Source organism: Nylanderia fulva, unplaced genomic scaffold, assembly GCF_048542155.1.
Source record: "Nylanderia fulva isolate GAGA-0341 unplaced genomic scaffold, ASM4854215v1 Scaffold459, whole genome shotgun sequence".
NCBI classification, from domain to species: domain Eukaryota; kingdom Metazoa; phylum Arthropoda; class Insecta; order Hymenoptera; family Formicidae; genus Nylanderia; species Nylanderia fulva.
Window position 1 is genome coordinate 1 of NW_028190542.1, and position 62,222 is coordinate 62,222.

Here is a 62,222-nt window from a genome sequence, read left to right on the forward strand (position 1 = left end):
CGGGCCCCGCCTCGGAATATGTCCGAGCGGCCCCCGGAGACCAACCGACACAGCCCCCTCCGGGCAAAGCCCCTTGGGACAACCCTCCGGGCAAAGCCCCTCGGGTGACTGTGTCGGTCCCTCCGCCGGCGTGACCCCCTCCGGGCAATGCCCCTCGGGAAACCCTCCGGGCAAAGCCCCTCGGGTGATCACGCGCGGCTCACACACCTCCCCACCCCGGCGGCCCCCACCGCCAAAAGAACCCACCCCAAACTCCGGGGGAGACTCCCCCAGAAAACCCCAGAAAAATCCCCCCCAGAGCAAAAGGCGAGAACCCCGGGCGGCAGAAGCCGCCTACGGGTCACTACTCGACCTTGCTTTAACTGGTTGGGTCACCACTCGACCTTGCCTTCACTGGCTGGGTCACTACTCGACCTTGCTTTAACTGGTTGGGTCACCACTCGACCTTGCCTTCACTGGCTGGGTCACTACTCGACCTTGCCTTCACTGGCTGGGTTACCACACGTTCAAGCACCCCGAATTGTGAGAGGCGAGGGGACTCACGTTAATCAAGCACCCCCGAAGGGAATAGAAAACTGCTACGTCCACGTCGTTGTTCCTGGGTTACGCTAAAAGCAGTTTCTTGAGAAGTAATTAATGAGTAATAAAAAATAATGAGAAGTTTGTTTTAAGACTAATTTCGAGTATTAACAATAAAAACGTGGTATTTTTATTGTTAATGTATTGCAGAATCGTAAGCATAGGTTCTCTCAAGGGACATGTCACAACTGTCCGGAACCGATTTGATTCTCCTTGAAATATGTTGTTAAATACACAAATCTAAAAGACACGTATTTTTTTATACGTGCGCAATTTGAGTTTTAAGGGGTGAAACACCCCTTTAAAGAATAACGGTATTTTTCTTTAGGATCAAATATCTGCTAAACTATAAGAGATATAAAGAAAAAACGTACAACAAATTTTAATGGCTTGAAGAGTACTTTAAAGTTATATGAACAAAAATTTTTTTTTTTTTTTTTTTTTTTTAAAAAACCCTCACCACCTAATTTTTTTTTTTCAAAATTAAAAATTTTGTTTTACCTAATTTAAAGCTTATTTTTTTTCCAAATTCAACCATGTGTAATAAAGTTATGTTACGAAATATCATTTTCGAAAATTAATTATAAACGCTCCCGTATATACGCTCATCCGTGCTATGTGCGTAAGTAATTACCGTCGAACAATAAAATATATAAAAAATGTTTTTGTATAATTCTTATTTATGTTTTCTATGTATTTATAACTGTGTATTGTGTATATTTAGATTTTTTTAAAAATGTATTTGCATTTTATATTATTCACTCATTATACACATTACAATAATGATATTCGACAAAAAAATGTTTCAAACATAATGACTTCTTGCACCAAGAACATCTTACTACAGCTATATTATTGCAACCTTCGATATCACATTTTGTTAAAGTTTCGTCTAAACTAAAGTGTACTGGATTTTCGAATTCGTCTGGTCTTTCATTCGTATAACCACTTTTAAACCACGAATATTTAAATAAGTTTTGATATCGTGGGGATGACAATTGATTATGTATCAAAGATTGCAATTTTATTATATTATTTCGTTCATGTAAGTTTATATTACTTTCCAACAGTAAACCGCATCTGAAAATCTTTTAGCAAAATTTTTCCAAATTCTGAATCCATAAACATCTAATGGTTGTATTTTCCCTGTAGTTCCTTTCGGTATTATCATAGTAGTAATATGTGTTCCAGGAGGTGTTAAATCCGAAATCATATTGGGGCAATGTCCAGTCCATGAATCGATAAGAAGAACGCTATTAGGACCAATGTTTGCGAAATAAGCTTCTTCTAACCACATTTTAAAATGATCTGTACAAAATATAAATGTTAATTTAATAGTTTTTTTTATGACTCTTATTAAATTGTTAAATAAAATAAGGTTGTTAAAAAAAGTAATTATAAAAGGAAAATACCTGATGTCATTTTACCAGATTTCGATGCTTTTACAATAACATTTTCTGCTTTAAATAAATTTTCTTGTACTCTTGGTCCAAATTTACCATTAGCTTCTTTTAATACAATAAATAAAGGGGACAACAAATTGCCATTACAGGATATTATTGGTTGTATCGTATATGAATGGGTTGTTGATGATATGGATTGCACGACACGTTCTACTTTCTTTTCTCCCTGGTTAGACAATGATCTTCCAGAGTGAAGTTCCAATTGGAAACCACTTTGATCTGAATTGTAAATATTTTCAGATCCAAACTGTTCAATAAGAGGTTTTACTGTTTCCAGAAAATCATCAGCTGATTTTTGCAAATCAGCAGAATCTTCTAATGTTCTTCTAGTGACAAACTTCGTAACTTTTCTTGAAACAATTCGGTGAGACTTCTTAAATCTTGCTATCCAACTGTGAGATGCTTTAAATATAGGATTTAAATTTCCTATTTCTTCTTGAGCTTGTAAAGCCCATCTTTTTAAATCAATATCATGAACCATGAATCCTGATTCGACAGCTGCAGTAAATTTATCATGTGTAAATTTGGAGATGTAAGATAATTTTTCTGTACGACTTCCACCTGATTGTATTTGTTCTTCCCATCGCCTTAACTGACGTTCAGATGAAACTCTTCTAAATTTATTTTGTACTACTCTTAGAGGACGATTCCTTTTTCTGTCATTACTGTTTTCATCAGTGTCCCGAAATCGCCAATACTCAACAGCTCGTCTTTTATAAGAACTATCAAAATTTGTATCATCATTTGAACAATGAGGATGAGAATTTAAACTATCTTCATGCCATGCTTCTTCGTCATCTTCAATTATTTCAAAACTATGTAATTTATAAGGTTCTTCATAATCGAGATATATTTCTTCCGTTACTTCCACCCCATTATAATGAAAAACGCTATCCAGTAATACTTTTTTAATGTTTTCCTTTAATTCCACTTCTGCTTCAGTTACTGGCGTTTCTGTTAAATATATTGAATTTATTGACACCAATAAAAGTCTAACAACGTTAAGCGGATTGATAATCATATTCAAAGATGTTATATTTTGCTTTCTATTGCAATAAAAGAACAGTTTACACAGATATTATTACAACGAAAAGACTACACCGACTGTGAGAATTATGCTGCTACATGAACAATTTATATTAACTTATCAGAAATACGTCATCACATAATCTTATTTTATTATTTATTTTAACGTATTAAAGATTTTATTGTAAAAATTATAACTTATCTGGAACACGTACACATAATCTTATCTTATGATTCATTTAACGTAAGATATAAAATTTGTTTATGCCAAATATTGCGACATTGGTATTCGCAAGATTCAATTAAAAAATAATTTTATTATAAAATATAATTGTTTTTAATTTTTATAGAAGAAATTAAATATTAAAGAAATAATAAGAAAGCAGGGGGTATATTTAAAAAATTCTTATTAATTATATTTAAAAATTTTTTTTTAAATCTAAATATACACAATACGCAGTTATAAATACATAGAAAACATAAATAAGAATTATACAAAAACATTTTTTATATATTTTATTGTTCGACGGTAATTACTTACGCACATAGCACGGATGAGCGTATATACGGGAGCGTTTATAATTAATTTTCGAAAACGATATTTCGTAACATAACTTTATTACACATGGTTGAATTTGGAAAAAAATAAGCTTTAAATTAGGTAAAACAAAATTTTTAATTTTGAAAAAAAAATTAGGTGGTGAGGGTTTTTAAAAAAAAAAAAAAAAAAAAAAATTTTTGTTCATATAACTTTAAAGTACTCTTCAAGCCATTAAAATTTGTTGTACGTTTTTTCTTTATATCTCTTATAGTTTAGCAGATATTTGATCCTAAAGAAAAATACCGTTATTCTTTAAAGGGGTGTTTCACCCCTTAAAACTCAAATTGCGCACGTATAAAAAAATACGTGTCTTTTAGATTTGTGTATTTAACAACATATTTCAAGGAGAATCAAATCGGTTCCGGACAGTTGTGACATGTCCCTTGTCAGTAAGAGAAATCGAAGAAATTGAATTTTGTCGATTACAGCGCCATCTATCTTGAATCGAGAAAAATGTTTCAGACAAATTGTATGTGTTTTTAGCCAAAGATTCCGAATATGCAATAAAAAATAGGGGTTTCCATTTAAGATTTCAAACTTGCCTTCCCTCACCGCCCAGGGAGAGAGGTGGGAGGGGCTGATGTTAACGTCATTGTACGTCCCCCTCGAAATGACGAAATTTTGATTGCAAACATTTTTTCGTAGTGTGCTTATTTTTCGAGTTATTTGGCTGCCTAAGTTAAAATGGGTCACCCTGTATATATATATATATATATATATATATATATATATATATATATATATACAGGGTGATTCATTTTAATCTATCACCCAAAATATTTTGTGATAGATTAGTCAGGGTGATAGATTAAAATGAATCACCTTGTATATATATATATATACATATACAGGGTGATTCATTTTAATCTATCACCCAAAATATTTCCGTTTCTATAAATTTTATGAAGAAATGTTTCAGACAAAAGTTGTATGGTTTCGAGAGGGACATAAGATGGTACCATTGATTTAACTTTGGATAATCATATGAAGATCACGTGAAGGTAACCTTCAATTTTTTAAATAGAACCTACTATTTTTTATTACATATTCTTGTAGTTTACCTCGAGAGCTTTCCAAAACACTACAACAAAATATTTTTTCATTAAGTATTTTTCGAGTTATTAAGGCTGCAAATTTGCAGTATTTTGACATAAAATGTCAATTTTGTATTATAAAATATCTTGGGAAATATTCATTTTTCGATTATCATACCTTAATACTTTTATGCACAGAATAATGAAACAAATCAGTTGGTATAAAGAAAACACATAGTTACTTTTAAAAAAAATATGAAAATTGCAATAAGCAGTTACATAATTTTTCTTTAAAACAACTATGTGTTTTCTTTACACCAATTGATTCGTCTTATTATTCTGTGCATAAAAGTATTAAGGTATGATAATCGAAAAATGAATATTTCCCAAGATATTTTGTATTTTATGTCAAAATACTGCAAATTTGCAGCCTTAATAACTCAAAAAATACTTAATGAAAAAATATTTTATTGTAGTGTTTTGGAAAGCTCTCGAGGTAAACTACAAGAATATGTAATAAAAAATAATAGGTTCCATTTAAGAAATTGAAGGTTACCTTCACGTGATCTTCAAATGACTATCCAAAGTTAAACCAATGGTACCTTCTTATGTCCCCCTCAAAACCATATAACTTTTGTCTAAAACATTTCTTCGTAAAATGCATAAAAACGGAAATATTTGGGGTGATAGATTAAAATGAATCACCCTGTATATATATATATATATATATATATATTTATTGTTATGTCCGCGGATCCGATTTCGCGATATATTGATATCAGCCGCGACACGCAACGTCGTTCACTTGCGAACCGTGAAAGAAATCGTACTCGTATTTAGAGGAACGAAAGACTTTTATTAAAGATATTAAATAGAAGAAATACAATAAAGGGAAAATGGGAAATTATCGAACGAAAGCCGAATCCGCTCGTGACAGTTGCGGAATTCGAACTCAGAAGACGACAGCTGTTGATCAACAACCCTTGACGACGCCTTGACAAGGCGACGTTCGTAGATCTCATAGAAGACTCGATGACTCGATGTTCGAAGACAAATTCAGGGATCGTAGTATAACACGGACGTTACAATATATATATATATATATATGTATCTAATGAAAATATTATTTACAGATTGCAAAAGAGAAAAGAAAAGATTCCAAAGCGGATTAATATCCGTTGCAAAGCTGATAGAGCAAAACTGAATGGCTGGGATTGCTGGCAATGCGAAAAAGTAATATTATATTAATATTACACCATTAATATATTAATATTACAATAAAATATATTTCTTGATAAGAAAGTATTAATTATTATATATAATTTTTAGTATTACAAGGCTTTAACCCTATCTGAAGAGGAATTGCAAAAGCGAAGAAATCAATGTTCGCGGCATCGGCACAAGTACGAAAGACCGCGAACACCAGAAGGTACTCATATATATTTTACGTTTCCCATTATTTCATATATATACATATATACATATAATACATTTATTATATAAAATACAATGTAATCTTTTTTTCTTAACAGGTTTTTGGGATCCAGATTTTCCCGAGATGTCTCCGTCTCCATAAGACATTGTGAAATTTTATATATTGCTATTAACAAAAAGATTAACAAGGATTAACAAATATTGTAATTTTGTAAAAAATAAATAAAAACATAAAAAAATAATAAAAATATTAAAAATAATATAAAAAAATAATTTTTTTATCGTTTGCAAATTGACCAAAGAATCTGCCATTAGTACGTTTTTTCCCTCTTTTCTCTCTTCTCCTTGTCCTCCTCGTTCCTCTCCACGTTCCTTTTCCATCCTCTCTTCTCCTTCTTCCTCCTTCCGATCGTTCTCCCTTCTCTCTGCTCTCCTTTTCCTCTCTTTCCTCGTCTCTCTCTCACGCTCTCTAGTCCACTATCGCTTTCTTTCTCCATCTACCGCCTTTCCTCCTTTTCTTCTCTCCTTTCTCCATCAATACGTTTTTTTTCTCTTCTTCAGTCCCCTCCTGTCACCATCCTTCTCCATCCACCGTCCTTACTCCTCTTCTTCTTCTCTTCTTTCTCTACCGTTACTTTCTTTCTCTCTCTTCTTTCTTTCTTTCTTTCTCTTCTACTCGTCCTCCTTTCTCTGACACTCTTTTTCCATCCTCTCTCTTCCTTCTTCTTCCTTCCGTGTCTTTCTGTTCCAGTCACTCTTTTCCTTCCTTTTCTCTTTCCTCTGTTATTCACGCCTCCTATCACCTAGCCTTCTTGTTCTTCTTATCACGTGTTCTCTCGTTATCGTTACTCCTATCTTCATCTATCTCTGCATCTCTTCCCTACTTCCATCCGTGTCTCCTCACACTCATCCGATCTATCTTCCCGCAGGGGACATTTGAAGTGCACAAGTGTCGGGGTTTAGCGTTCCTCCGGTCCTGAGCTCAGTACATTGCACAAAATCACGAACATTTACACTAGCACCAGCGACAGATTAAACATTTTGCCGCCCCTAGGCAGCGTACATTTTGCCGCCCCTAGGCAGCGTACATTTTGCCGCCCCTAAAAGCAAAAAAAAAAAAAATTTAGTACAAAATATCAACAATTTTCTGTTACCCCTGCATTAGCTGGTGAAAACGTAATATATTTTTAAATATTTTCACGACCCCAAAGTGCACCACGAGGAGGTTTGCAGATAGGATTTTACACTCCTTTTTTTTACTTTCTTTATTTTTTTTACTTTTTTTTCGAAAATTTTCTGTCTTCGAAAATTTGCCGCCCCCTCCAATTTGCCGCCCTAGGCAAATGCCTCTAGTGTTAATCCGTCGCTGACTAGCACACGCTCATTACTCTACTCTTATTGTTCGACTTCCCTTATCCCCCATCCAAAAGAAAATTGGAAAGCCCTTTTTCCTTCCCTTCCTTCTTTTTCCTTTCCTTTCTTTCCTTCTTTTCCATCCTACCTTCTCCTAATCATTCTCCCGTGCTACTGCTTTTCATCTCTTCTTCTACGTTATCCTCATCCTTGTTCACATCAATCTTATTTGAATTTTCTTTCCTGTATAACTTCTTCTCTCTGCCCTCCTCCACTTGTCCTTCATTTCCTCGCTTCACTCACTATCCCGTCATTCTTTTCCCTCATTTTTTCCGCCTTCCTCCGCCTTTCACATACTTCTTTCCCACTTTCCTTCACAATCCTGCTTATCCTTCCCGTCTGCCATTTTCCCCCCTCTATTATTATTAATATTATTTAATAGTAATATATTTTTCAATTTTTCTAGCCAGCTGTGGTCTCCAAATACACTAGCACACAAATATGTTTATTTCTATGTATTTTCAATCATTTTATACAATACCATACACTATTTATTTGTTTTCTTAATTCACAGGTTAGATTGCTGGCTGAGATATTACTTACAATAAATAAGGGACGAGGTTTGTGTAATTTGTATAGTATAGTATTTTTCTTTTTAAGTTACATATTTTTAAATTTTAAGTAGATTACAAACTTTTGTCTTTCTTTATTTCAACTTTTTCATTTTTTTCATCTCATTATCATTTTTATTCGTTTCTTCCGTTTATATTTTATTTCAATATGTTTCGTTTAGCGAAAAGGCGCAGTCGCAAGCCTTTTCATTTATTATCTACAGTTCATCGTCGTCGTTTAGAAAAATTAGAAAGAGATGCGCGTAATGAATTTCTACAGGAGAATTTAAAGATTGCCAGTGCTAGAGTCGATTCAGACTTTGTTGATGAAGGTCAAATTCTTGCGGAATCTAGTCAGCCAGAAAATGAGGAAATTGCATTTTATTCTAATGCATCATCTGATGATATGCAGTTTGATGAGGCATCAAGTTCTTCAGATGCTGCTAAATCTACTTCAGATAGTGATGATGCATTAGATACTGAGCCTCAAAATACTCGCGATAATTTTCAAGAACGCCTTGCTGAAATCTTCGTACGTAGTAATATGTCTCATGCGCAAGCAAATGCTGTTTTACAGGTAGTTCGAACACATCCCTGTTTATCCACATTGCCAAAAGATTGTAGAACGCTTTTAAAAACTCCACGGATCACGCATCTCACATTTAACATTGCAGGAGGTGAATATCTTCATTTAGGGTTTGAGGCAGGAATTCTTTCCATTCTTGAGCAAACTTCTCCGGATCTGATTCCACTTGACACTTTAATGATAGACTTTAGTACAGATGGTGCGACATTAGATGGGCAGGGCAAAATTCAAATGTGGCCGATACAAATTAGAATTGCAAATATTCCGCGAAGTAAACCTGAAATTGTAGGTCTTTGGCGAGGTACATCGAAACCAAATAGCGCGAAAGAATTATTTCAGAATTTTGTAGATGAAGTTCGAGATGTATTAAATCGTGGAGGAATTGCTTTCCGTAATTGTTCGAAAATCGAACGGCTGATTGTAAACTGAAAAGACCTAAGAACATTATTGCGTTAAAGCTCATGCAAATCGTGACATGCAACATGCATCATGCATCATTTTTTATTAATATTCTTTAAAATAGCGCTCGGCCGCACCGGTATACGTATACCCCGCGCCTGCGAAAAGAAAGCGTTTACGTTAAATCCCCGATAATTGTAAACACCACGGTCACGCGAGAGGAGATACACTTTAGTTCCGATAACAATAAAAAGATTATTTTTCTAAAAGTAAACAATTACACAAAACGCTCTTTCGACCTCAGCAAAACGATAGAATAAAGAGGATTCTTCTCGACTATTCTAGAAACACGGGCCTATAAAAGCCTCCTCTCTCGTGATCGCGGCGCTCTTCTCCGATTGCTCGTCGCGTCAAGAGTGTGTTGCTACTGTTTGAAAAAGATCGCTTGTCTTTTTCTCTTTACCACGTCTAATTACCGTTGCTTGCGGAACGTTTAATTATTAATTACCGACTCGGCTATTTCTTTTGGATTCTCCTAATCCGTTAACTTTTTGTAAATTCTGTGCGGTTTTCAGTATTTGTATTTTTCTTTGTTTTTAGTTAAAATATAGTTATATTAAACGATACGTTTTGTCGAGTGTCGTGCTTCGTCGTCTTCTCGCTTCCGACATCCTTATCCTGCCTTCCGTCGCGCACAGTAATCAACTAAAAATAGTTCAATTAAGATGTTTCATAGCTGATTCTCCTGCGCGAGCTTTTGTTTTGGGTCATAAAGGTCACGGTAGTCTATTTCCGTGTTCAAAATGTTGGATTCGGGGAAATTGGCTTCGTCGTGGATGCGTAGCTTATCGTGGTATTCAGCATAGGCCCCGTACAGACGAAGAATACAGAAATAACATTGATGGAGAACATCATACTGAATCAGAATCTCCTCTGCTTCCTTTAGAGATGGGATTGGTAACTCAAACGGTTTTCGATTACATGCATACTGTATGTCTTGGTGTTGTTCCCAAAATAAATAGTGTTCTCGTCGATGGAAAATATAATCCAACTTTAAAACTTTCTGCTAGATCACTTGAAATTATGACTGCACGTCTACAACAAGTTGCGAATTACATCCCTAAGGAATTTTCACGAAAACCGCAATTAATGAAAAAATATGGAGGGTTTAAGGCCACGGAAAATCGTCAACTTCTTCTATATACTGCCCCAGTTATTTATTACGGACTTATAAATCCTACTGCAAACAAACATTTTCTTTTATTACATTCCGCAATTCGAGTTTTGCTTAGTTCTTCCTTATCAGAAGACCGTCTTGATTTTGCATCTACAGCATTAAACATTTTTGTAAATAGAGCAGAAGATATATATGGTCCAGAATTTCTCTCATACATTACTCATTGCCTTTTACATCTCGTAGATGACGTTAGACGTTTTGGTTCATTAAATGAATTGTCTATGTTTCCATACGAAAACAATATGATGTATTTCCGCAAAGCTTGCCGTAAACCTCATCAACATTTGCAACAGATTGTAAATAGGCGACATGAAAATTTACAAATCACACAAAAAATTGTGAATGATCACAATAAAGTCATACATTCCGGTAGACCTTGGGTTAGTCCTACAGTTTTTAATGTTCCCTTAGATAGTCGCCAGTTTCAGATCTTAGACACAGGAAAATTTCGTCTATCAGTAAAGGATCGGGATAATACAATAATATTAAAAAATTCAAAGATTTGTCTTGTTCAGAGCATCATTTTCTTGCGTGATCATTATCATTTAGCGGTTAAAGAGTTTTGTAGAGTTGAAGATTTTTATGATATTGGTTCGTCATTGTCATCATCAGTAGGTACCTTTCGATGTTCTTTATTATCTGATGAAATTATTATAATAGATTTGAATGAAGTGCAGAATAAGTGTTTCCGTATACCTTATTTGGCACATTGAAGGGCATATAGATCCTATTACTGATGTCTGGGTAGTTGCAGTTATTCTACATACTATGGATTAGGAACATCATTAGGTAGATTAGAAATATCAGTTCTAATTTCAGTAGGTGCATTCTCTCTAAGGCCTTTAAATCCATACATAAACTCTTACTACAACGTACAAACAAAAACGGAACATAGTTTTACGATTTTTCTTGTCGATTCAAGTTTATATGCGGGTTTAAATTTACGATCAATGAATGTAGCGTAATGCATTAATTATGGAAGAACATGTGCGGAGAGTTTTTTTAAAGATGAGTCAAGAGCGAGGACGAGGAAGAGGAAAAGGAATGAACACCGAAGGGAAGACAGCGTCTGCATTGCAATTATTAAACAAGGACATCGAAAAATACCGCACAAAACACATACACAAACCTAACATAACTACACTTCACAAAAATACACAAAAACAAGCAGCCTCAGCATCATCCAAGTATCATTCACAATCTCCAGTATCATCATCCTTGCATGTTCCATCACCATCATTCTCATCACAACACTCAAATAAACACATGCCTCCTCCATCAGCACCATTACAACATAGATCCATTGTATCACATTCACCTTCAGTAACCACTCAATTATCCGCACAAGACATTACACCAGTACAACGCAAACAAACATTATCACGCTCGTCTTCATCAGCATCTATACAATCATTCACGCAAAAAGTCCAGCCATCATTCAAACCACCATCACAACAAACAAACAGTAAACAAACATTGTCACGCTCGTCTTCATCAGCATCTATACAATCATTCACGCAAAACATCCAATCATCATTCAAACCACTATCACAACAAATAAACAGGAAACAAACACAATCAGGATCATTTGTTCATAATGTACGCAGCCATCGCCTGTCCACACATAGAGAAGAATTGATAAAAGAAAAGGAAATAATGCAGTCTCTAAAGTAAGTTTTAAAAATAATTACAATAAAAATAGTCATTTATGTGCACGAATAAAGGCATTAAATTTCATTTTAGAATCATTATGGATCAACTACGTCGAATGGAAGAACGACAAATTTCTATAGAAAATAAAACCGAGTAAGTATATTAATGATTTTATTAAAGAATAGCAAGCAAAACTGAATACTTATAAATACATTAATTACATAATTTTATTTTTTTACAGTGAAAATGCAAAAACTATAAAAAGATTATTAAAAGAATCTACAATGAAGAGACCAACAAAGCCACAGGAGGTCTCATTTAAAACTGTGGATGATTTCTTGGCCTTCGAAGAAGTTGATGAAGAAATTTATAATGATTTGGTAAGGATATATTTTGAAATATAATATTTTCTAACACAAATATATATAGTAATTTTTCACTTTATCAAAAATTTTGTATTAGGTGGGATACTTCATTTATCTTGGACGAGCCAATCCAATAGATTGCGCCGCGGAATATTTTCGCAGCGTATTTCCAGAAGACGAGGAGGTTTCATCACACCTCACTCTAAATGGAAAAAGTGGACAACGAGGGGGCTGTAAATTGCGGGACAGTCGCTTCGCTCAGGCATGTCAAGGTTTGTAAAAATACTGTCAGTGTATGATGTGCATGTGTTCTACATTAATTACGTTTACACGTCAAACTTAATTGAATTTAGTAACTTCCGTTTTGAGGTAGGCTAATCACAGTCATTCTTCTAAAAAATAAAACAGCTGTCATTGACCAACCTTATATGTCGTCTACAATGGGACTTTAAGAAAGAAATTTAAGATTTAAAAAATTGACAAATATTCATTATTCTTCTCTAAAGTCAATTGCAATTGGTTAATTTCTTAAATTTTAAATCTTAAAATTTTATTGTAGATGACGCATTAGAACAACTAGGATGTTATTAAATTTGATTAAAGATGACGTAAATGTAATTATTATGGGTCGTAAAAATAAAAATGATCATGACCTTATACTTCAATTTTTTAAAGCAAATTCTGAAAGATATATGATTGTAATAATCATATGTATAACTTTAAGAATTTGCTCCAAAAAATTGAAGTATTTATCAAGTTAATTTTTATTAATACGCGGGGGGGAGGGGTCATTGAATATAAAACTAAAGTGTTTTTTGTCTATATTTTTTCAGATGCCATGAACTCAAACAAATATTTTATTAATCCCAACAACGTCGAATTTTATGACGCCCTGGAAAAGGCTTTAAAAAGTCTTCAAACCAGAAAATGGCGTTACAATAAGAAACGGCGCCAAGAAAATGAGGAGGACGTCCCACCAAATCGACGCCGCCGAATAGACAACGAAGATGAGGTCTGTGTTTCTTATTTTTACTTTTACTTTTTTATTTTTTTTAGTTGATAATTCTTCCAATGTAAAGAAAAAAAGATAAACTTTGAACCAGTGCGACTAGTTCTAAAAAGAATAAACTTTATGATTACAGAAAACTACAGAATTTGAAGATATCGTGGAGACTGAGCAGGAGATCGATGATGACGAAAACTTAGAGAACGATTCACTTGGTGGCAACGATGAACTAACAGAGACTCAACACACGGAGGAAACTGAGGAGATTGAAGATACGGAGGACGCTCTCTGGTAAAAATATTTATATTTTCAAAATTTCATTAATTTAGGAATTTTACAATTCATCTATATATATAAGCACCGTCTGTCTGTCTGTCTGTCTGTACGCGAACTACTTCCGCATTTGTGGACCGATTTTCTCGAAATTGGTACCAAAATGTTGCAAATTTTTCGGGAGTGGCTGCTGTGGGGTTTTTTTTTTAATTTTTTTATTTTTATTTTTTTTTCTCAGAGGAGGGTATGTTTTTGCGAAAAAAATCTTTTTTTGCAATATTTCTGAACACATGGTATCAAAATGTTGCAAAATTTTTGGAGATAGCGACGATGCGGTTTTTTCAAGTGTAACACCTCCACCCACGCATCCACCCACGCATCCACCCACACGCATGCGCATTTATGGACCAATTTTCACAAAATTAGTACCAAAATGTTGCAATTTTTCTGAGAAAACTGGTGTTTTATTTTTTTAAGTTTACGCCTCCACCCACGCACCCACCCACGCAATCGTATATTTATGAACCGATTTTTTTTAAATTGGTACCAAAATGTTGCAAATTTTTTGGAGATGGCGACAATGCGGTTTTTTCAAGTGTTACACCTCCACCCACGCACCCACCCACGCGCATGCGCATTTATGGACCAATTTTCACGAAATTAGTACCAAAATGTTGCAAATTTTTCTGACAAAGCTGGTGTTTTATTTTTTTAAGTTTACGCCTCCACCCACGCACCCACCCACGCAATCGTATATTTATGAACCGATTTTTTTTAAATTGGTACCAAAATGTTGCAAATTTTTTGAAGATGACGACGATGTGGTTTTTTCAATTGTTACACCTCCACCCACGCATTCACCCACGCGCGTGCGCATTTATGGACCAATTTTTACGAAATTGGTACAAAAATGTTGCAAATTTTTTTGAGAAAGCTGCTGTGTGGTTTTTTAAAGTTTTATCCCACCCACGCATACACACATTTATTCACAGACTTTTTCGAAATTTGTACTCAAATTTTGTTGGGGATGGCTACTATGATTTTAACAAATTTTTATCATCCTATTTATCCACCCACGCACCCATGCACCCATGTGCATACGCATTTATTGACTTGGTCACACCAATAAGTAATTTTAAAAAAATTTGTGTACATGTTTGTGATTGCAAAAATTTGCAACATTTTGGTACTAATTTCGTAAAAATTGCATACAAATTAAAGGTTTATTTACACGAATTGCACACATAATCACAAATACGTACACAAATTTTTTAAAAATTACTTCTTGGTGTGACCAAGTCAATAAATGCGTATGCAAATGGGTGCATGGGTGCGTGGGTGGATGAATAGGATGATAAAAATTTGTTAAAATCATAGTAGCCATCTCCAACAAAATTTAACTACAAATTTCAAAAAAGTATGTGAATAAATGTGTGAATGCGTGGGTGCATACGTGGGTGGGATAAAACTTAAAAAAACCACACAGCAGCTTTCTCAGAAAAATTTGCAACATTTTGGTACTAATTTCGTGAAAATTGGTCCATAAATGCGCATGCGTGTGGGTGGATGCGTGGGTGGAGGTGTAACACTTGAAAAAACCACATCGTCGCCAAAAATTTGCAACATTTTGGTACCAATTTTTTAAAAAATCCGTTCATAAATATGCGATTGTGTGGGTGGATGCGTGGGTGGAAGCGTAAACTTAAAAAACCCCACACACATACACACAGAGAGAGAGAGAGAGAGAGAGAGAGAGAGAGCGTGTGTCTTAAAGAAAGAGAGAGGGAGAGAGATAAGGATAGAGAGAGCATGTGTCTTAAAGAGAGAGAGAGGGAGCGCGTGTGTTTTAGAGTGAGAGAGAGAGAAAGCGTGTCTTAAAAAAAGAAAATAAAATATCTGGGAGAAAGAAATAGATAACATAGTAGTCATCCACAAAAAATTTAAACATTTATTTTGGTATAAATTTCGTGAAAGTCGAACAACAAATGTGGAAGTAGTTCGCGGTAATACAAAAAAAGAATTAATTTTTTGTGTTAAAACGGATTTAATATAGACTATATGAGGACCGCGCAAAGCGCGGTCCGAATAGAAAGGCTGGCTTTGAGGACCGAGCGAAGCGCGGTCCGAAAAGCTAGTAATTAATTAATAATAAATTCTGAAAAATTATTACAAAAAATTTAGATTTTTAAAACGTTTTTGAGGAAATTATAAAAAAAAAATTTAAGGAATATTTAACATTTATATGTATACATGTAAAAAATTTTTATAAAATTTATAATATGCAAAATAATTCAATACTATTGTCAGAATATTTATGGATAATTTTAAAGTGTTCTATTTAATATATATATATAGTATTGAATAGTATTGAATTATTTTGCATATTATAAATTTTATAAAAATTTTTTACATGTATACATATAAATGTTAAATATTCCTTAATTTTTTTTTTTATAATTTCCTCAAAAACGTTTTAAAAATCTAAATTTTTTGTAATAATTTTTCAGAATTTATTATTAATTAATAATGATATCACTGGTGTTTTTGCTATGGGAGAAATATTACAAAATGTAATTAAAAAATAGGGTAAAATGTAAAAACATCATACATTTCAGAAATATTCATTAATCTATATATATATATATATATATATACAGGGTGTCCGGTAATGGTCGCCTCAACCGTCGTGTGCAGGTAGAGTAAGTTAAACCGAATAGGAAAGTCCTCTACCGTTTTGCGATTTTCGCAATAATTATTGTGTTATTAAATAAAAAAGATCGGCCAATCTAAGCGCGCGACGAGATGAGACGGCCCCCTGTCACACGATACACGGCGCGCGGCAAAGCGGAGGGAGGAGCGAACGCGATGGCTACGAACGGCGCGTAACGCTAAAGCTCCGCGACAACTATTTTCTCTCTTTCCCTTTTCATCTCACTTTCTTTACTAAAAACGAATCTTTTATTTTCAAAATGGCATCTTGATTAATTATTGTAAAGTACAGTTTTGAAAAATTAATAATCGCATTGACATCATTTTCGACGATGTATTTCATTAAAATTTAACATGCATACAAAGCAAAATAAGAGTCTGATGCAAATCACACCATACACGGAGAGAATTTTCTCTTATTAGAATTTATCCTGAAAATCATGGTAATCGTAGGATAATATGGTGTAGGAAAAATTTTATAAGAGTTTCTCTGATTAATATTTACTACATTAAAAATTATTAATATGAACATAGTAAAATTAATCGAGTACATTTTTTATTTTATTGTGATAGATATTAATATTTTTATTATAGTAAATATTAATCAGAAAAATTCTTATAAAATTCTTTCAATACCATTGTCCCACGATTACCATCATTTTTAGAGTAAATTTTAAGAAAAAATTTTCTCTGTGTAGTATTCGAATACATCCTATCAAAATTTTACGTTTTTTAAAATAATCAATAAATGATAATAATGAGAGAGGGAGAGAGAAAGAAAGAGAGAGTGAGTGAGTGAGTGAGGAACGTTATCATTTATGATAATAACGTTCCTCACTCTCTCTCTCTCTCTCGTTATTATCATTTATTGATTATTTTAAAAACGTAAATTTTGATAAAACGTATCCGAATACTACACATAAAAAATTTTCTCTTAAAATTTACCCTGAAAATCATGGTAATCGTGGGACAGTAAGGTACTGGAAGAATTTTATAAGAATTTTTCTGATTAATATTTACCACAATAAAAATATTAATATCTACCACAATAAAATAAAAAATGTACTCGATTAATTTTACTATGTTCATATTAATAATTTTTAATGTAGTAAATATTAATCAGAGAAACTCTTATAAAATTTTTCCTACACCATATTATCCCACGATTACCATGATTTTCAGGATAAATTCTAATAAGAGAAAATTCTCTCCGTGTATGGTGTGATTTGCATCAGACTCTTATTTTGCTTTGTATGCATGTTAAATTTTAATGAGATACATCGTCGAAAATGATGTCAATGCGATTATTAATTTTTCAAAACTGTACTTTACAATAATTAATCAAGATGCCATTTTGAAAATAAAAAGATTCGTTTTTAGTAAAGAAAGTGAGATGAAAAGGGAAAGAGAGAAAATAGTTGTCGCGGAGCTTTAGCGTTACGCGCCGTTCGTAGCCATCGCGTTCGCTCCTCCCTCCGCTTTGCCGCGCGCCGTGTATCGTGTGACAGGGGGCCGTCTCATCTCGTCGCGCGCTTAGATTGGCCGATCTTTTTTATTTAATAACACAATAATTATTGCGAAAATCGCAAAACGGTAGAGGACTTTTCTATTCGGTTTAACTTACTCTACCTGCACACGACGGTTGAGGCGACCATTACCGGACACCCTGTATATATATATATATATATAGATTAATGAATATTTCTGAAATGTATGATGTTTTTACATTTTACCCAATTTTTTTATTACATTTTGTAATATTTCCCTCATAGCAAAAACACCAGTGATATCATAGTGATATATTCTGGATGTCATTAACGATATGCGAATGTCCGCTTGTGTTCCAAGTGTAATGTCACAATGATATCTGAAAATATCGGAAATATTTTCACAATAAGCAACGTTCTGCTCTGTCTTTGAATGTATTTCATTTATTATTTATAGCGATACAAAAAAATCCAAAAGCGTCATTTTATCTTTAATTTCCATTGAATAATGATGTATTAATGTAATTCGCATTATTTCATTCTATTTTTATATCTATATAGCAAAAAATAAAGATATAATATAATATTAACATTAATTTATATCTCTATATAAATATTATGAAATGCATTCAAAGATAGGACAAAATATAACCCCCATAGCAAAAACACCAGTGATATCATAGTGATATGTTCTAGATGTCATTAACGATATGCGAATGTCCGCTTGTGTCACAATGATATCATTGTGACATTACACTTATTGTGATAAAGCGGACATTCGCATATCGTTAATGACATCTAGAACATATCACTATGATATTACTGGTGTTTTTGCTATGGGGGTTATATTTTGTCCTATCTTTGAATGCATTTCATAATATTTATATAGAGATATAAATTAATGTTAATATTATATTATATCTTTACTTTTTGCTATATACAGGGTTTGTCCGGAAAGTAATGCGTCGCATTTTTTTGTGACGCGACTATACATCGCAGAGCGATGGGACCGGTTGGGGAGGAAGGGGGGTACCCTTAGCTTTCCAACGGTAGGTCGCTCAATTGTTTCCATGCGCTTGGAGGGTTAGGACGGCTTATTCTGTGAACCTCTGCTTAGTGGTCGCGTCGAACTTGTGATGGAGAGAACGATAGAGCAACGCTATGCGATAAAGTTTTGCGTGAAGCTGGACAAGACGCCGCTGGAAACTTTTGAAATGCTCAAGAAAGTTTGGCCCCGGCGGACTTTTTTTTATTTCCTCGGCTGAAAAGGGAGCTCAAAGGACAACAGCTCGAGTCGGTTGACAACGTACAAGCTACTTCGACGGCCTCCCTACACAGCATCCCAGTCAAGGAGTTCCAGAAATCTTATGACGCATGGAAATCGAGTTGGCAAAAATGTATTGACGCAGAAGGGTCATACTTCGAACAATTTTAAGTTGTTTTACCTATGCGATCAATAAATTCTTTTTTAAAAAAATGCGACGCATTACTTTCCGGACAAACCCTGTAGATAAAAAAATAGAATCAAATAATGCGATTTACGTTAATACATCATTATTCAATGGAAATTAAAGATAAAATGACGCTTTTGGATTTTTTTGTATCGCTATAAATAATAAATGAAATACATTCAAAGACAGAGCAGAACGTTGCTTATTGTGAAAATATTTCCGATATTTTCAGATATTCTGATTTTACGCAATCTTTATGAGAATTCTGACAATTTTTATTTTTCACCAGGGATGAGGATAACATCGCTGAAGAAATCCATGAAGATGCTGAAATGGAAAATTACGTGGACGACGATAAGATCCAAGAGGACACAGAACGCGTAGACGATATGGAAGTACTGAAGTACTTAACAGAAAGTAATGTATGGTCAACATAATATTTTTTTAAGTACTTTGGAGAAGCAGTATCAAATTTGGCACGTGCTTCACAGGGATCGGCGGGGAGGGGCCGTTCTCACCTCTAATTTATTTGTTTTCTGTTTCAGGTAAAGCCTTGTGTTCACGATCCGAGAATTCGGTCCGAGAAGTTTGTAGCCAATAAAATAGCCGCTTTTCTGTAAAAGCTGCAAATTGATTGGTTACAAACTTCTCGGTCTGAAAACTCGGACCAAATTCTCGGATCGTGGACACAAGGCTTAAGATATGGAGGGGCAAATTTTTTGGTTGTGCCTCACAGGAAAAGGCGGGGATGGGGCCTTTTCCCCAAAAACAAAATAATAATAGGAAAAATTAATAAACCTGAAAAATAGGCCAGATAACGAGCAAAAAATTTTTTTAGATGTAGAAATAATTGAAACTTATTTATTTGTATTATAAAAGTATGATGAAGTTCAATTATTTCTACATCTAAAAAAATTTTTTGCTCGTTATCTGGCCTATTTTTCAGGTTTATTAATTTTAAATTATACACGAGCGTTTTGTTATTTTTATGGTTTTTTTATAATAATAGGACTTAAATAAGATCGAGTACACTGAAAAAAAAATTTTGTTAGATTAACAAAAATTCTGTTCAAAAATGGACGAAACGGAATTCTGGTTGAATCTACCAGAATTCCTTTTAATACAACAAATATCTTATTTGCACCAATAAACTGATTTGTTGTACAAACAAGATGCTTGTTGCATTAAAAGGAATTCTGGTAGATGCTTGTTGCATTAAAAGGAATTCTGGTAGATGCTTGTTGCATTAAAAGGAATTCTGGTAGATTCAACCAGTAATTCCGTTTCGTCCATTTTCGAACAGAATTTTTGTTAATCCAACAAAATTTTTTTTCCAGTGTAGGATTTTCTTGTTACAAGTAGTTTCAGCGGTAATAGTTTAATTTATAATTTAATTAAAATAAATGTACTTTGCGTTTATGTTTGGGAAAAAATTAAATTTCCGTGATCCCCGCGCGCCTTCGATATACGCTACTGAGAGCTCTCTGTAATTGTGTACATCGACAGTTTGTTATTGCGTCCACAAGGGCGAAGCGCCGAATTAGGAGAGAGTTTCCGCGTCTTTAAAAAGGAGCGATGCGGCACGGAGGGCGAGTCTGGTACGACGAGCCGTCCGGTAAACCCGAGAAGAACATTTGTGATCCGAAGGATAAAAATTACGTATTCTTACTTAGAATAAAGAGACTAGTTCCTGCTATCTATCCTTGCCTATCGACGCAGTCCACAAGAGAGAACTAGGCGATAGCTCCGATAAAAACCAAAGGAGAAATTATACAAAACAGTTTATAATTGATATATTAGTTATTAAACATGTATTGTACATATATTATATATATAATTTTTTTTTATACATATACATTATTACATCATTGTAACATATAAAATACGCATATATATATTTATAACTTTTTAAAAAATTATATGTATTTTTTATATGAGATAAATAAATAATTGTTTTTTAATTATAAAATTGATTTTACTGTTTTTTTTTAATTATAAAATAATAATAAAAAGAAAAGGGGAAGAAGAGAAGGAAGCGTGTACGAAAATCCTTTTTTGTACTGGAACTGTACTGATGTTGTACTGGTATCGTACTGATACCATACTAGTATTATAAGAGTACAGCGTATGATAAAATTTTATTTCAATATACAGTGGTGATACAGTGGCGCTACAGTAGCCGTACCGCGTACTAATACGGTGTATTGGTAATGTACTCCTACGGTACGCACGTACGTGGTAGGTACCGTACTGATACATAAAATACGACGTACGCTCTCCGTACCGGTACCGTGGAAGTATTTTGTTATCTGGGGATTAATAAAGTGGCAAACTGTGGCGTTACTGTGACTTTACTGTAGCATTTTTAGATCCACACTTACACCACATATACACTTACACCACATATACACTTACACCTTATACGTTTTTACACCATTTCGTTGCTATGTTACAGACCATTTGTTGAAAAAAGAAAGACTTTATTTATTATTGATTACACATTTTATTGTACTTACATTAATTAATAAAAGCTCTTCAAAAAGTTATAATTTGTAAAAAAGTTACTACATTTTGGTGACCCCGACGTGATAAGTGATCAACACAGGAATATCCTCTTGAGCGGGAAATTCAATTTCTGAATTTTGGAAAGATTTCTATACGTTGTCAAGAATCTTCGTACTTTGATTTCCGGATCGTTTCTTATCGTCGTTGGAATAACAACCGAGATGCCTTTAGATAGATCTCCTCCTAGATCTGAGACAACTTACTCTACTGTTCCGTCTACTTCAACTGCTTTGACATCTTCGACAGAGAACATTTTAAATCAGGTGGGATCGGAAATTTTAAATTCACCCTCTGGAAATATGCAACAGCAGTCTGGTGAGTTCATTCAGATCCATTCTAATAAATTTCGTCTTGTAAAACTTCCTACATTCTGGCATAAGCAACCTAAATTGTGGTTTGCTCAAGTCGAAAGCGAATTTTTGGTATTTCGTATACGTTCCGAGGAAATAAAATATAATACCGTTATTCGTCATCTTGATGAAAAGGCATTAATTGTCGTTTCGGAAATTGTTGAAAATCCGCCCGAAAACGATAAATATAACGCTTTAAAATCGGCGCTCATTAACCGCTTCACGGATTCAGAAGAAAAACGGTTACGTCAATTATTAGCCGGAATTAAATTGAATGACAAAAAACCAACGGAGTTGTTACATGAGATACGCCAATTATCCGGTGGATCTTTAGCGGATAATATATTACATTCACTTTGGCTTCAACGTTTGCCATACAAAGTTCAAGCGACATTAGCTGTTGTTGAGGACGTACCTTTAATCAAGCTAGCTGAACTCGCGGATAAAATAGTCGAACGTAATACCGGATATCAAATAACCGAAGTAAACACTTCTTTAAAATCAAAACAATCGGATCTTGCTGATTTAGAGAAAAGAATTGCTGCGCTGGAAGTTTTTCGTCGTCGCGGTAGATCTTTTAGTCGATCTTGAAGTAAAACAAGATTAAGATCTAATTCAAGAGATAAAAAGTCGGATTCTAAGGAACAAATTTGTTTTTATCACAAGAAATTTGGAGATAAAGCAAAGAAATGTACAATTCCTTGTACAATGTCAAAAACTCTCTGTCTTACTGATTCAACGGAAAACTAGAGATACCGTTGAAGAAAGAGGCAACTCACAACGGTTTACCTTGTCATCGCCTCGTTATTTTTGACAAGTCGTCTAATTTACAATTTCTTGTTGACACTGGTGCTGACATTTCTTTGCTTCCCAAGAAAATATTATACAAACCGTTATCAACCAATTTAAAACTTTTTGCTGCCAACGGAACACACATTGATACTTATGGATCTAAAACTCTTTCCGTGGATCTTGGTCTCAGGAGAATTTTCCGTTGGAAATTTTGCGTGGCGGACATACAACGTCCCATTTTAGGCGCAGATTTCCTCGGACATTTTAAGCTCCCTGTAGATGTTAAAAACAAACGTCTAATTGAGTCCTTAACAGGTCTTAAAAATTGTGGAAGGATACAAGAAGTTTTGCAGTTATCAGTTTGTACCACATCTCCAGATTCTTCTTTTCACAAGATTTTAGCAGAATTTCAAGGACTTACTCATTTTGCCCCTCTTTCATCGGTAAACTCACATGGAATTGAACATCGGATTGTTACGGAAGGTCCTCCGAAATTTGCAATTCCCAGAAGACTTTCTCCGGAGAAACTGAAGTATGCCAAAGAAGAATTTAAATTCATGATGGACCAAGGTATTTGTAGACCATCATGCAGTACGTGGGCAGCACCTTTGCATATGGTTCCAAAAAAGGAAAATGTATGGAGACTTTGTGGAGATTATCGTGCGTTAAATTCGGTCACTGTTCCTGATCGATATCCATTGCCTCACATACAAGATTTCACTGCGGAGCTCTACGGTAAGAATATTTTTTCTAAAATTGATCTTGTTAAAGCGTACTATCAAGTACCCGTTGCAAAGGAAGATATTCCTAAGACCGCTGTAACTACACCTTTTGGACTTTTCGAATTTTTGGTTATGCCTTTTGGTCTTCGTAACGCAGCTCAAACATTTCAGAGGTTTATGAATATATTGTTAAATGATTTAGATTTTGCATTTTGCTATCTTGACGATATTCTCATAGCTTCTAGAGATGAGTCAGAACACATCACTCATTTGCGGATTGTTTTTGATCGTCTACAGAAAGCTGGATTGTCACTTAATGTATCCAAATGTCTTTTTGGTCAAAAAGAAATTACTTTTCTCGGATATCTTGTCTCTAGTCAAGGAATCAAACCTACAGAACAAAAAGTCAAATCAATTATTGACTATCCCAAACCTAAGACAATACATGATTTAAGAAGATTTATCGGCATTATTAATTATTATCGTCGTTGCCTTAAAAACGCAGCTGAACATCAAGCATTACTTACAAACTTTTTGAAGGACAGTCGCAAGAGAGATAGGAGAACTATTCCTTGGTCTATGGAGACAGAAGCAGCTTTTCAGAATTGCAAAGAAGAACTTCTCCGTGTGACTACCCTCTCTCATCCTGCTCCTCAAGTTCCTTTGATTCTTACTTGTGATGCTTCTGATTTCGCTGTAGGAGCATCACTTGAACAAACAATTGAAAATGTCAATAAACCAATTGCATTCTTTTCTAAAAAGCTTGATAAAACTCAAAAGAACTACAGTACTTATGATAGAGAACTTTTAAGCATTTATTTAGCAATTAAATATTTCAGATATTTGCTTGAGGGACGACAACTCATTATTAGGACAGATCACAAACCTTTAATTTATGCTTTTCTTCAGAAACCTGACAAAGCTTCACCTAGACAAATTAGGCAACTGGATCTTATTGCTCAATTCTCTACTAATATTGTCCACATTTCAGGCAAATTAAATTCTGTAGCTGATGCTTTATCAAGAATTGAGTCAGTTTCAATGCCAATCATTGTCTCTCTGGAAGAATTAGCAGAATTTCAAAAAGATGATGAAGAACTTCAAGATCTCCTTTCTTTGAACTCTTCACTCCAACTAAGAAAACTTATGCTTACTGGCTCATCTGTACCTATATATTGTGACTGTTCCTCTGAGTTAATTCGTCCATACGTTCCTAAATCTCTTCGTAAGAGAGTTTTTGATGTAGTACATGGCCTCGCACATCCCAGTGGAAGATCTACAGCTAAACAACTTCTACAGAAATTTATTTGGCCGTCATTGAATAAAGACGTTAAAGAGTGGACTCGCACTTGTCTACCTTGCCAACGTTCCAAAATTTCAAGACATACAAAAAATGTCCCTGTTAAAATTGCGGTTCCTGATCAGCGTTTTCAACATGTACATTTAGATTTAATAGGCCCTCTTCCTTCTTGTCAAGATTTCCGTTATTGCTTAACAATAATAGATCGTTTCTCGAAGTGGCCTGAAGCTATTCCACTTAAAGAAATAACTGCTGAAACAGTTTCGACAGCTTTCTATTCTCATTGGGTAGCTAGATATGGATCTCCTATAACTATTACTACAGATCAAGGCCCACAATTTGAAGCATCTGTCTTTAAAGCATTAACTAATTTGATTGGATGTGATCGCAAGAAAACTTCTGCTTATCATCCAGCTACAAACGGAATTTTGGAAAGATGGCATAGGACTGTCAAGACTGCAATTATGTGTCATCAGACGAAGAATTGGTTGGAATCTTTACCTACTGTTCTTCTTGGTCTTCGTTCGTGCTTCAAAGAAGACTTGAAAACTTCACCTGCTGAATTACTCTATGGAACTACTCTTCGGATTCCTGGTGAATTCTTTATTGAGGAAGATTTTCCAGCAGATCCTGAAATATTTTTAGAGAAACATAGAATACATATGAGGAATATTAAATCTTCTCCTACCCATCATCACACCAAAAAATCACCTTTTGTACACAAAAATCTTTACGATTGTACTCACGTATGGCTTCGTGAAGATGCTGTGAAGAAATCTCTTCAATCACCATATTCTGGTCCTTTTTTTGTTAACAAACGAATTTCTGATTTCTTGTTCACTATTGACATTTCAGGAAAATTGGTCAACGTCTCAACGGAACGTCTGAAACCAGCCTTTTTTCCCAAGGAAGATTCTTCTGTTCTTCTTTCATCCTCTTCGAGAACTTCATCTACATCTACAACCACATCAGTTGTACCATCAGTTGTGCCTGCAGTTCCTACAACCACATCAGTCATACCTGCATCTACTATTTCACCAGATTACCCTAGTACTTCTTCTACTGCTTCATTCGGAAAATCATTACGAACTTACCCTAAGAAGAAAGTCCATTTCGCAACGTAGTCGTCGCTTGGGGGGGAGTACTGTGGCGTTACTGTGACTTTACTGTAGCATTTTTAGATCCACACTTACACCACATATACACTTACACCTTATACGTTTTCACACCATTTCGTTGCTATGTTACAGACCATTTGTTGAAAAAAGAAAGACTTCATTTATTATTGATTACACATTTTATTGTACTTACATTAATTAATAAAAGCTCTTCAAAAAGTTATAATTTGTAAAAAAGTTACTACAAAACGGACATCGACGCGCCATCTGTTGGTATACGAGTGAACTCCGTAGCCAAAGTTGTCGAACAATCACGAACTGCAACATAGATGCGAAACTCGATGTATCTTTCACATTTTGACCCAAGTTACTAGATTTAGGGGAAACTTGGTGAATTGGACAATTTTCGGTTTTCCTTATTTTTAAAGTAATTTTACATACAAAAACACTGTTTTCTTGCACAATTGGACTAATTTTACCAAAATAATTATATATTATACATATTTTTACAAAAAGTGATAAATGATTGTTAAATAGAAATCAGCACTATAAATTATTGCTGATACTAGCATATGTGAACATAACAAAGATGTTTGACTTAATATATGTTGTCTGAAACCCCAGGTTACCAGATTTAGTAAAAATTGGTAAACTGAATATTCTTAACTTCTTTTGTGCTTTAATACACAATGGGATGATAAATGTTAATAACTTGAACTATTGGATGAATTTACTAAATTATATAAATGAAGTGATAATTAAACCTAGTGCATTGATCCAAAACTGACTATTACATTGTTAAACTCTAATTATGATACATGGAGTGTTGCCAAGTTACCGAATAAACACGAACTGCGGCATAGATATGCAACTTGATGTGTCTTGTGCGTTTCAGCCCAGGTTACTAGATCTGGGGGAAATTTGGTGAATTGGACAATCTTTAGTTTATTCCTTATTTTAAAGTAATTTTGTATACAAAACATTGTTTTCTCAAATAATTGGATCAATTTTATCTAAATAATCGTATATTGTGTATAATCTTCACAAGAGTGATAAATGATTGTCAAAATAAAATCAGCACTATAAATATTGCTGATAACTAACATATGTAAATATAATATAGACATACTACTCAATATATATTACCTGATATCCCAAGTTACTAGACCTAGGGTGAAATCTGGTAAATTGATAATCTTGACCTTTTCGCGGTTAAAGTGATAAATGTTAATAACCTAAACTACTGGACATACTTATTAAATCATACAAATGGAAGTGATAATTAAATATAATGTATTGATCCAAAACTGACTATTATATTGTTACACTTGGACTATGATACATGGAATGGTATGTCGATACAGTATATAGTTAACATACTGACAAATCACATTTCTCGATCGCCGTGCGCAATTGTTCAAAACCTTTGGGCGTGTCTGCATAATTTTGCGGCATCTCCTCTTCAAATAATTTTGAGGTCTGGTTGATTGCTGCTGTATGGCACGTTTTAATTGCAACTAATTATTTGTTAGATAACACAATCAATGTGTTATAACTATTGCATGGGTTCTCTATGCTATAATAGCTTTAGTGGAGCCTTGCAAAAAATTTTTTAATTAATTACTTTGACATATTATTGCCTAAAGTGTAACACCTTATATTGACATTCAATTATACAATTCTAACATGGAGTCAATTGAAGAACTGATGGCACGTCTAAATAAAGCCCGCCTCACACCCACTATGCTTTTGGGCTGTGCGATGGGCTCAATTGCTAAGTTACGCAATAACAATTTGATATGTGATTACTCTGAAATTCTTGCAGATCTGAACTATATTGAAGCATGCGTCAAAATAATATATAATCAGGGTTACAAAATGTTTTGTGCCCGCTCGTATCTATTAGGTAAGGTGTGTAAATATGAACTGCTTATTAAGGACCTCGGCTTTGACAGTATTTTAAGGATAAATTCCTTACCGAATATAGACGAAGTCGAACTTAGCTCACGCAGGATAAATAATACCTCGCCTAGTTTAAATGAAACAATATCCACCTAATCAGCTTATGGTTGATTCCATGACAACACAGCTTGAGGATCTAACAAGGATGGTCGAACTGGATAAGGCAGAGGACAACCTTATCAACATGAGACACTCGATTAGCGACAAGAAAGCCGAGCTTGAGAGGATTAGCGAAAAATTTCGCGCTATCTCTTGCTCGATGATTGACGATATTGCTAAAAACACTCTGAACGGATCTTCTGTATACCAACTCGGCGAGTCCATGGATTGCGATTACGGGGGAAGGACACCCTCTGAAAAACCAAATTATTATACAAATATGACACACAATCAGGAACACGAATTAAACTTACTGTCGCAGGAGGTGATCGGAGCCTCCAGCGACCGGCATGGTGGAGTTGTTGTCCCCGGCTCTGCTTTGTCGTCATCGAACGAGGGGCTGGCCTGCTCGTTGCCGTTGGGCGAGCAGGTTAATATAGCTACCGCGGTCTTAAATGAACCTGAGGTCGAGGCAGGTTATGAACAGATGGACGTAGTGGTGGCAAATACTGACCCACCAGGTGATTAGCAATCGCATGTTGATCCAGTATATGATCCTTTTAAGACTGTCAGAGTGGGATCTAATAATCCTTCAGTCGAATTTGTCAAAGATGTGTTACCATCCGATCATGCATCTAAAAGAAAAGCCGACGAATCGCCTGAAAATGATGCTGTTGCTTCGGTCAGAAGGAGCCGTAAGCATAGAATGATAGTCAGCTCTGATGAACAGGACGAACAGGATGCTGCTGTTGAAAAGGAAGAAGATGTTGAGCCTACTATTGATTCGAGTCAGGACGATGCCGGATCCTCCTCACCGGATGAAAGAAGAATCCTGCGCAAAACAAGAAACACCGGGAGAAAAAGGCGTAGCAAAAGGCTTGCTGCTGTTGATGACAGAGGTGTGTTACCTGAATCAAGTCCTGTTATCATCTCAGATGATGATGACACGAATGCGGCTGCATCGGATTTGTCGATCAGCCAAAAAGCTAGCGGATCTAAAAAGAAAATACCTCAAAATAAGAAAAAAAGTACTTTGGTTTCCAGTTCAGGATTGGAGAAAAGCAAGACTACCAATCCGGATCTGGATATTTCGTGCGACTCAGACGTCACTGCTAGAATTAGCATTGAAGAACTGGTCGCTATGAATAATGGCGAAATTGCCTCGTATGGCTTGTCACTGATTAATCAAACAGAAATCCTGCGAGGCAAAAGTAAGAATGTCTCTGGTCCGTTTAGTGGTCGTTGGAAGCGGTATCTGGAGCAATTAGGAGATGTTGTCCACGCCTATAGCGAAAAGGTCCAGGCTCAGGGCGACATCAACCACCTGCAACGCGTTAATCAGGAGCTTCAGGCTGAGATCAAAGAGATCCGTAAGCGTAGTGAGGACACTGAAACTGAGCTCAAAAGTGTCAAAAATACGATGGCAGCGCTACAAGAAGAGTTACGGACGCTTAGAGAGGAACGGAACAATGTGCCTAAATTCAGCAAGGTATCTAAGGTTAGAGTTCAAATTGCTGAACAAGAAGATACTGACTCTTCCGTTGCTAAGCCTCTTATAGTATACCCGTAAGGAGTTGGGTAACTCGAGTCGTGCTGTGGACTGGGCTTCAGAGTCGGCTGGGTCGGCGTGGAGTCCACCTCCGTTTGCAAATTTGGAGAAAACATCATACATTGCTTCAAGGGTGTTTCGCAATACAAGTGCCGATAAAACACTGGACAATAAAGCTTTTCGTCCACCTCTGAAAAGCCCACGTACTAGGGGCATCAGAATTGTGGAGAACAAACAGGTTGCTCCCCCTAGAATGACGTACGGTAAGCCTGCCTCACCAAGGATGGCGCCCGCTGCGAGAGGTGATGGAGATTTTCCCTCGCTTCCCATACCCTCTTCCTCACGTAGAAGTTCTAGGAGTTCCCGTGATGATGTCGCTGGTGGTCGGCGTGATGTTGGTAGTTTTAGACCAGTAATTAAATCTAGGGTTGGTAGGCGTAAAGTGGCAGTTGTCACGATCACTAGCAAGGCTGGTACTGAGTCCTCCTATGCTGACATTCTTCGTGTCGCCCGGCAGAGTATTTCTCTTGAAGGCCTTGGCATCAAAGAGACCAGGATTCGTCCGGCCTTTAATGGCGGCTTTAAGATCGAGGTGCCTGGAGAGAGTGGTACGGAACTCGCCGGCCGACTTAAGGATCAACTGGAAGTCATCCTTCAAGATGTAGCCAAGGTTGATAATCCGATTGCTCGTGGTGAGCTTAAAATAGTAGGTCTGGCCCCCTCCACCCTCAAAGAGGAAATCAGAGAACAGCTGGTTCACATCAGCCATTTTTCTCCAACGTCTTTTAACATCAGTGACATAAAAAGAATGCGTGATGGAATGGGGATCGTTTGGGTGCAATGCCCCCTCAATGCGGCAATTTCGATTGCCGAAGTTGGTCGCCTTTATATTGGCTGGACGTCGGCGAGAGTCGAGCTGCTCAAAAAACGTCCAGTCTAATGTTTTAAATGCTGGCGATTCGGTCCTGTTAGGACGAACTGTTCGGCCTCAGAGGACAGGTTTGGTTCCTGCTTCAGATGTGGAAACAGTGAGCACAAGGCCAAAGACTGCTCTGCTCCTCCGCACTGTGTAATATGCTCTAATTTAGGTAAAAATAGTAACCACCGTATCGGTTCTTACCCTTGTTTGGTTAACAATGGCTACGACACTGTTAAACGTGTAGAGCAGAAACAGCCGGAACAAGCTTTCAGACATGGCAACTAAGATCTTCCAGTGCAATTTAAACAGGTCATGGCAGGCTCTTGATCTATTGCGTCAGCAATCGATCGAGCTTAGCATTGATTTGGCAGCAATTTCCGAGCCTCCTTGCGGAAGGTGTACTCCGACAGATTGCTACTATAGTAAAGACAATTCAGCGGCTATTATACTATTTAATAATAATGTTAGAAATAGATTATATAAGAACCTAGACAATATTATAACTATGGAATACGCTGATTTCTATCTAGTATCCTGCTATATTTCACCGAATAGCTCAAGGGTTGCTTTTGAAGCTTTTATAGACGTCCTGGATGATTTAATTAAGCAACTCCGTTATAAAAAGGTCCTTGTTTGCGGGGACTTCAATGCTAACAAGGAGATGACGCCAATTAGAAAATCGCTTTTCCAACGAGTCATAGTGCGTTCGATAGCTTACATGTAGCTAATAAAAACCCTAAAGGCGTTTGTGCCAATGGGCCTTCGTTTAGGAGAAATTACTAAACAAAGTTAGGGACACGCAACTATGTCCCATGTAAAGAAGAACATTAGAACCTTTTTCGAGTAAGCGGCGTAGTTGAGTCGACTAAGGTTCTCGTCCATACATTTTTGTGCCGGCGACGTGCGTTCGAGTCCCGCCGACGACTGCTTCGCTTTTTTTTTTTTTTTTTTCAATTTTGGATATATAAAAAACACTACATTAATTATTATTTATTTTTTTTAATTTATTTTATTTTTCTATGTAAAAATAAGGACATTTCGGGATGTTTGAACGCAATACGAAATAAAAAACAGTTTTAAAGTCATGAACTGATTATATTTCTCATGCAATATACATGTGTTATTTTGTCAAGAATATTTTGTACAATATAAACTTTCTTTTATAATTATATATTTATTTACATATGATAAAAGGTTTCCATCGCTTCGCAATGTTGTGGATGAAAATTGATGTAAAAACATTGGAAACATAAAATTTTTTCGCACCACAAACATTTAATAAATGAATTATGTTGTCCACATACACATGTTTTATTATAAATGTTCGAAGGGAAGCATAATTGATTCACATTTAAAAATATTTCTCTATCGTCAGCTAATTTGGATGCATACCATGCATATTGAAGCATACATTTAAATTTCGGCGCTGATAACAGATAATGAGTTAAAGATTGTATACGAATCGCATCAGCACGAGTATTTAATTGTTTGCTTTCGTCATCTGATTGTGAAATTACATCTGGACAGTTTTGTATTTTCTTAATTATAATTTTCACATAGTTGCGTGACCCTAACTTTGTTTGGTAATTTCTCCTAAACAAAGGCCCATTGGCACAAACGCCTTTAGGGTTTTTATTAGCTACATGTAAGCTATCGAACGCACTATGACTCGTTGGAAAAGCGATTTTCTAATTGGCGTCATCTCCTTGTAAGTCTCACCTATGGGGATCAAAGGATACAGATAGACGTGGCACGCTGATTGGTCTTATGGCGGCTTCGAATGGCCTGTCGCTGCTGAATGTTGGTAACACTCCAACCTGTGTCCGTCCGCAGGGGACATCTATCGTTGATTTTACATGGGCATCACACGGCATAATGGACGACATAAGTGAATGGCAGGTCATGAATGATATCGAGACCTTATCTGACCATGCCTATATTAGCTTTACCTACCTGTGTCATGTTAACACTCAGCGTACATCTGATCGATCACCAGTTAAAGGATGGAATTTTAAAAAGATGGACAAACCATTATTCATAGAATGCATAGAATGGTATTGCAACTCAAATTCCATACCCGCCTTGGAGGACGATTCTGCTGAATCCCTCGTTGAATGGATCAACCAGACAATTTCCGATGCGTGCTGTGTGTCTGCGCCTAGGCTGAGCAAATTTAGTAAGAAGTGCAGCTATTGGTGGACTGAAGAGATCGGCAACCTCAGGAAGAAAACCATTGGCGATAGGCGCGTTCTTACTCGTGCTAGGAGGAAGCAGGATGATGCTCTTATTAGAAGTGCTATAGACAATTATAGGATGTCAAGGAGGGATTTGCGCATGGCCATCAAGAAATCCAAGAACTCGGCATGGCAAGAATTGATTGGTACCTTAAATGAGGATCCATGGGGGTTGCCATACAAAATGGTCCTGAATCGTCTGCGTAGGTCTGGCAGCAACTTGGCTACATCCATATCAGGTGAGGAACTGTCCGACCTACTTGCTAGGTTAATTCCATCTAACAGATTTAGGACTAGCCACCCCATTTCGAGTGTCGCATGGAACGAAGAATAGGATATAACACCTGCCGAAGTCCATAGCCTATTAAAAAAGAGGTTGGCTCGTAATGTTGCCCCGGGCCCGGATGGCATTAAGTCCTCGGCCTTGAAAATCGTGCCATGGTCGATGATCCGTGTTATGGCTGCGTGCTATACTAGATGCTTGCGAATGGGCGTTTTCCCAGATAAGTGGAAAACAGCCAACCTGGTTCTTATTTCTAAAGGTGCCATAGCTCCAAATACACCAGTCAAGGCAAGACCCATTTGTCTCTTGGATGAATTAGGGAAGACTTTCGAACGAGTCATCGTCGACAGGATTCAGTTCTGGTTGAAGAAAAACCCAGTCTACGACCTATCTTCCCAGCAATATGGGTTTAGAAGGAATAGATCCACGGTTGACGCTCTAATGGATCTCAGGCAGTACACAACCTCTGCGCTTGAGGAGGGCAAGAAGGCTATAGCGGTTAGCCTGGATATTAAGAATGCGTTCAACTTTGTCCCTTGGGGAGTTATTGCAAATGCCTTGCGCAAACGTAATATCCCGGTTTATCTACGTAACATTATCAGCAGTTACTTACGTAATAGGTACGTCATTTATCAAGACGGAAATGGTGGCTTGCATAAAAGAGAAGTGGACTCTGGTGTGCCGCAGGGTTCTGTTTTGGGACCTCTGCTCTGGAATCTGGCCTTCAATAATGTCCTTTGTTTACAACTAGAACCTGGGTGCCGCATAGCAGATGACACATTGATTGTCTCTGCTGCTGAAACCATTCCTAGAGCAGTGCTTAAGGCTGATATTCAGTTGGCTAGAATCCTCCGTTATATTCGTCTTATCCAGCTTGACGTAGCTGAAGAAAAAACTGAGGCAATACTTTTCTGCTATAGAGAGCCACGTGACAGACCTTTTATCACGTGTGGCAACTCCAGAATAAAGGTAGGATCTGTCATGAAATACCTTGGTGTGATGATCGACAGTAAATGGTCATTTTTTGATCATTTCCACTACATTGAGAAGAAGGCTTCTAAGACCCAAAGATCATTAGCGAGATTGTTGCCGAACCTTAGAGGACCTATAGCTAGGAAAAGAAAATTATATGCTAATGTAATTACATCTATCGTAATGTACGCGGCCCCAGTGTGGGCAGATAAATATTTTGTGGCACCTTATAAGGAGACGCGTATGCTGCAAGCGCTTCAGCGTAGGACGGCTATACGGGTCATCTCGGGCTATCGTACGATATCCTACTTGGCGGCCTGTTTGATTGCTGGGATCCCTCCGTGGCCGCTTCTTGCATCATGCCGGAGGCGTGTGTATTATCGCGTATCTGAACTGAGAGACACTCCGGACTGGCAGCCGCAATTTATTGCGGAAATTAAAGAAGAAGAGGAAATAATAATGCTACGCCAGTGGGAAATTACCATCAGACGACACGGAGCTCCGGGGGAGATTACTAGGATGGCCATCAAGCCTGTTCTGAAGCAGTGGTTTGAAAGAAGTTTTGGTAATGTTGACTTTCACATTACACAAATATTATCAGGTCATGGCTGTTTCGGCTATTATTTATTTAGGATTAAGAAGAGACTTTCACCTAAATGTCAGCAGTGTACTAACCGTGATGATACCAGTGAACACACATTGATTCATTGTCGCGAGTGGCTCTTTGAGCGCAATAGTTTGTGCAATGCAAATCCACCCAGCCCACATTGAGGGCAGCGTGCAATGTGCAAAGTGTTTTGGACTTGGACATTGACTCTCTCAACCTAGAGAATATCATAAAGGAAATACTAACATCCGAGGACAAATGGATTGCGTTCAGTCAGTATGCTAATGCTATTATGCGCTGTAAGGAGGAGGATGAGAGGAGGTTGCAGGCTGCCCTTCTCTCACCCGCCTCTGATTGATCCAGTTGAGGCTGACACGTCTTCTTCTTAATGCATGTCAGCCAACTTCATTTTGTTGGTACTTTCGGTCCAATTTATCGCGATACCCCACATTGAGGAACAGCAGACATTACAGATGGGGTATCTGTACGTCATTGCACGCTGCCCTCAATGTGGGCTGGGTGGATTTGCATTGCACGTGGCGCAGATCATCCAAATAGTTGGTCAATGTTAAAAAAATTTTTTTTTGTCACTAGTCGTAGTATGTAGCGGTGGATGCGGGGAGTTCCGGGGAGGTTGCCGAAAGGTGACTCCGTGGTCTCCCTGCTCCGCCAAGTTTATGTTTTGTAGGTAGCGGCGATGGGTGTTTGAGTGTCGGGGAGGTTGCCGCAAGGTGACTCCGCGGCCTCTTCACCCGCGCCAAGTTCATGTTTTTGTTTAGTCTTGTTGTCTTTCGTTCATAGGTGGGAGTAACAACCCTCCCACCTTCATTGTGGTCGGCCACTGTGCCTCACCGTTGGCCCCTAGAGGGCTGGGCCTGTGGCCCTTATTTGGTCTTTTTTGTGGATTGTGTATATATGTGTTTACATGTTTGTCCACGAGGCTGGTGACGTCTTGTGACGTCAATTCATGTGGGGTTTGATAGCTGCGGTCATCTCGCCAACCAGGCCGGCAGGGAGAGGAGTGGGGGCTCCAATTCCATTGCACGTTGGCCTCGGGATGGCCGGGAGTGAGCTGATAGCCCGGCTCACTCTTATTTACCCTCTCGGGGTGAGGGTATTGGACGGGCAACCTAGTTGTCCGGGGATGTGTCCTTCACAGGACCAGGTCATGGGTGTCCACCGTGAAGTAATGCGTTAGCGGTTCCGCGGTGGACAATACCCGTCAACGACCAGGGGCTATAGTCAGGTTTTAGGTCGGTACCCCGTCCGATAGTCCCTCGGGATACTACGAGCGGGAATCCACCACGAAGCCTCCTGGCCCTCCCTCAAGGGTCAGGACGCGAAGTTTGGTTTAGGCAAATTTCCTGACTCTAAAAAAAAAAAAAAAAAAAAAAAAAATCATGCTGCGGATATATTACTCGAATTAAATCAATGTCAGATAAAATTAAAAAATCTTTCAACTTACATTATCGTTTTAACAAGTCCTTCTTCCCGATCTTTCAAGTGTGTGTTGCGAAGTCTGAATAACAAATGTCAAAGTAGAGAGCGTGATGTATTTATTTATTACCAATGTTTTTTCTAAACTATGATTCAGCAATTTTTTTAAGTATGTCAAAATAACTACTGTCTAACAATTCGGTGTCTTTATTTAAATTAATTCCATTTTTCTGTTCTGTAATGTGGATCATTTCAGATATTAGCCTTTTATGGTAATTCTTTTCATGATCCATAATTTTAGTATTGTCCCAGTCAAATGTATGTTGTTCGTTTAGAACGTGTTCCGTGACAACCGAATGTTTAGCAGAGTCTAATTTAATATTATTTTTATGTTCTTTAAGTCTCGTTCCTAACTGTCTTTTTGTCTGTCCGACATATGTGGCGTCACAATCGTTGCAATTCAATCTATAAATAACATTAGAATTCGTGGGGCAATTATTTCTGTCCTTTTGAACTTTTATGAAGTCATTCAATTTTTTAATGCAACGATATCCCACCACTACGTCAGGTCTTCTTATTGCTGAAGCAACTTTCTCAGATATTGATTCTATATATGGTATGACAAAATATTTAATGTTAGTATTAGTATTATTAGTATCTGTTATATTGTTGTTATTAGACTTGTTGAATTTCTTAGTTGAGAGATTTTTCAATCTGCGTTTTATTTCTGTGAAAATTAGATCAAGAGGGTTCCGGGGGGGGGGGGGGGCCGGGGACAACTAAGTCCCAAAGGCCCTCCCCCCCGGGAACCTCACGCGGGCCGGGCGCGTGGGCGCGTCACCCCGCTAAGGGGGGGCGCCCTGCGCGCCCGGTTAGGGAAAACTCTTTCGGCTGCGGCCAAATCCTAACTCCCAAGGGAGTAGAGGGAGCCGCAGCCGGGGGGGCCGAGGGGGGGCCACGTGTCCCCGGCGGGCGGGCATCGCCAGTCCGGCCGGGGCGCCTGGGTCCCCCTCTGTGAGGACGTGACGCGTGAGGCCCTCTCACCGGGAGCCATGAGGCACCCGGGGGGAGGGCAACGCCGTCCACGGAAGAGGGTTCCTCTCCTTCAGAGAGGAGCCCTCTGGTGAGGGCTCCCCTGGTGGAACGCCGAACCGGATCACCCTCTAGGGGATCTGGGGGTCGCGATCACCGGGGGGGCGGGGGGCGATGGCTCGAGCGGGAGCTCTCGAGCCATGGCCCCGCCCCCCAAACTCTTTAGAAGGGCGCGGCGTGGGGTCGGTGTCGCCTTGCGCCGCAACCGGGACGAAACCGCGCAGTCATTGACTGCGCGGTCGGGGAGGGGTCTCGGCCGCAAGGCCTGACTTTTTATTTCCGTTATGTAGACGACATTATTTTATGCACTTCCGCTGACAATATTACATATGTTTTGAACGAATTCAACAATTATAACGATAGACTACAATTTACATTGGAAAAAGAGGATAATCGTTGTGTAAGCTTTTTAGACATAATGATCAAAGTAATAGATAATAAAATTTATTTAGATTGGTATCACAAAAAGACATTCTCAGGTAGATTACTTTCATTTTTTTCAAATCATCCGATTTGTCATAAAATAGGAACAATTTATAACTTGGTAGATAGAGCTATATTACTATCACATCCGCAATTTCACAAAAAAAACATAGAGAAAGCTATTAACATTTTGCTATCCAACGGTTATCCTCTTGATCTAATTTTCACAGAAATAAAACGCAGATTGAAAAATCTCTCAATTAAGAAATTCAACAAGTCTAATAACAACAATATAACAGATACTAATAATACTAATACTAACATTATTTTGTCATACCATATATAGAATCAATATCTGAGAAAGTTGCTTCAGCAATAAGAAGACCTGACGTAGTGGTGGGATATCGTTGCATTAAAAAATTGAATGACTTCATAAAAGTTCAAAAGGACAGAAATAATTGCCCCACGAATTCTAATGTTATTTATAGATTGAATTACAACGATTGTGACGCCACATATGTCGGACAAACAAAAAGACAGTTAGGAACGAGACTTAAAGAACATAAAAATAATATTAAATTAGACTCTGCTAAACATTCGGTTGTCACGGAACACATTCTAAACGAACAACATACATTTGACTGGGACAATACTAAAATTATGGATCATGAAAAGAATTACCATAAAAGGCTAATATCTGAAATGATCCACATTACAGAACAGAAAAATGGAATTAATTTAAATAAAGACACCGAATTGTTAGACAGTAGTTATTTTGACATACTTAAAAAAATTGCTGAATCATAGTTTAGAAAAAACATTGGTAATAAATAAATACATCACGTTCTCTACTTTGACATTTGTTATTCAGACTTCGCAACACACACTTGAAAGATCGGGAAGAAGGACTTGTTAAAACGATAATGTAAGTTGAAAGATTTTTTAATTTTATCTGACATTGATTTAATTCGAGTAATATATCCGCAGCATGATTAAATGTCACATAACTTGGCATCTCAGACCAATCGTCTTGCACATCTATTGGTCAACAGCGAAGAATCGTTTTAATTTTATATTTTAATATTTAACTAACTTTGTATTTTTAACATTTAACTTTGTATTTTAATATTTAACTTTTATGTATTGAAAAAGACTGTAGTGCAGTCGAAACGTTTACGATTTATATTGTTTCTGTAACGGAATGATAATTTTAATTATTTAACTATTAATAAAAAAATTTTTACATCTTATTTTTTGCTCGTTCAGTTGGCCTACTATATTTGTTTTAATTTTGTTAATTTATACGAGCCTTTCATTAATTATTTTAATGGATGCTATTCTGTACGCATTAATAATAGTTGTCGGTAAATACGCCTAAATATTGCATGTTTCTTAATTTTTTTAATATTAAACACACAACAACAATTATCGAACCGACAACTATTGATGTTAATCATGCATACTATAGGATCGCTATTCTATATATGATTGCCGATAGTTGACGGTTCAGTAAGTATCGTTACGAGTTTTTTGATATGTAAAAAAACATGCGCAACGACGCACATAACCGACAACTATCGGTAATCATATGTATAGAATAGCAGCCCAGACTAGCATCTCATATTCCCATAACCTTTCTAAATTACAGCAAAATCCGTTTGATAGCTATGCTAATTAGTGTAGCTATCTCTAACATACTTTTTAGTAGAAAATATTTTAGATATAGTGTCACATGTAGCTAAACATCGTATATCGGTTAGTTAAATCTTTTTAACTAAATTAAATCAGTATCGCAACTAAAATGATAGCAGTCCATATTTTACACCTGACTTTTAGTTACCACACGCAGTTTTTAGCTACGGCAGCTACTTTTTTCCGTGTGCCATTCGGCTTAAAAAATGCAGCACAAACGTTTTAACGGTTTATTAATGAGGTGCTCCATGACCTCGACTTTTGCTACGCATACATAGATGACATTCTAGTAACATCAAAAACCGAAGAAGAGCACAAAGACCACTTACAGAAACTATTTCAAAGGTTAAGTGAGTACGGTCTGATCAAGAGACACGGTAGTGTCTTGTGCTAAGTCCAAAAAAGAAAGAAAGAGACACGCCGTGTCTCTTTACGCGAGTCGAATAGTTGAGGGTACTCGATATTTTCAGTTCACATATAACCGTGATTGAGTTATTTCTAGGCTCAATCGATAGCTTGAGTATGAATTATATAATGAGTGTATTTATTTTTGCGCTACGTGCTATCTAACCGGAGCTATTACGATACAAAGTTGAAATGTCAAAATTTTTCATTAAGAAACGTCGCGGCCCACATATGCGACTCTTCATATAACTGACGCAAGAAGGCGCTAACGTTTTATGATGTATTGATTTATTGATTACCTGGTTTTGACAATTCATTATCTAGTTTTGACAGGTATGGGTTAATAAATTTGTTTGAGAGAAATAAAATTATTTACAAAATAAAATTATTTATGTGGATAGAAAAAAATAATAAAATAAAATAAAATTAAATTAAATTATTAAAAATTTTTTTAATTTCCCTGTCTTTATACATATTTAATTTTTAAGAGAGTCTATTTTCTGAATAAATAATTTTAATATTAATACAAATAAAAGAAGTGTAAAAAAAGTATTAAAACAGATTTGTAATTCTGAAGATACACATAAGAATAAAGGTACAGAATAAAAGATATCTTAAACATTTTTTTTGCAGTACTCATGTATGTATACGTTTATATTGTTAAATTCGCATTTATTCGAAAAAATTATCGTTTAGGTATTTTTAAAGATGCAATAGTATAATTATTTAGAGTAAAATACACCCTAGAGAAATATTTTTAAGTCTACATTTAATACACATTAAATATATATATGTATATTAATGTGCGGAATCTTGACGAGAGGTTGCCGAGAAATACTCGTGTGTCAGTGAACGTGAAGCGAAGAAGGAATCAATGTTCGGTGTAACAAAAAGAGTCAGTATATCACAAATAAACGAAGATATATTTACAGACACGTGCACGGTGAACAAATGCAAACAAACTGCAAGAAGTGCAGTAGAAAATCACGACGTGAATTGTCCGAAAAGAAGTGCCGGAGCAATTATCATCGACAGCAAACTCTTGGTCTGTATGTGCGAGCGATCGTAAGCCAAGTGAAGTGAAGAGAAAAACGGCAGCGGACGGATGGTTTTTGTCCTTCCGACCTTCGAGAGGGTTCCGACAACCAAATCATCGAACTTTTGATTTGGTTGGCATTGTTTATAAGGAACCTTGACAAAATTCGGAGGACAAAACTGTTTGTAGTCAACGTTTGTTTGCAGATAACGGTTGCCTGTAGTCGTTCGAACGGTCGCGGTGTTTGAGCGTAAAGCGTTCTCTCGATTCGCTGTAAAGAGAGGGCGAGCCCGATGTGATTAGTGCGCGACGTGTTGAGAGAGTCGCGGCGCGCGATACGAATTGCGCAAATCTAATTAGCATTGCCCGATCTCGCATGCACATGCACACATTAATCACGCAAGCTTCGTTTGGACTCTCTCTCTCTCTCTCTCTCTCTCTCTCTCCTTCTGCAACAATTAAATATATGTATATATATATATATATATATATTATATATATATATATATATATACATATTTTTGTATATTTAACTAAATATATTTGATTAAATATATATTTGAAAGAATTATATTTTATTCTTTATGTATAAATGTTTACGATAATTCCGTGGTCCCCAATGATAATGCGCCGATGATAATTTGCACAGGAAATTAAAAAATCTCTGCTCCTGTCGACGGATACCCGCTCTTCTTCCTCTTCGCCGCCAATCTGTAATTATAAAAGATTTTATTAGCTTGTAACTCTGCATTACATTATAGATTATCTAAATTAATTTTTCGGAATTTAAATTTTTAATGTTTAAATATTCTTTTCACAGTCAATATAAATAAATAACAGTATGCATAAAAGTACAAAGCATGAAGGTTATTTATATACACATTAATTACACATATAAAACAAATCAATAAAAATTTCTAAAAAGATTTATATACAATTAAGTAATACAAAAATATAAGTACTTTATATTTTTATGCAAGCTAAGAATATTCAAGTGTTAAAAAATATTAAAATATATATGTATTTAAAAATTCTTTAAATAAAAAGAATTAATTTTATATAAAATTTTTTAAAACTTACGCGGATGTCTTTCATCAGAATTGTTGTTGATTGGAGCAGCGGCGACATGAGCAGCTTGTACAGCGAGGAGCACTGATGGAACAAGCGCCGACGGGAACAGCGGCAGCGAGAGGAAACGTTGACAGGAGGAGCGCCGGTGGAAGGAGTATCGACGGAAGAAGCGTTGACGGAAGAAGTACTGACAGAAGGAGCGGCAAAGGTCTCGTTGTTATGATGAATAGTTTGAAGATATAAATTGGACAAATTTAATTCTATATATTTAACGTATAAGACGGGCAACAAGAGCCAAATCGCGGATGACAATGCGTTATCCTAACGAAACTAAATAATTTTTCGTTAGAATTAAATACCGGTGCACAAGGCACCAAATTTTTACTTGGACACGGCCAAGATTTTAAATATGAAATAATCTCATATTTTGAGATTTAATTTCAATACCCCTTTAACCCCCCTACGGAAAATAAATAAATGAATGCAAGAGAAAAATATAGATCCGAAAATCGCTGAATCGGGAATCGAACCCGAGACCTTTCGCTTGCCGGGCGACTGCTCTTCCAGCTGAGCTATTCAGATCCTTTCGATTCTATACTTTTCTCTGTTATATATATTAATGTTGGTAAACAAACGCATTTTTTAAGCCAGCGTGTATCAAATATAAGAGTTTTAACAAGGCTCTGTAATATAAATATAAATTTAACGTATAAGACGGGCAACAAGAGCCAAATCGCGGATGACAATGCGTTATCCTGACGAAACTAAATAATTTTTCGTTAGAATTAAATACCGGTGCACAAGGCACCAAATTTTTACTTGGACACGGCCAAGATTTTAAATATGAAATAATCTCATATTTTGAGATTTAATTTCAATACCCCTTTAACCCCCCTACGGAAAATAAATAAATGAATGCAAGAGAAAAATATAGATCCGAAAATCGCTGAATCGGGAATCGAACCCGAGACCTTTCGCTTGCCGGGCGACTGCTCTTCCAGCTGAGCTATTCAGATCCTTTCGATTCTATACTTTTCTCTGTTATATATATTAATGTTGGTAAACAAACGCATTTTTTAAGCCAGCGTGTATCAAATATAAGAGTTTTAACAAGGCTCTGTAATATAAATATAAATTTAACGTATAAGACGGGCAACAAGAGCCAAATCGCGGATGACAATGCGTTATCCTAACGAAACTAAATAATTTTTCGTTAGAATTAAATACCGGTGCACAAGGCACCAAATTTTTACTTGGACACGGCCAAGATTTTAAATATGAAATAATCTCATATTTTGAGATTTAATTTCAATACCCCTTTAACCCCCCTACGGAAAATAAATAAATGAATGCAAGAGAAAAATATAGATCCGAAAATCGCTGAATCGGGAATCGAACCCGAGACCTTTCGCTTGCCGGGCGACTGCTCTTCCAGCTGAGCTATTCAGATCCTTTCGATTCTATACTTTTCTCTGTTATATATATTAATGTTGGTAAACAAACGCATTTTTTAAGCCAGCGTGTATCAAATATAAGAGTTTTAACAAGGCTCTGTAATATAAATATAAATTTAACGTATAAGACGGGCAACAAGAGCCAAATCGCGGATGACAATGCGTTATCCTAACGAAACTAAATAATTTTTCGTTAGAATTAAATACCGGTGCACAAGGCACCAAATTTTTACTTGGACACGGCCAAGATTTTAAATATGAAATAATCTCATATTTTGAGATTTAATTTCAATACCCCTTTAACCCCCCTACGGAAAATAAATAAATGAATGCAAGAGAAAAATATAGATCCGAAAATCGCTGAATCGGGAATCGAACCCGAGACCTTTCGCTTGCCGGGCGACTGCTCTTCCAGCTGAGCTATTCAGATCCTTTCGATTCTATACTTTTCTCTGTTATATATATTAATGTTGGTAAACAAACGCATTTTTTAAGCCAGCGTGTATCAAATATAAGAGTTTTAACAAGGCTCTGTAATATAAATATAAATTTAACGTATAAGACGGGCAACAAGAGCCAAATCGCGGATGACAATGCGTTATCCTAACGAAACTAAATAATTTTTCGTTAGAATTAAATACCGGTGCACAAGGCACCAAATTTTTACTTGGACACGGCCAAGATTTTAAATATGAAATAATCACATATTTTGAGATTTAATTTCAATACCCCTTTAACCCCCCTACGGAAAATAAATAAATGAATGCAAGAGAAAAATATAGATCCGAAAATCGCTGAATCGGGAATCGAACCCGAGACCTTTCGCTTGCCGGGCGACTGCTCTTCCAGCTGAGCTATTCAGATCAATTCGATTCTATACTTTTCTCTGTTATATATATTAATGTTGGTAAACAAACGCATTTTTTAAGCCAGCGTGTATCAAATATAAGAGTTTTAACAAGGCTCTGGAAGAGCAGTCGCCCGGCAAGCGAAAGGTCTCGGGTTCGATTCCCGATTCAGCGATTTTCGGATCTATATTTTTCTCTTGCATTCATTTATTTATTTTCCGTAGGGGGGTTAAAGGGGTATTGAAATTAAATCTCAAAATATGAGATTATTTCATATTTAAAATCTTGGCCGTGTCCAAGTAAAAATTTGGTGCCTTGTGCACCGGTATTTAATTCTAACGAAAAATTATTTAGTTTCGTTAGGATAACGCATTGTCATCCGCGATTTGGCTCTTGTTGCCCGTCTTATACGTTAAATTTATATTTATATTACAGAGCCTTGTTAAAACTCTTATATTTGATACACGCTGGCTTAAAAAATGCGTTTGTTTACCAACATTAATATATATAACAGAGAAAAGTATAGAATCGAAAGGATCTGAATAGCTCAGCTGGAAGAGCAGTCGCCCGGCAAGCGAAAGGTCTCGGGTTCGATTCCCGATTCAGCGATTTTCGGATCTATATTTTTCTCTTGCATTCATTTATTTATTTTCCGTAGGGGGGTTAAAGGGGTATTGAAATTAAATCTCAAAATATGAGATTATTTCATATTTAAAATCTTGGCCGTGTCCAAGTAAAAATTTGGTGCCTTGTGCACCGGTATTTAATTCTAACGAAAAATTATTTAGTTTCGTTAGGATAACGCATTGTCATCCGCGATTTGGCTCTTGTTGCCCGTCTTATACGTTAAATTTATATTTATATTACAGAGCCTTGTTAAAACTCTTATATTTGATACACGCTGGCTTAAAAAATGCGTTTGTTTACCAACATTAATATATATAACAGAGAAAAGTATAGAATCGAAAGGATCTGAATAGCTCAGCTGGAAGAGCAGTCGCCCGGCAAGCGAAAGGTCTCGGGTTCGATTCCCGATTCAGCGATTTTCGGATCTATATTTTTCTCTTGCATTCATTTATTTATTTTCCGTAGGGGGGTTAAAGGGGTATTGAAATTAAATCTCAAAATATGAGATTATTTCATATTTAAAATCTTGGCCGTGTCCAAGTAAAAATTTGGTGCCTTGTGCACCGGTATTTAATTCTAACGAAAAATTATTTAGTTTCGTTAGGATAACGCATTGTCATCCGCGATTTGGCTCTTGTTGCCCGTCTTATACGTTAAATTTATATTTATATTACAGAGCCTTGTTAAAACTCTTATATTTGATACACGCTGGCTTAAAAAATGCGTTTGTTTACCAACATTAATATATATAACAGAGAAAAGTATAGAATCGAAAGGATCTGAATAGCTCAGCTGGAAGAGCAGTCGCCCGGCAAGCGAAAGGTCTCGGGTTCGATTCCCGATTCAGCGATTTTCGGATCTATATTTTTCTCTTGCATTCATTTATTTATTTTCCGTAGGGGGGTTAAAGGGGTATTGAAATTAAATCTCAAAATATGAGATTATTTCATATTTAAAATCTTGGCCGTGTCCAAGTAAAAATTTGGTGCCTTGTGCACCGGTATTTAATTCTAACGAAAAATTATTTAGTTTCGTTAGGATAACGCATTGTCATCCGCGATTTGGCTCTTGTTGCCCGTCTTATACGTTAAATTTATATTTATATTACAGAGCCTTGTTAAAACTCTTATATTTAATTCTATATGTCCAAATCTTCTATGGAAATCTACAAATAAATAAAGAAAAATTAATTCATTAATTAAAATATTTATTTATTGTATTCATAATATTATATTACTTACGCTGTCGTCGTCATCCATCTTGTTGCTGTGTTTTGAAATATATGAGGATCGATGCTTCGATACATCGATGCATCGTAGATAAAAACGACTGTTTAAAAGATAGCTTCGATTGGTTAAATACTTTCATATCTTGTGAGAATTGCGAACGCACTTTTGTTGTTGTCGTAAACGTGATTCTTCGTTGTGCTTAATTTGTGTAATTTGGCTATCGAAGATTTTGACAGAAAAGTTGGTGATAATAAATATAGATATCAATTAGTACATCTTGGTAAGTATACACCTTGCATATATATATATATATATATATATATATAAATGTTTCTAATAAAATTTTTATATAAAAAATATTGTCATAAATACGTTTTAATTTTAATTATGTTTAATTCGTGAGAGTGTTACGGTAACCAACTGCGTTACCGACATGCCGTCCGCTCCCGAGTAGAGGCGCTCGCGGAGGTCACGTGAGCACGGGGGAAGACGAGCCGGGGTGTGAGCTCTCATATGCCATATCTTTTTGTCTCTTCGTCGTCGTATTACGTACGTACCGGTCGCGAGGTTCGTGAAAAGCGATAGATTCGACTTAGTTAAAAAGATCTACTCGTGTCTAATTGGGGACTCGAGTGACTCGTGTTCAACTGGGGACTCGAGTGTTGACTGCTAAGTTATACTTCACAGAGATATCTCAAAATCTAACCGCAAGGTGAAAGAGACCTGCCGGCTCTCTCTCGAGAATTCCTTTGTCCGTGCCACATAGTGATAGGCCTCCTGTTCGGACCTCTTATTCAAAAAACTGCCTACGACCCCCATTGAAGGACGAGATTTTTAGCTTGACCGCTTACATGTTTATTTAACATAAGGTACTGATTCCTTTTTCGACTTTGATTTTGCCACAGAGCTTAACTATTTTTATTTTTCTTTTGTCCTTTTTCCCTGTGAAAAGGGTACATTATTATGAACAATTTTTGTTGATTTGTGACTGTTTAATTTACTATGCTAATAACTTGAATGTGAATAACTAATGTTTAACTTTTCTTTCAGCAAAAAGTAATACTTGATTTTTATTTAATGTTTGTGATATTTTATAAGTGATATTAAACTAGCTTAAAGCTTGATGATAATTGACAAATAGTATAACTTTAATATGTAAAACCTATATTATATAAAGCATTTACACCCTTCTTTTTCTCATTTATTTATCTATGCATTTAATATTTGATAAAAGGAGAACCATCCGTAACAATAAAAAGCTGTGCGCAGCAACTGAATCTAATAAAGAAAGAAGGGAAATCTGTTTTATTAATTATAATATTTATTTAAAGGAGATTTATCTTTACTGCTCATATTAATATTACTAATATTTGTTTTTCTATCTTTTTATTTTGTAACCTGTTAAAATAAATAAAATGTATTATGTTCTCATCTAATTATAAGCCCTGTTTTACAGCATTTCCTATATCAAGTTGGAACAAAGCCTAATTAAATGGTACTATTTAAGGAAATCTCATACAGAGAGGCTATCAAAAATTTTGACAGAAGAGACAAAAAATAAATATTGTGTTGTATTTCAGATTTGTGATATCAATTAGTAGCAGTTCCGCATATTGCAAACAAAAAAAATTATCAAGACTGTTGATTGGATGGCATAACAAAATTAGAAAGAAAGGTAAGTAATTGAAATTCAAATAAATAAGATATACATATATACAGATGTACATTTCAATATCGAAATAAAAAATGAATAAATGTTTATATGTATTGTGACGTGACAAATTGAGATTGTCCGTCACAAGGGCCGAATGGCCCGACCGGGGAAGGCACGGGACCTCTACTCTCCCGATATAGCGGGAGAGAGAGAGAGAGGGAGAGAGAGAGAGAAAGAGAGACAGAGAGAGGAAGGGAGGGAGAGAGAGAGAGAGAGGGAGGGAGGGAGAGAAGAGAGAGAGAGAGAGAGAGAGAGAGAGAGAGAGAGAGAGAGAGAGAGAGCGCGTGCAAGCAAAGCGCGGGATCGGACGCGAACCCGCTGCTGTTTCGTGTTGTCTTTTTTTTTGTAATTTAGAATTATTACGGCGGCGAACAGGATGTGCGACGAGTCTCAGCCGAGAGAGAGAGACCCAGGAGGAGATAGGGAGGCATGGAAAACAGGACGACGGAGACCCCCCCCTCATCAGGGACACGCCCGGTAAGCCGCATCTCGAAATCCCTCCGCCTAACATCCGACAACGGAGTAGATGCTACCGCCTAATTATTTTGTACCTTCCAGGAGCGGAAAGGAGAATGGCCACTCGGGTGCTACATGCACCCGAGTCCCCGCATTCGGAGCGCCGGCAGGAGAGCTGTCGCCTCTCCGGGACATCCGGAGTCCCGAAGGAGAGCCCAGGGGCGGCCTTGCCGTGCGCTGCCGCGACGACCGCCTGAGGAGAGCAACTCGCAGACCAAGAATCCGCGCGGCCCGACCTGATAGCGCCACGAGTGGCTTATCTAGGTAATTGGGTCACCGGCGTGTCTCCTGAGGGCCCCCGATTCGTTACTGTCTGCCGAGCGCCCGATGAGAGCAAAGATCCGCAGAGAAAGCGAATGCGCGAACCCTACAAGAGAGCGGAGAGAGCGAGAGAGCGGCCGCAAAGGATCAGTGAGACGACGTCGTCATTCTGCAGCCGCCCGAATTAAGGTAGATGAGTAAATGGGTCTCTAATGGCAACTGTCGTTATTGCGATTTGCGCCGGACTTAGTTGCCAGAAACTTTTCGAGATTTAGAGATATTTGTTGTTTTTGAGTCAACGTAAAGACATTGAGAGAAATCTACCCATCCACTCTCTCGCGTTCCCGAATATCCTCTCTCTCGTGTAGACAGTCCTCGCGTATAATAATTGTCGCGCGTATAGTTTATGTAATTTCTTTGTTGTCGCGAATTACCGAGAAGTAACTGATTGGGAGCTCATAAACGAATTTCGAGATTTGCCAGTGTATTATCATTACTAGGAAGAAACGGCGTTGTTCAATGTAAATTTTTTGTATGGACGAAAGTGTGTACGGCGCACGCGACGCGCCCTTACGCCGTCCTCTTTGTTGTCGCGCATACCGCGCGGATCATGCACCCGCGGCGTGAAATATTATACCCGGTGGCGCGCCGCCGACTCGCGTGCGGAAAATCTTGGCAGCCATAAAATCGCAGATTGTTGGTGTATTACAATTTTTTTTCTTTCTTGGGCATCTACCCATTGCACCGCGATCTTCATATATCGTTCGTAACTCGTCACGGTGAACCACCGGCAGTAATCTTTTACCCGAAACTATGTAAAAATTTTGTGCGGGTCACCGCTGATATTATATATGTTTTATTTTTTTTTCGCTACTATGTTATTCAAATATATTTTGTGAAAATTAAGGACTCTGGTGATTTCTCGCAGCCACGCACCCGAACCCGTACCGTCCTCCGGGCTAGTCGAGCGGGAAAATTTACCGAGAGACGGTCTCTCAATCACGCTAATTACCGAAACGCCAAAGTTTATTCTATCGGACGTATTGTCATAATTTGCTACCGAAAACGTCATTTACGGGAGAGAGATCGCGACAGTAAATTTTCCCGCTCGGCTAGCCCGGAAGACGGTACGGGTTCGGGTGCGGCTGGCGCCCAACAAAAAGTTGTGAATTTTGCGGATCGGACAGAGAGATCGTACCGAAGGGAAACCGGCATTCTGAAGGAGAAATTTCCTCCTTACTTCACGGTTCACATTTTCGCTGCGAATTTCGTGCGACCGGTTACAGTATAATTCGATATTGGAAAGCGCGCGCGCGCGCGTGTGTGTGTGTGTGTGTGTGTGTGACAAAATCTGAATAGCTCTGTGTGCCCTATTTCATCTTATATATTAATTCATTGGTAATCGTTTCATTATTTCATTTTCTTCCTTTTGCCATCTTTAAATCTAAACCTATTTGTTAGTCGTCATGCAACTGGGTACTAAATTTCTGCTTGCGATGATTTTGTAATCTTTTCGGCTTATTTGCCAATAATTTATTTCGCTTCTTTACACTGTAGTAACTTTTAAAAATCAAATTTGTCTTTTTCTGTAAAGTATTGTATTTCAACTGGAGTGCGGCTAATATTGTACTTTATTTTTCAAAAGTAATTGTCGTTTTAAAGCATTAATGGATTCATCTTCCATACTATCTACAATTTGTATATCTGACGACTATTTTCGTATTTGTTTTCAGTGTTTCTATCGCTTTCGATATTTCCACTGTTTCTACTGCTTTTGTTGTTTCTGATGTTTCCCTTATTTCCATTGTTTTCCTTATTTCCGGTGTTTCCATTGTTTTTGGTATTTCCATTGTTTCTGGTGTTTCCATTGTTTTTGCTGTTTTTGTTGTTTTTGATGTTCCTGTTGTTTTTGATACTTTTGATGTCAATATATTTACTGTTGGAGGATGATATGGACGGCAATAATTATATTCATTATGCCAATGAATGTAAGGTGTCGTTGAAAAATTTTCTGTGGAACATTGTAGTGATGGAATAGCTGAGCATTTCAATTTTCTTGAACGATCAACTCTTTGCCGTTCCCATTGATCCTTGTCAAAGTGAAGCTACGCATTAAAAAAATGGATAGTTAAAAATTTATTAATATGAAATTAGTATATTTTTAATTATTTATCAGTAAAATTATTGATATCACAAAGTATACATACTTCGCATAATGTGCTACTTGTAGAAGGTTGCCGATTTAATTGATTTACCAATTAAATCCATTTTGCACACCTATCTGGTTCTTTCTGAAATTGAAACAACATAAGATTCTGCTTTAGCCTTACGATACTAGTGTAAGGCAAGTAGTAGATTGGTGGACACGTGGAGACAGATTCACACGGGAGCAGGAGACATACGGAGAAGGAGGGGAGTAGGAAGGAAATGAAAAGAAAAAAAAGGAGGAAGGAAAAGAAAGAATTGAAGGAAGGAATAGAAGGAAAAAATAGAGGAGCAAGGAAGAAATGAAGATGGAGGAAATGGCTGTGGAACAGTCGTACACGTGGTAGGTGTCACGGGAAGACGCACGGCCAGAGATGAAGAGAGAAGGAGGAAGAGAAAGGAAGAGAAGAGGAATAGGAGAGGAAAGGAAAAAGAGAACAGAGATAAGAATAGAGGTAGGGAGAAGTAAGAGGAGAGAATAAAACATGGGTATGGAAAAAGGAAAAAAGGAACAGAGGAGGAGAAAGGAGAGGGTCGATAAGACAGAAAGGTAAGACGGTAAGGAAGGAAACGGAGTAGTAGTGACAGGCGAGAGTGGGAGACGGAGATGGCGCAAGGGAGAGCAGGAAGATCACGTGAGAGGAAGTTGCGCGCGCACTATCACGCAGGATACACACGCAAGTAAGCACATGGTGACATGGTGAGGTTAAGGAAAGGCAAAGTATAGGAGAGGAGGATTATTCAAAAACAAAAGTGAGGAAGGCTGAAGGAAGAAGAAGTAGGAAGTGTGGAAGGAAAAGAAGAGAGAGCGAGGAGGAGAAGAGAAAACGATAGAAGAGGAGGATAGAAGACGTGAAAAGGACGAAAAGGAGAGAAAAGGTGATCAGGTATAGAGAAGAGAGAGGAAGAGACAAGTGGGTTGGAGAAAGGAAGAGATAGGAGAAGAGTGCAAGGAAGGAAGGTGAAGGAGAAAGTGAAGGAAAGAGAAGAATGGAGATCAGCGCAAGTGGGTGCAAGGAAGAATTGAGGGAGTTGAAGAGTAAGCTAGACAGAGTGGAAAGGATGGTGGAGAAGATAGTGAGGTGGATGAGAGGGAGAGAGAGTAAGGAGAGAAATGGAAAGAGAAAAGGAGACTGAGAGAGAGGAGACAGAGGAGGAGTCCCAGAGGGAAACAGAGGAAGAAGCGGAAGAGAGGAACAAAGGAGGATTGCAGATGATGGAAGGAAACGGGAAAGGAAGAAGACTGGAAGAACAGGGTAAGCTAGAAGAAAGAGAAGATTGGTGGAAATTAGTGAAGGGAGAAGAGGATAAGGAACAGAGGAGAAGGAAAGAGCAAGGAAAGGGGGCAACGGAGAAGAAAGAAGAAGAAGACAAGAGAAAAGGCAGAGTAGAGTAAAGGAAAGGAGGAAAAGAAAGAGGTGGAGAGAAAAAGGATAGAGGAAGAAGAAAGGGAAGACAGAAGTAAAGAGGAGAATAAATGGAAAAGGGGAGAAGAGATGTGGAGAAAAGTAAAGGAAAAAGAAGGAAGAAGGAGTAAAGAGAGAGAGGAGAGAAAGAAGAGAGAGAAAATAGAAAGAAGAACGGAGGAGATGGAAAGAAAATGGAGAAGGAGAAAAAACGTCGCTTGGAGAGGACTGGACGGAGAGGACCAAGAGGAGAGGAGATTACTGCTGGAGAGGATGACGGAAGTGGTACTGGATAGGAAAGTAGGCATAGCAGGGTCATGGGGGGTGAGAGGGGATAATGGGAAAATGATAGTGATGGTGGAAATGGAGAAGGGAGAAGATAAGAGGGAGCTATTGGAGAATAATGTGGAGGAAATGGGAGATAGGAATTGAAGAAGATCTGACAAGGGAGGAAAGGAGAATTAGGTGGATGATGATGGAGAAGGCAAGGAGAGAGAGAGAGAGAGCTAGAGCGAAAGAGGCAATGGTTAGTGGTAAAAGGTTGTGGATAGAGGGAGAGGAATAGGAATGGAATGAGGAGGAACAGAGATTAGAGAGGAAAAGAGAATAGAAAGAGGATAGGGAAAAGGGAAACAGGGGTTAGAGAGGTTAGGAGGATAAGGGGTTGAAGAAAATGGAGCGAGGGGGAGAAGAGGTTAGAGAGGAAAGGGAGGAAAAGAAAAAAAGGAGGCAAAGGAAAAGGGGTAGGGGGAAGGGACTCGGATACATTGTAAGGTCGTAAAATGGCCAGAAGAGGAAAGAGAGAATGAGCATATGTATTATGGGGAAAGGTGAGGGGGGAAGGAGAAGGCAGGAGTTGTTTGTTTAAGGTGGAGAGAGAGAGAACCGGGATGGAGACAGAGACTGCTGTGAGGAGGGGACAGAGAAGGAGTAAAAAGGGAGAAGAGAGGACAAAAGGTGGAAAGATGTATAAAGACTATCGGCAGAGGGAGGTCAAGAAGCAGAAGAAGGAAGGAAGGAGGAGAGAGGGAGAGAAGAGATGAAAATATGTGTACAAAATTAAATTGTATTGTTTGGAAATGTATATATGGAGAGAGAAAAGAAGGAGGATGTAAAGGGTTTGGCGAACCCTAGAAAACGCCCCGAAATTCCTGAGGGAACTCGGAATAAACTCTAAGTCTAAGTCACTTAGAGGAAGAAATAAATTTCGTATTCAGGGAGTAAATATATTGTTAGATTCATTAATTTTAGAACTAAATAAAAGAGAAGAGATATATGAAAAATTTGGAAAAAGATTTAAATTTTTAATAGATATAGAAAACAAAACTGTTTCAAATATTGATGATAAAAGTATTAATTTCATTATAGAACATTCCTTATATGTTCTCATCCAGTAAACGTCGTCTGTCCTTTAAAAAGGTAACATTTCGACTCAACAAATTGACGAGAAACGAAATCTTAAAAGAAATGAATATATACAATAAGACAAAATATAGTGGTAAAGATTTAATCGATCAACTCTGGCAAAAAAGAAATTTTATTAAATTTTACAACGTTTCGGCCGTAGGTTTCGACCCTTATCAAGTGCTGTAACATAACATTAACAATTATGGGTAAAGAAAAATTATAAAATATATAGAAACCATAATTGTTAATGTTATGTTACAGCTTGATAAGGGCCGAAACCCACGGCCAAAATGTTGTAAAATTTAATAAAATTTCTTTTTTGCCAGAGTTGGTCGATTAAATCTTTACCATTTTTAATTATCGTCTGGTGATCTTGCAGTTTTATATCGTTACAAAATATAGTATTTACTTTTGCTTTCTTTCGCAGATTAATATCAAAAAACAGAAATGAGTAGAATTATGGAAAGGAGAAATAAAATTAAAGCACATCTCAAATTGTCATAAACTTAAATTAGTTAAAAAAAAAAACATTTTACAATAACTCAAATATAAAAATAAATTTAAAGGTATAAGACAGGCAGTAAGAGCCAACTCGCGGATGACAGTGCGTTATCCTAACGAAACTAAATTTTTCGTTAGGATTAAGTATCTGTGCACAAGGCACCAAATATTTTACTTGGTCACGGCCAAGATAGGATAACGCACTGTCATCCGCGAGTTGGCTCTTACTGCCTGTCTTATACCTTTAAATTTATATTTATATTACAGAGCCTTGTTAAAACTCTTAATCAAATATAAAACTTTTTGCTAAACGTGGCAATTTATCAGTAAAAATTTTACGCAGGAAAATTAATATTATAAAACTAAAAACAAATGACAAAAATACACGTCAACAATGTATACGTGAAATTTGTGAAAATGGCAAGCAAAAGTGAGCTTTAAATTAAAATTGTATATTTAATAGATACATAAAACGCAATGTATTAATATAAACATTTTCGATTAACATTTTTTATACCTGGACCTAACGATGGTGTTAAATAAAGAGGAAGGTTTTTTTCAATTAATATCAAAACAATTTGGAAAGGGGAACACATTTCTTTTAAAACGGTGGCTAAAAATTAATAAAAACGCATGCAGATCACGTCAACAATTGATCCTTTTGATACGACGCAAAAAACAAGACTTATTTCCAGCACACTTAAGGAACATCCGAACGAACATCTTTTTTTATAGTAAGAGCGTCAAAAATAAATTTAAATATTTAGTTGCACGGGATAAACGTAGATTATTGAATCTTGAGATCAAAGATTTGAATTGTTACTTACATTATTTAAAGTCTGAAATTAATAGAATTGAAAAGAGAATGTATAAAGTGTTACCGGAAAACTTAGTAGTCGAATTTCTTGAATTAAACAGGCATAACATCAACATTTATAATAGCAAATATAAGAGCAAAGCAATAAAAAAATTTAATATACTAATAGAAAAACAATAGGATGATGGGGTTTCTCAATAATAGAAAAATCGATAGATCTAAATGGTTAGTTAATATTAGTAAAAAACAGAAATTAATTGCCATAAAATTCAAACTGAAACTCTGAAATCAACGAGATGTGGAGTGTCGTGGAGAAAGCCCTTAAAAAATTTTTATGTAAACATAATCACATTATCCCCCGATGGGTTCCCACCTTGACGAAGTCCCGCGGCTGATGGGGTGGGGGGGGTCCGGGGCGGAAGGATATCACCCGTTCAGGGGTGTGACCGACTAGCCTGGGCCCCCCTGGCTCGTCCGGCTGCTGGGGCGGGTGGAGGGGCTTGAGGGGGCGCGCGGGGGCCGCTCGCTCAGGAGATGGCAACCGTGTGCGCCGGACAAAGCGGAACCTTCCCAAGCTAAAATGTGTGCAACCGTGCTGAGGGCTGCATGGCGTAAGGGGAGTTACGTCGCTAACGGTGCCTCTCGGATACCGGGCGACCTTCGAGAGTATCGAGCCAAGCCCTGGGCATTCGCGACTCTGCCCAGGTAAAACCGCGCGGCCGCGGTACTCGTGGGAACAATTATGAGTACTAACCAAAATGATAACTTTTCGGAAGTCCTACAGGGCGTGGCCACCTTAGGTGACGAACGACCTGAAGAAGAAAGCCCGAGCAATTCGGGGGCGGAGCCAAATAAGGCCCAGCCACCAAATGCTAGGGTTCGTTATAGCGCAGCGGCAAGGCGACGCTATAAAAAACAGAAGCAGATGGAGGCGAAGGGGAAAGCTGCAAAGCCCACCTCGGAACTGACATCTGTTTCGACAGTTACTCCAAGGACGGGGGAGCGAGCTTCTTCTGGGGCGGTAAAGCGACTCAGATCGGAGCATAGCACACCCAGCCCTGCCAGTAACACTCAGTTGGGCAAAAGGCCGAAAGTCGTAACTGACCAAAGGACTTTTGCCCAATTGACCTCCGGTCTTGTAAGGGTTGCCCTGGTTCCCTTGGCTTACCCTGACAAAAGACTGGAAAAAGACGAGGCATCGCTTCTGAAAGAAACGGTCAGAAGGCGTATCCTTTGCTTAGCAAGGGGTACCAAAGCGCCTACTTTCAGAGGCACCTCGGATAGGGATGGGGCAGTTGTCTTCAACTGCACAAATAGGAAAACTGAGGAGTGGCTTAGAAGCCTAACCTCAGAAATTAAGATCAATGGGATCGAACTGCGTGCACTGCGGGTCGATGAGCTCTCTAAGAGACACCGAATCGTAGTGCACGTAGAGGATCCCACAATACCTGTCAAGGAAGCGTTGGAGCTACTTGACAGGCAGAACGTAGGTATCCAGTCACCGGACTGGGTGATCGCGAAGGGTAGCGAAAGCAGGGACGCCACGAGCACCCACTTCGCTGCCCTTGTTGGGGATGGGGCTTTGAGGGCGTTAAGAGCTCTCAATTTTAAACCCTACTGTGGACTTGGGCAGGCAACGATCAGGTTGCCTGCTGGAGAAAGCAGCAAGGAAGGCGCAAAGGAGAAATCACCGGACCCGTCAGCATAAATATGGCGGACCGGATTCACTTTACGCAGATTAACTTGCATCACAGCAAATGCGCCTCGGCTGTACTAGCCAGGTGCGCAGCAGTGATGCACACAAGTAAATACATATTTTTAATACAGGAACCATGGATCATCAAGGGACATATAAAAGGACTTGGCAGCTGTGGAAAACTATTCTGGGCCGGAAACACGGACCGACCGAGAGCGTGCATTATAGCGAAAGGAATAGACGCCTGTCTACTGCCACAATTTAGCGATGGTGACTTTGTTGCCATCAGACTGAAAATAAAGACGACCGGTGGAATAGTCAGGGATCTAATTATAGGGTCAGTGTACATGCCCTACGATTTGGAAAACCTGCCCCCACATGAAAACGTGATTAAACTCACGACTTATGCAAGGCAGAAAAGGCTAGAAATACTCCTGGGGTGCGATGCCAACTCGCACCACCTGGTGTGGGGGAGCACCGACATAAATCCCAGGGGTGAAAGCCTATTTAACTTTGTGGTAGGTATGGAGCTACACATCCTGAATAGAGGAACAGAACCTACCTTCCTGGACTCTAGAAGACAGGAAGTGATAGATATAACCATATGCTCTGGCGGAATATTGGACCTGTTGAGGGGATGGAGGGTCTCTGATGAGCCCTCAGGATCAGACCACAAGCAGGTCCGTTTCACCATAGAGCAAGTACAGAGCCAAGGGTTATGGAAGAGAAATCCTAGGAAAACAAATTGGAGGGGGTACGAGAAAGACCTTAGGAGTCGACTCAAGGAAGCACCCACTAGATTCCACACAAAAGAAAATTTGGAAACAGCGGCAGACTACTTGAATGATGCCATTAAATACTCATACGAGATGAACTGCCCATTAGAGTCAAAGAATCCTTCAGCCAAAGCACCATGGTGGAGCAAAGAGCTGGCTAAGCTAAGGGCTGAGGGGAGAAGACTCTTTAATAGGGCCAGAAATGTAAATACACCGAGAACCTGGGAGAAGTACAGGAAATCTCAGAGAATTTACAAAAAGGCCATAGTAAAAGCTAAAAGGAAAGGATGGAGAAGTTTTTGCTCAAGTATAGAGAGTGCTCCTGAAGCATCTAGACTGAGTAGAATACTTTGCAAGGAAAACCAAACACAATGGGGCTGCCTTAAGCTTCCCAATGGAGGGTACACAGAAACTGCGGAAGAGACCCTACGGCACCTCATGGAAATCCATTTCCCAGGCTTTAGGGAAGACTCAGCAGACAACAACAACAGGCAGAGACCCATGACCTTGCACAAATCAAGGGCATGGGGACTGGCAGCTAAAGTGGTCTATCTGCAAGCAGTGGAATGGGCGGTCGGTTCCTTCGAGCCTTTAAAGGCTCCAGGACCTGATGGAATATACTCGATCCTGCTGCAGAAAGGGCTGAGCAGCTTGTTAGGCCCAATGACAAAAATCTACAGGGCAAATATTGCCCTCAGACATGTCCCCCAGAAGTGGAGAGAAACCAAGGTGGTTTTTATACCTAAACCTGGCAAGAACGGTCACGTCAGGGCAAAGGACTATAGACCAATTAGCCTTATGTCCTTCGTATTGAAGACCTTAGAGAGACTGGTGGACAGATTTCTCAAGTCCAACTCTCTAATACAACAACCTCTAGCCGACTCTCAGTACGCTTACAGGGAGGGCAGGTCTACCGAGACCGCCCTACATCACCTGATAGGCAAAGTTGAGAGTCAGCTGGAGGCAAAGGGCTATGCGATTGGAATCTTCCTGGACATCGAGGGCGCTTTCGATAGCACTTCACACGAGGTGGTAGGGGAGGCACTGATCAGACATGGAGTACAAGAACCACTGGTGGACTGGATAGAAGACATGCTAGTGGACAGATGCTTGACGGTGGAGTGCCAAGATATCTCCATCAGAGGAAAACCAACGAGAGGCTGCCCACAGGGGGGAGTTTTATCTCCTCTGTTGTGGTGTCTAGTGATAGACGACCTGCTAAAGGAGCTACAGAAGAAAGGTTTCTCGACCTTTGGCTATGCTGATGACGTGGCCATTGTGGTTAGAGGACCATTTCTCAACACACTAAGGGACCAAGCAAAGGATACCTTAAGGATTGTGCAAAACTGGTGTGAGAACAGAGGTCTAACGGTTAATCCGAGCAAGACAAATATTATGGTCTTCACCAGAAAATATAAACCTGAACCCATAGAGACGTTAAAACTCTGGGGAAAGGAAATACCGTTTACAGACTCGGTGAAATACTTGGGACTGATTCTAGATCCTAAGCTGAGCTGGGGAAAACATCTCATAGAGCAAAGGAAAAAGTTCTATGCATCCATGTGGATGTGCAGAAGGGCAATGAGCAAGTCGTGGGGCATCAGCGCTGGTGCAGCATTATGGCTGTACAGGGCGGTCCTGCTGCCGCGGCTGCTATACGCGTCAGTCGTCTGGTGGACGAGAATAAATAAAGGGGAGGTGGAGAAACTACTTAGAAGCCTGCAAGGTAACTACCTAAGGGCTGCAGTAGGGGCCATGAGAACCACACCCACAGAGGCGCTTGAAATAGCACTCATTGTCAGTGTTACGCCAATAGGATTGGCTGCGATAAAATCAGCCAATACCACGGCATACCGCCTGAAATGTCAGGGTGAATGGAGAAACACAGGACTGGGACACACCAGGCTAGGTCTTCTCCAAAAGTACCCTATTGAGGGAAAACAAGACAGAACCACAAGAAAGTATCAACTGGTAAAACATTTTAAATTATGGATACCTGATAGAAACGAGTGGCTGAAACCGGGCGGGATCATGGACACAAAGGTGGACATGTGGTTCACGGACGGGTCAGGCATAAACAATTGCTTTGGAGCAGGAGTATATGGACCTGGGGAAAACCATAGGGAGAGTATTCCAATGGGAGGCAGCTGCACGGTCTTTATGGCAGAGATGCTCGCCATCCTCAGATGTGCCGAACTGATCCTAACCAAGGGAACAAATTGCAGGAAAATATATATCTGCACGGACAGTAGGGCAGCCCTTCTGGCGTTGGCGGGTGCGACCACCGAGTCATACTTGGTATGGGACTGCATGCTGGCGCTGGAGGAGCTGTGCGGAAAGAACAAAGTAACGTTAGTCTGGGTACCCGGGCATCAGGGCATACCGGGAAACGAAATAGCAGACTCACTGGCTAGAGAAGGGGCTAGCAAAGCACCACATAGTCGGGAGGTGGGAGTGCTCTTTACGATGGGCAAGAACTTCATCAGAGACAGTATAAACAAACAACACAAGGCCAGGTGAGAAAATCTGAAATCCTGCCGACAGGCTAAATTTCTGATGAAAGACATAAATGGTAACAGAACCAAAGAACTACTTACACTGAATAGGCAGAAATTGAGGATGGGGATAGGACTGCTGACAGGACATTCACCAATACTCAAAGCCCACCTATTCAATATCAGACTCGCAGACAGGAAGGAGTGTCGACTATGCGGGGAGGAAAAAGAGGACAGCATACATATTCTGTGCCAATGTCCGGCTCTGGCTAGAAAGAGATTCAGGATCTGGGGACAAAGTTTTCTTAAATCCTAAGAATTAGACAAAACAAGGGTGGTGGAACTCATAAGCCTAGTGGAGAACTCTGGGCTGAGTACACATCACCCAGTTTAAAGACAAGAGTGAGGAGACACAATGGATCTCGCCAGATCTAGGTGCCGTCGGGGGCCAAGTCATGGAACCACTCACTTATTATTTACTACTACTACTACTACTAATCACATTAACCATAATGATAGATACATTTTAAATTGTTTCTCTAATTGCACAAAATTTCTACGTGAGAATGACGATCTATTGGTTACGAGAGCTGATAAAGAACAAGTTACTGTGATTATGGATAAAACTGACTATATTGAGAAAATGAACGTGTTACTTAGCGATGAGTCCACGTACAAAACACTGAAAAAAGATCAGACTAAACAAATTAACAATAAGATTAATTCTCTCGTTAAATCGTGGCGTGACAATGATTTAATCGAAGAGAGTCGACGTACAAATTTCCAAGAAACTTAAGTAGAGATTTTCCACGTTGTTACGGGCTTCTGAAAATGCATAGAACTAATTTTCCTCTAAGAATTGTTATCTCAACTTTAGGCAGTCCTCTAGATAATTTGGCTGATTACATACATGGCATTCTGGTCAAATCAACACAGAAATCAAAATCATACTTTAGAGATGGTTGGTCTTTCGCTAAAGTTATCGAAAATAGAACGATCAATGATGACGAGATACTGATATCCTTAGATATCACTTCCTTATTCACTAACATTCCTAGTGAATTGGTGTTCAAGGCGATTGAAAAACGTTGAACGGAAATAACCAGTAATACTAAATTTAACTTACAATAATTTCTATATGCAATTAGAGTAATCTTAGAATTAACGAGTTTTAAATTCAATGATAAGTTTTTGGCAGCCCGATTAGATGGGATCTCCGCTTTCTCCGATTTTAGCGGATTTAGTACTTGAGGACTTAGAATCCTATTGCCTAAACATGTTGGATTTCACAATTCCTCTATATTATAGATATGTAGACGACATCATTGCTATTATTCCGGAAGACAAGATTGAACAGGTTTTCACGAGTTTCAATAATTACCACACTCGTTTAAATTTCACATACGAACTAGAAAACAATGGGTCATTTTTTTCTACATAGTGACGATAAATTATAAACATAATGATTATTTTGATTAATATTCCAGTATTACCTTCAGTCATATATATGAATTAACGAGAATTCATGTAAATTTTTTAAGATGTAAACGTCTCTAGTTTTACATTTAATATTATTTAGAACTATTTAATTTATTTTTCATTATCTTTGTTTTTCTGACACAGTTAATACGTGACACTATTTTTAAATGTGTTCTGAGTTCTAAAACTAAAAAGAAATAATAGAATATTCATAATTTCATAATCTAAATAAACAGAACTTATATATTATAATTAATATGTATTTCTTTAAAAGTACGTTTTTTAAAAGTCTTTAAAAGTTTACGTTTAATATAAATTTCAAAAATTGTATACAAAAGATATTTTAATAAATATATAAGTACTTTATGCAGAAATAATAATTTTCTCCAACAAGTTATTTTTATAAAATCAAATTGAATACTTAAAACGTCGCTAGTGGTATTTAAAATAGGAACGATATATTTAATTCGACCCAAACTAGCCAAGAAATTTTTATTTTATTTCCACAACGTTTCGACCATCTGTTTTTGGTCCTTTTCAAGTGAAAAACTAGAATGGTAAAATTAATTAAAATTAATAAACATTTTTGATGTTAAACGCAAAAATTAAAAATTTTTTACATACTTCCTTGATAAAAGCGCAGTTAGTTGACACTGTTGTCATGATTATTAAACAATATGATTATCGGAATTGTATATTATAGATATATATATTATGTATATTATAGATATGTGGATGACGTCTTTGCAATTTTGCCACGTAAAAAAATAGACGAGATGTTATCAATTTTTAACAATTATCATCAAAGATTAAAATTTACATACGAAATAGAAAATAATTCTGTAATTAATTTCTTGAACACTAGTGTCATTCGCAATGATAAAAAGCTTATACCA

At 37.6% G+C, this 62,222-nt stretch overlaps 4 protein-coding genes and 2 long non-coding RNA genes across 6 annotated transcripts; 5 read left to right on the forward strand and 1 right to left on the reverse strand.

Annotated features, from left to right (window-relative positions):
• Nucleotides 1-5,840: 5,840 nt before the first annotated feature.
• LOC114936327 (uncharacterized) lies at nt 5,841-6,318 on the forward strand. The gene is made up of 3 exons (XR_003820680.2): nt 5,841-5,936; nt 6,033-6,132; nt 6,236-6,318. It is a non-coding gene; the product is annotated as an uncharacterized LOC114936327 (long non-coding RNA).
• A 2,187-nt stretch (nt 6,319-8,505) lies between these two features.
• Nucleotides 8,506-11,036, forward strand: LOC146721537 (uncharacterized). Its single transcript, XM_085486635.1, has 2 exons — nt 8,506-9,107; nt 9,687-11,036. Exons 1-2 carry the CDS (start codon nt 8,508-8,510, stop codon nt 11,034-11,036), a joined length of 1,950 nt encoding a protein of 649 aa, XP_085342761.1. The 5' UTR covers nt 8,506-8,507.
• Nucleotides 11,037-11,062: 26 nt separating this feature from the next.
• Nucleotides 11,063-20,084, forward strand: LOC114936332 (uncharacterized). The gene is made up of 7 exons (XM_029309505.2): nt 11,063-11,993; nt 12,067-12,129; nt 12,218-12,356; nt 12,439-12,613; nt 13,175-13,353; nt 13,484-13,638; nt 19,557-20,084. Exons 1-7 carry the CDS (start codon nt 11,299-11,301, stop codon nt 19,702-19,704), a joined length of 1,554 nt encoding a protein of 517 aa, XP_029165338.2. The 5' UTR covers nt 11,063-11,298; the 3' UTR covers nt 19,705-20,084.
• A 1,909-nt stretch (nt 20,085-21,993) lies between these two features.
• On the forward strand, nt 21,994-22,773 carry LOC114936322 (uncharacterized). The gene has a single exon (XM_029309498.2). The coding sequence runs from the start codon at nt 21,994-21,996 to the stop codon at nt 22,771-22,773; it is 780 nt and encodes a 259-aa protein (XP_029165331.2).
• Nucleotides 22,774-23,730: 957 nt separating this feature from the next.
• LOC146721538 (uncharacterized) lies at nt 23,731-24,685 on the reverse strand. The gene is made up of 3 exons (XR_014925628.1): nt 24,583-24,685; nt 24,224-24,404; nt 23,731-24,087 (listed from the first exon to the last, which is right to left on the reverse strand). It is a non-coding gene; the product is annotated as an uncharacterized LOC146721538 (long non-coding RNA).
• Nucleotides 24,686-32,410: 7,725 nt separating this feature from the next.
• Nucleotides 32,411-33,211, forward strand: LOC146721539 (uncharacterized). Its single transcript, XM_085486634.1, has one exon. It carries the CDS (start codon nt 32,411-32,413, stop codon nt 33,209-33,211), a length of 801 nt encoding a protein of 266 aa, XP_085342760.1.
• The last annotated feature ends 29,011 nt before the right edge of the window (nt 33,212-62,222 follow it).

What these genes read in the sequence shown, in the direction of transcription:
- LOC146721539 (XM_085486634.1), top strand. Translation starts at nt 32,411, where the DNA reads ATGGCGGCTTCGAATGGCCTGTCGCTGCTGAATGTTGGTAACACTCCA.
- LOC114936332 (XM_029309505.2), top strand. Translation starts at nt 11,299, where the DNA reads ATGGAAGAACATGTGCGGAGAGTTTTTTTAAAGATGAGTCAAGAGCGA. An exon ending in TCTATAGAAAATAAAACCGA is followed by an intron (nt 12,130 to 12,217) that starts GTAAGTATATTA and finishes ATTTTTTTACAG; the next exon opens with TGAAAATGCAAAAACTATAA. An exon ending in AAGAAATTTATAATGATTTG is followed by an intron (nt 12,357 to 12,438) that starts GTAAGGATATAT and finishes ATTTTGTATTAG; the next exon opens with GTGGGATACTTCATTTATCT.
- LOC114936322 (XM_029309498.2), top strand. Translation starts at nt 21,994, where the DNA reads ATGCCTTTAGATAGATCTCCTCCTAGATCTGAGACAACTTACTCTACT.
- LOC146721537 (XM_085486635.1), top strand. Translation starts at nt 8,508, where the DNA reads ATGCAGTTTGATGAGGCATCAAGTTCTTCAGATGCTGCTAAATCTACT. An exon ending in CGAAAATCGAACGGCTGATT is followed by an intron (nt 9,108 to 9,686) that starts GTAAACTGAAAA and finishes CTTTGTTTTTAG; the next exon opens with TTAAAATATAGTTATATTAA.